The sequence below is a fragment of the Rhizophagus irregularis genome, chromosome 5 (assembly GCF_026210795.1).
Source record: "Rhizophagus irregularis chromosome 5, complete sequence".
Lineage (NCBI taxonomy): Eukaryota > Fungi > Glomeromycota > Glomeromycetes > Glomerales > Glomeraceae > Rhizophagus > Rhizophagus irregularis.
The window spans coordinates 4,462,643-4,523,590 of NC_089433.1; the positions used below are offsets into that span (position 1 = coordinate 4,462,643).

At 24.7% G+C, this 60,948-nt stretch overlaps 11 protein-coding genes across 11 annotated transcripts; 5 read left to right on the forward strand and 6 right to left on the reverse strand.

The window, feature by feature from the left end:
• Positions 1–961: 961 nt before the first annotated feature.
• Positions 962–2,327, reverse strand: OCT59_025498 (uncharacterized protein; the record flags this gene model as incomplete). The annotated part of the gene is made up of 6 exons (XM_025310778.2): positions 962–1,038; positions 1,241–1,364; positions 1,435–1,677; positions 1,760–1,841; positions 1,912–2,117; positions 2,190–2,327. 6 exons carry the CDS (start codon positions 2,325–2,327, stop codon positions 962–964), a joined length of 870 nt encoding a protein of 289 aa, XP_025178818.2.
• Positions 2,328–5,433: 3,106 nt separating this feature from the next.
• Positions 5,434–7,250, forward strand: OCT59_025499 (uncharacterized protein; the record flags this gene model as incomplete). Its single annotated transcript, XM_025310779.2, has 9 exons — positions 5,434–5,442; positions 5,536–5,793; positions 5,867–5,938; positions 6,010–6,220; positions 6,304–6,482; positions 6,556–6,691; positions 6,790–6,815; positions 6,885–6,945; positions 7,033–7,250. The coding sequence occupies 9 exons, from the start codon at positions 5,434–5,436 to the stop codon at positions 7,125–7,127; spliced, it is 1,047 nt and encodes a 348-aa protein (XP_025178820.1). The 3' UTR covers positions 7,128–7,250.
• Positions 7,251–7,545: 295 nt separating this feature from the next.
• Positions 7,546–9,476, reverse strand: OCT59_025500 (uncharacterized protein; the record flags this gene model as incomplete). Its single annotated transcript, XM_066138898.1, has 9 exons — positions 7,546–7,676; positions 7,769–7,826; positions 7,922–7,947; positions 8,067–8,202; positions 8,297–8,484; positions 8,632–8,842; positions 8,908–8,979; positions 9,082–9,348; positions 9,432–9,476. The coding sequence occupies 9 exons, from the start codon at positions 9,474–9,476 to the stop codon at positions 7,546–7,548; spliced, it is 1,134 nt and encodes a 377-aa protein (XP_065992141.1).
• Positions 9,477–10,370: 894 nt separating this feature from the next.
• OCT59_025501 (uncharacterized protein) lies at positions 10,371–11,954 on the reverse strand (the record flags this gene model as incomplete). The annotated part of the gene is made up of 5 exons (XM_066138907.1): positions 10,371–10,435; positions 10,500–10,559; positions 10,627–10,839; positions 11,167–11,488; positions 11,574–11,954. 5 exons carry the CDS (start codon positions 11,952–11,954, stop codon positions 10,371–10,373), a joined length of 1,041 nt encoding a protein of 346 aa, XP_065992142.1.
• Positions 11,955–13,157: 1,203 nt separating this feature from the next.
• OCT59_025502 (uncharacterized protein) lies at positions 13,158–13,614 on the reverse strand (the record flags this gene model as incomplete). The annotated part of the gene is made up of 3 exons (XM_025325906.2): positions 13,158–13,279; positions 13,417–13,540; positions 13,603–13,614. The coding sequence occupies 3 exons, from the start codon at positions 13,612–13,614 to the stop codon at positions 13,158–13,160; spliced, it is 258 nt and encodes an 85-aa protein (XP_025178823.2).
• Positions 13,615–16,502: 2,888 nt separating this feature from the next.
• OCT59_025503 (uncharacterized protein) lies at positions 16,503–17,468 on the forward strand (the record flags this gene model as incomplete). Its single annotated transcript, XM_025331997.2, has 2 exons — positions 16,503–17,268; positions 17,347–17,468. The coding sequence occupies 2 exons, from the start codon at positions 16,503–16,505 to the stop codon at positions 17,466–17,468; spliced, it is 888 nt and encodes a 295-aa protein (XP_025178824.1).
• Positions 17,469–19,885: 2,417 nt separating this feature from the next.
• Positions 19,886–21,447, reverse strand: OCT59_025504 (uncharacterized protein; the record flags this gene model as incomplete). The annotated part of the gene is made up of 4 exons (XM_025317172.2): positions 19,886–19,959; positions 20,023–20,085; positions 20,160–21,012; positions 21,085–21,447. The coding sequence occupies 4 exons, from the start codon at positions 21,445–21,447 to the stop codon at positions 19,886–19,888; spliced, it is 1,353 nt and encodes a 450-aa protein (XP_025178825.2).
• Positions 21,448–22,424: 977 nt separating this feature from the next.
• OCT59_025505 (uncharacterized protein) lies at positions 22,425–23,533 on the forward strand. The gene is made up of 2 exons (XM_025330360.2): positions 22,425–23,195; positions 23,272–23,533. The coding sequence occupies exons 1-2, from the start codon at positions 22,463–22,465 to the stop codon at positions 23,409–23,411; spliced, it is 873 nt and encodes a 290-aa protein (XP_025178826.1). The 5' UTR covers positions 22,425–22,462; the 3' UTR covers positions 23,412–23,533.
• A 3,593-nt stretch (positions 23,534–27,126) lies between these two features.
• Positions 27,127–28,083, forward strand: OCT59_025506 (uncharacterized protein; the record flags this gene model as incomplete). The annotated part of the gene is made up of 1 exon (XM_025310781.1): positions 27,127–28,083. The coding sequence occupies one exon, from the start codon at positions 27,127–27,129 to the stop codon at positions 28,081–28,083; it is 957 nt and encodes a 318-aa protein (XP_025178827.1).
• A 5,037-nt stretch (positions 28,084–33,120) lies between these two features.
• Positions 33,121–34,365, reverse strand: OCT59_025507 (uncharacterized protein; the record flags this gene model as incomplete). The annotated part of the gene is made up of 4 exons (XM_066138947.1): positions 33,121–33,143; positions 33,231–33,623; positions 34,038–34,149; positions 34,336–34,365. 4 exons carry the CDS (start codon positions 34,363–34,365, stop codon positions 33,121–33,123), a joined length of 558 nt encoding a protein of 185 aa, XP_065992143.1.
• Positions 34,366–52,782: 18,417 nt separating this feature from the next.
• Positions 52,783–54,030, forward strand: OCT59_025508 (uncharacterized protein). The gene has a single exon (XM_066138954.1). The coding sequence runs from the start codon at positions 52,811–52,813 to the stop codon at positions 54,005–54,007; it is 1,197 nt and encodes a 398-aa protein (XP_065992144.1). The 5' UTR covers positions 52,783–52,810; the 3' UTR covers positions 54,008–54,030.
• The last annotated feature ends 6,918 nt before the right edge of the window (positions 54,031–60,948 follow it).

Here is a 60,948-nt window from a genome sequence, read left to right on the forward strand (position 1 = left end):
TTTGTTTCCTTTTTTAGGCAATTTTTTAAATCTTTCTTAATGTGGAACTGGGGAGTAAAAAAATTTTTTGTTTTTTTTTTATATTAACGAACATCACTAACTGTTTGTTATTTCTTTTTTTAAGTGGAGTATTTATGAACATGGAATACTGGCAAGTAAAAAAAAATTTTTCAATTTTTAACAAACATTACTTGTTTGTTTGTATCTTTTTTAGGCATTCTTTTATCTGTGTCTCTCTGGACATAACCTGTAGTCTAATTACGTTTCGGACCTCTTGTTCAACACTCATATAAACATATACGATCAGAATTTCTCAGAGGGCGTATTGTTTATAAAGAAAGAACTGGAATATAATTAATAAAAAAAAAACGTTTCGGCGTTTTTTTTCTAATAATTTTATATGAAAAAACGCCGAAACGTTTTTTCTTAATAGTAATGCAAAAAAAAAAACGTTTTCAGCGTTTTTTTTTACATATTTGACCCATCTGACCAGAAATATTATGTAGGGTACCAACTAGCATTACTAATTGTTCATGTCTTTGTTCATAGAATGTTGGTAAAGAAAAAAGACAATAAAGACAATCAAAAGGTTGAGAAATTCAAAAGGTTGAGAAATTGATAAATTCAATTTCAACCTAGCCAGCATTACAAGTTATTTCTCATGCATTATAATTTCAGGTTGCCCTTTGCGATATTTAACCAACAAGTGTACTTTATTGAAAACAAAAGAAAAAAGTTTATAAATTTTATTGTAAATTAAATTATCATACTAAAGTATTTATCTGTCTTGAATTTATAAACAATTAGTTTTTTAACCAAATTAAAATGTTTGACTTATTTTCAATTTTTTTTTTTTTAGATAGGATAGCCCATTGGATGTGTTGGAAATTGATGGGAGAAATTTCATTATTTGAAACATCTGCTAGAATTTTAATTTTTTCTTTTTAGATGTCAGATTTCTTTAGACATATAAAGATTTAGTAGGTGAAGATTTCTTTGAATCATTTATTTTAACAAGATGTTTATTAACTACTTTATCTTAAAGATAAATATGTAATTAATTATTTGTTTTGTTTTTCCAGTCAAAAAATTTAAACTCGGTTCACTGAACTGAGCAAATTTAATACTATTTTATATATAAATTATTATATTGAAATTTCTGTTCATTGCTCCTCTCCTTTTAATTGTTATATTAATTTTCTCATTTTGTTATATCTGTAAGTAGAAGGATCAAAAATACCTTTTGTTCCCCAATCAAAAACATTTCTTTCACCTTCCTCCACAACAGATCCAACATTAACATTTATAATATCAACAAATTCTACTTCATCATACTTTCTCTTTGTTCCAGAAATGCCATCAATCTAGTATTTATTTTTACATAAATTATTTAAAGATTATAATATCAAAACAAAAATAAATTTATTAACTTACTGGAATCCCTAGAGTTCTCATTAATTCTAATTCATATTTACTTAATTGTAAACAAAATCCACAGTTAGGTTCTACAATTGATCTTTTTTTCTTTACATAATTAAGAGCTCTATTATAAGTGCACCCATATTGATTCATTAAATAAGCCAAAATTAATGAAGCAGAACGTGATACTCCCGCCCAACAATGAACCAGAACTCGCCCTCCATCTCGTTTTGCATCATATATAAATTTATTAGAAACCTATAAATTTTATAAGAATTATTATCATCCAATCAAAAATATTTATATAAATAATCATTAAAAAATTATAAAGAGTACTTACATTAAAGAACTTTTCTATATTTTCTTCTGGTCTATCCTTAACATATAATCTTAAATATTTAGGAGATTTCCAATTGGGATACCTAATTAAAAAATAAAACTAATAAAAAAAAAAGTTAAAATAAAATTAAATATTATTATTTAATCACTTACTTTTGTAAAAGGGAAATAGGAATCTTTGATTCAAAAAAATTTCTACATGGTGAAATATTTATGATATGTGTAATTTTATTCTTAGCTAACAAATCACCATTGGCGCCTACTTTTGCTCCTGATAAATACAAGAAGTCTTTTAATATCACTGATGGCTTTCTAGCTTTATGGGCTGATGCCAAGGCAATTCGAGATAGACTTTTTTCCTAAAAAAAAAAATTAAATATTTTAATTTAAATATTTAAATCCAAATTTATGTTTGGAGTTACATTACATACATTAATAGAAGTTCTAAATCGAGGTACTGTTAATCCTCCAATAACCTGATTTGGATATATAGGTCCAAAATAAATGTTATTTGCAACCTCTTTTTTGACATTTTCAGTAGTAATAGTTTTAGTAGCAAGATCAGGCATACTAAAAAAATAATAATGATGATAACAATTAATATACTAAATTATTTATTTAGTCATTTATCACAAAATAAAAATTGTTAAAACAAAGGCTTTTACCTGATTGTAAAAAAGTAAATAAATAATTGATTTTAAATATATGTATGATAAGAATAATAAAATTTCAACACTTTAATGGGAAAACTGAAAAAAGAATGGATGTTTCACAGGCACTCTATTAATAAAAAGAAAAAAGAATTATCAGTATGATTATTAAATATAAAATTTTGAGATGAAATGAAAATTGAATGAAATGCATGTATTGAATTGCAACGAATCTGATATGATAATTCTATCTTTCTGATAAAATTAATGTTTTGAGAACATAGCGAATTGATATAAATTACTTGATATAAAAATTCATATATAACGAAAGGGAAAATCTTAAATGTAAGTATATTTAAACAAAAAGACTTGCATAAGGAAGGGATAAAATCAATTTCTAAAAAGTCATGTATGTCATGTATGTACATGATAAAGAAATTTATTTAAGAAGTGAAGAAATGAAATTTGTAGGTTGCGTTACAGAGGTTTGAATTCTATAGTAACTAGAAGAAAACCACGCGTTTTGTTTTATTGTTTTGATTATTTTGGTTAGCTGACTGAACTAAAAGGAAATAATTTACCTGCAGATTTTGCTAATATCAAAGAATTGTCCCTATTAACAGTGATAAATGAAGACAAAAATTTCATAGTAGGTTAACAAGGATATTGCAGTAATCATTACTAAATATGCGCAAAAAACATTTCTAGAAGATATTTTTGTAAAATTAATAAGGTTACAAAAATATCAGGTTACAAAAATATCATTTCATGGAAGCGTTCAAAAAATTTATATAGTTCCTTCAAATTAAGCGTTACCTAATCGTTGTTATAAGAAAGCCTAGTCGTTGTTATAAGAAGCTATGTTATAAAAAATTTAATAAATTTATAAAAAAGGGGGAGACGTTAATTATATATTGATCTGATCATATATTGTCATTATATATTTCAGCAACCAATGGTAAACTTAGTCTATTGATGTATCTTAATAACTTAATAAATAAGCTTTTTTGAAACTTTCATATATTTGTACATTAAATGACTCATCAGGATTGCTACTGCGCCAAAATAACAATAGAAACAAAAGCAACATATTTAAAAGTAACTACTTTTGTAAACAGTGGTAACAAACTAACAAAGAGACGGTTTCGCTTACAGTAATTGAATTACGAAACAAATATGAAAGTGTAATATGATATAACTCGCGAATTACTTAGATAAGTAAAATAATTATTATATTTTTCAATCTAACCGGGAATGAAAATAAACTATGTTACAGTATACATAACGCCTAATGTATAATCAGAAAGATTAACTATTTTTGTTATGATCAAAACATTTTGGTTAGTATGGAAAAATATATGATTTGTTGAAAATTCACTAAAATTCATTGTTAATTTCGACTATCGAATGAGTCATGCGGTATAAATTTACTACTTTGTTGCACATCATTTATCACCCATATGACTCATGAATAGATGTTTCTTTACAATATTAACCTGAATTAAAATAATATATTTTCTTCAAATGTATTATTGCTTTATTAAATGTTTAAATACATGATGGGAAAACTTATTTAAAAAGTTTACCCTCACGTGATCATTTTTCTGAAAAATTTTTTATAGGGTTATTTAATAATTCTCCTAATTATTCACTAATCACTAATTAATGATATTTGATATATTATAAAATTTAAAAGACTCAATAGAATGATTATCGCTACATATAATATATCGGTATGTCGAATAACGATATACCGAGTATGGTGGTCTTCGTCTGATATAAAATTTTCTATTGCATTCTTTACAATGTTCTCCATGTCACTAAATATGGATGGTTGGCGCGCCAAAGTTTTTTTTACGTTTAATATTAATGCAATAGCGGTCATAAGCAACCGACTCCTCATAATTCCTAAAGTTATATAATATGTAAAGTACTGTAAATTTATGCCATTCTTTCATTATTTCACGCCTTAACCTTCTAGGTAGTTTTTTTGAAATATAAATTTTCAAGAAGCCATTACACATTTCTCTAGAATTTTTAATTTCACCTTAGTTCTATCGAAAATTTACGCATAACAAACTATTTTGTAAGAAAAAATCGGTGTTTTGCAGCTAAAATGCATCAATCATAATAAATTATGTTTATAATTCTACACATTATCAAGGTTAGCATCACACTTAAACCTCAAAAAAATTTTAATGGTGTTGTTACTTGAATTTAGGAATTATGAGGGGCGGATAACTTATGACCACTACTATATTATAATATTTTGGCCCAAATTAATATAATATATTTTTCCAATTTTTTAACCGGACTGGCACTTAAAATGATTTTTAATTTTAAATAATAAGAAAAATTACTTCACGTTAGAAAGCCTGTAATAATTTATAATAATAAAGTTCAATTCTGTATTAAAATAAAATAGATTTTGATTTTTGAGAATGAAATCATCATCTTGTTTTAAAAAATTTAAACGGAATCATTGACTATTGATTGTTGTATAAAGTAAAAAAAAAAACAATGTATTTTTAGATCTGAAACGTTACCATCACGTGATAATGTGCAGCTAAAACTGCATGTATACATATCATTCAAAATCACTCTAAATAAAATATATTGCATATAAAAAAATTTTCATACTTAATATTCCAATTATAAAATCCCATTTTCGGTAAAACCTTTACCGAAGTTCATTAACATGAAACTTTGAATGCATGATTGTGTACAAAAAATAAGCCTTAAATGATTAGATCGCATTTTAATTTTAACCTATTATAGAATATTGCCGACTTATAAAGTTCCGAATAAAAATATATAAACACGGAATAATTGAAAAAATGTTTTTTTTTAAAAGAAATTAATCTTTCTTTTGGAACAGAAAATTTCAAAAAAAAAAACAAATAAAAATAAAATAAAAATAAAAATAAAAATAGAGAAAAAAATAAAATAAATAAATAAAGTAAATACATTTTTTTAAGATACTACACTTTTTAATGACAACAATACATTAATAAATTACGTAATCATGGTTAAGGTATTTTTGATCCTTTTTTTATGTTTTTTTATGACGTATATTAATATTTGCTGCGGCTAATATTAATAATTTACGTTAATTTCTCTAATATAGTGGGATAGATTAGCGGAATCAAAGTCCGTAGTATTATTTGCTACAACATCAGTAATTCAAGCTGTTGTGTTAATATGTTTACAATTAAGAATTTTCACTCGTAATGTTTATGGATGGTTGAATCTTAATTCAGAATTAGGTGGAGCTGCTGATGCTTGTTTATATTCCGGTACCTTTGATTCGTTTATGATACTTACCTTCGAAAGTGTTATGTTTATTTTCCTATACTTGTTTCAATTATATGTTTGTATAAGCGCGGTAATGTATCTTTTAATATCTTTAATCTCTCTTGATGAAATTATTATTTTAATGATGATTTTCTTTATTCTAGGTTCTTCATAAAAATACGATCCAAGTTTTCATGATCGCATTAACAAATTTTTGTTACGTGGTTCTTGGAGTTGTAAGTATAAAATGCGATACTGTCGTACTATAATAACTATAATGTTTAATATTCTTTCTTTTCCTCACCAGGTACAACTGATCGAAACCAAAGAAACACATAATAAAATTCTTAACGATTGTCCCATGATCGCTTTTGATCCGGAATTTATGATACGTGAAGTACCTAATATCATAATGATTACATTATTGGCATTTGTAATGGGATATTTATCATTTAAATTATACAAACAATTTGGTTGGATCATTTATAAAAAAATTGGTGATGATATTCAAATGCAATGTAAGTAATTTATGTGATCTATGTGATCTATGTGATTTATTTAAGATTTCTATCCTAATTATTAATCAAACTTTTTATTCTAGCGAGATATAGGACTCGATTAATATTTTTAATGTTATTAAAACTCAATTTATTGATGATTTTATTGTTTAGTATATTAATTGTACCTTATTCAATTAATGGTTCTGAAAAGACATTAGTTTATATTGATTTTATATTTTTCATGTCAGTAAGTTTATTTAACGCTTTGGCTTATAAATCGGTAAGTAAATTTAAATTTATTTAATTTATTTAATAAAATTCAATTAAATAAAATTGTTTACTTTCTCCTATAGATTACGAACGAGTATAAGAATGGAATGAATTCATTTTTAACATTCTGGGTGATAGCTATGGCAGTTTATGGGTGGTTTTTTTACATTGGATTTTCTTTGACATTCGCTTATAAGTTGTATATTGGTTCTATTTTCGGTAAGTTATTAAATAATTTGTTTCGGGTATTATCGTAGATTATTCGTTATCGCCGACTTACTTTATTACATATTTATTCATCTTTATTCATCTTTAAGGTATTTTCTTCTTGTTACTCGGAGTGGTAAGTAAAAAAAAAAACGAATCTTTTATTTCTTCAAAAAATTAAAATTAAAATTTTGTTTTTTTTTAGTTGACATTTGTAATTGGAATATCCGTTACGAAAAATTTTGGAAAGGGATTAAAAGAATATCGTAAGTTTTTTATTATTACATTTTCATTTTTTTTCTTTGAAAATTCCTTCGAACGATCTTATTAACGTTATTCATAAATAAATTTAGTAACAATTCATAAGAGTGGAATTAAAAAAATCGAAGAATATGAATATAAGTACGATAATAATCATAATAGTAATAGTAATAACAATAATATCTGATAATGATAAAGGTATTATTGATCATGATTCGAAGGATGAATGATTGAGTTTTTGGTCTAGTTTAGAAATAGATTTTTATTTTTAATGACCTTTTATTTTTATTATAATAAATTTGTCTTTAATTTCTTTATAAAATCGATAATTTTAATTGAGACGTTAAAATTTATGTGTTCAGATTCAGAAATTCGTTCGGATTAAAAATTAATGTTCATCGAGATATGACTTATGAGATATTCACGTTCGAAGCATAAAATAATAATAATCTTTCATTTTGAATTTTTATTTTTTTTTAAAATAAAAATGTTTTAAAAAAATATTAGGAAATATAATAATATAAATATAAATGTTTTTTTTTTTAAAAAAAAAAATATGTACTAATAATATAAAATGAATTAATTTACGAATCCTCTTCTTTTTTTTAAAAATCGATAACGAATTTATCTTTTTCAAATTTCGGATCACTAGAATCACGTTTTACCGCGCGTGATTTCGATATTAAATTGCTCTTATCATCATCCGGATGATCATCCGTGTCCGTCCGTTTTTTTACTTTTTCATTGTATTAAAATAAAAGTTTACGTTAATATATATATATTATATATAAAAGATGTATAATATACAACTTTTTTTTTTTTACTTACGATTTTTTAATCCTTTCCCAAAATTTTTATATACAAATAACGCATATATTAATGTGCTCTAAAAAAAAAATCAAAAAAAAAGGTTCAAAATTAATAAAACAAATATAAATATGATATATATATATATATGCTAGGAATATTATAAAAACTTGCCAACGAAAATCCAAAACAAATAATCCCTATTTTAAAAAATCAAATTAATAAAATTAATAAAACAATTTTTTTTTAAAAAAAAAAAAATTAGCAATAAATAATAAATAATTGAAATTATTATTATTATAAAAAAAAAATTAATTACCCATAATAAATCCAATATACCAACTAGTTTCTAATGATAAATTAAATACCACGACACATAATCCAGCAAAATTAAATAATGCAACTACCCAAAAAACTATAAATATCAACATCCCAGTTGCCCATTCGTTATTAAGCTATTAAAAAAAAAAATCAACATAAGTAAATTTTTTTTAAAAAAAAACAAAAAAAAATATATATATATATTATTTTAATTATTTGAATAATTACCGATTTATACGCTAAAATTTCAAATAAAAATGATATCATCATAATAATAGTACTAACGATCATTAAAGGTTTATTATCACCTTCAAATAATATATAAAAAACTGGTACAAGTAATCCAGCAAATAATATGATCATAAGTGCATCTAATTTTAATAACATTATAAATATAAGCCTAGTTTTATATAATTCTATAAAATTAAAAAAAAATATGTTAATAATAGATCAGTATTTCAATTTATCGTGAAGTACAGAACGTGAATATGCGGAATTGTAATGGATAAAGTTATAATTTACAAACAATTGAAACAATTGAAAATATTGTTATAAAACTTAACTTTGCATCTTAACGTCACTTCCAAATGCTTTATAAATATCCCAACCAAATTGACGATATAATTTATGTGATAAATATCCCATAATCATTGCTAATATTGCCAAAGCTACAATAAAAAATATCTCAAACTTTTCAAATTGTGGATAAAATTCCAATCCTGGGCATGATTTTCTAAAGTCATTACTTGTAGTCCCAATTTCAAATAATTGCATCTATAAAAGAAATTTTCTTTTTAAAAAAAAATTATTAAGGAAAAAATAATCCTAAGAATATTTACAATTCCAATAAAGATAAACGCCAGATTGATCGATGCGATAGTAATAATTTGTATTGTATTTCGATGAAATATCTGGAAAAAAAAAAAGATAAAGCATATTTATTGAAACGAACCGTGTATTATAATAAACTCTTTTTCCTATATTATTATAAAAAAAAAATTTAAGAATGTTACCGCATTAAAACAGAAATATAATTGAAAGAAATAAAAAAAAATAAACATTAAATCTTCCATAGTTAACACATAAAGTGAAAGAAATTGTTCATCATAACATTTTTCAACTATTTCCGTTCCACTTAATTTACTTGATTTGTACATTTTTAGGAGACTACTCCCATTACGTTGCAAAATACGAAATTGAAGGTAAATTAAAATTAATGCTTGAGCTACTGAAATAAGAATGAAAAAAACCGTATGATTTGATGCAGTAATTCTACTCCACTAATTAAGAAAAAAAAAAGGAAAATTTTAAGTGATATCTCACATTGATCTCTTTAATATTATAAACTTTATTTTTTGCTTACTTTTTTCTTGAGATCTTGTATCAAATTCGTGATTATCCAATTCATGATTGATTTATTCTTTTATAGAAAGAAAGAAAAAAAATTTGTTAAAAATACGGGAGATTCTCCATATTTAAATAAAAAAAAAAATGATTTTTTTTAGAATGTACCGGATATAATAATTTATTTTTTTTGTTGATTTTGGATCTGGTTAATTTTCGGTTAAGATCTTGTAATACATCAAGTGTAAATTTCAATTATTTCAATTAATCAGGTTAATTACAGGTATTTGTTTTTTCGTAATTTACAAATTTTGATCGACCCGTTATGAGAATTGTAAAAGCCAGAAAAAATTTTTGCACAGCCAAATCTTCATTACTATATTGCATACCGAAGGTAAATCATTAATTATTACTTGTTAAGGAAAATCATTTTCTTTGTAACCAATGATCCTTCCCACGAGAGAATTAAAAAAATAACCGGTCCGTACGATCACGTGACATTGTTAAATTTTGAACAAAAACATGGTGGGAACTTCATGTACTAATTATATGGAGCTCCTGCCCTATAAACGTTCCGAATTTATATAATTTAATATTTGTGCGTCCAAATAATTTAATTTATTTCACAGATTAAAAATATTTTTTTTACTTCAAATAAATTTAATTTATAAAATACATTGATAAAGCTATTCATAGATAACATCAAAATAAGAAATATAGAATGAGAATAAATATGAAATATAAATAAGAATAAACCACTATATATACCAAAATATAAGACTATATGAGTAAAACTAATTTAGCTACCAATCTTGGAAAACTAAATTACCCGCCCGTCCAATACACTCTCGTACATATCGAACTGTAAACAAAATAAAGTTTTTTATTGATGTTTATTAATTTATGTATAAGATATTGTCATTCATATGAACAAAATAACAACGTAAACGATTTACCTTCAAGGGATCTGAGATGGTGATGTGTTCGATAAAGTTGGAAGAGCGATAATTTTATCCTCAAAATCTGTTAATTTTAAATATAATCAATTTTTTATAAAATTATAAAATCGATTAATTATTTAGCTTACCTTTTATGTTATCATCATTAATTGATGTTGGGAGAGAAAGATCATTTTGACCAGAGTCTTCTACAAAAATTTAAAATAATAATATTATAAATCAAATTTAATAAAAAATAATTATAAACATTATTACCTAAAGTTAATTTAGCAAGATGTTCTTTAACTCTTTGAAACGATAAGAAACGACTTGTATAACAAGTACCAGGATTATTACCGGTTAGGTTCATAGTTTTAAGAAGACTATACTTTTTTCTATGTAAATTTGCTAAATAAGTTTCATTTGGTTCTTTTTCATGATTTTCTAACGTTGTTATAATTTGTTGAGCTGTTGGACGATTTTTTGGGTCTGAATCCCAACATTTTTCCATTAAATCCATGATATATTTGGAAATACCCATTTTTGGAGAAATTTCTGGACGAAGACCTCTTATAATATCAAGAATCAGAGTCGCATCATGATTTCTGTTGTTAAAAGGCTCTTCAAATGAATATATTACCCACATAATAATTCCTAAGCTGTATATATCCGATGCTGGCGTATATTGTCTACCAAGAAATATTTCAGGAGCAATATATGGAATAACACCATAAATTCCTGATGATTTAATTGATGATGATATATTTGCAGGTTGGCATAATCCAAAGTCACTTATACTAAAGTAAATGTCTCTACCGCCGTGTTCTCCACCTTTTAGTAAAATATTGCCTATGTGCAAATCACAATGAACTAAACCTGAATTATGCATGATATTAAGTCCTCGAGAAATATGATAAACAGTATTTTCATTGGAACTTAAATTAACATCATATACAACGCAATATGCTAATTCTGCAGGTTTCATAATATTTTGTTTTAAATTACCCTTATTAGCATATTCGGCTACTATTATAAAGTCTTGAGTAATTGGATCATATGAAATTCCGTAAAATCTGATTAAAGAACAAGTCCTAAAATTTGTTCTGTTGGATTCCATACAATGAATATAATTTTTAACCTACAATTATTATGTAATATGAATTATAAACATAAAAAATCTCATAATTTAAATGTATTGTATATGAATGCGATTATTACTATACCTCGTTAAGAAAATCCATAGTTATATTTCTTGAATTATATAATTTCTTTAAAGCAACGTCATAAATTCCTTTCCATTTAGCTTTATAAATCTCACCAAATCCACCTTTTGCTATATATGTGATTTCACTAAATTGGTTATAAGGTATCCATTTTAAAATTTCATTTGGTTTATTACATTCTTTAATAAAATCATCTACAATTTTGTTTCCACTTGACCAATTCGACCAATTCGGATTTTCACATTCGTTGCATAATAATAGTGTTATGCCCCAACAATTAATACAAATGGACCGAGGGTATTTGTAAATATATTCATTACATTCTTTACACCATTCGATAATTCTACAATTTTCACACAATGTCTCTAATTTTGGTATCATTTATTTCTTAGTTTTATAATCAAAGTATTTGAAAAAAGAAAATGGTTAATAAAATTGTAGACATTTCTTATATAAGTATTAATATAAACATTACGTTATAAGGAAGAAATACTCCGTTGTTGTTGCACAATAATTGTATCGAAGATCACTCTAAGGAACATAGGTTCAGTTCCTGGGATGAGCAAAATAATTGGGAATTACGGGACATGACGTCATTATCAATAGTCCCTCGTTACACTTCGGACTAATAAGTAATAAGTTATACATACCTTCTAATCTAATAATAAAAAATATACTGTATATGACGTATCAAATCTTTATCACTTAAACACTTAAAAGCAACAATTAATGATAACCCACTTTTTTTTTAGAGTTGAATATTTTAGTCAAATGATTTACACGAGTTGAATTTGACAAGCGGTAAACATTGTTTTTAGAAATGACATTTTGATCTGATTAGTTCTTTTTATAGCATTAATCACAATCCTATTTGACTGGAAAGAAGAGATGATGGTATTGAAGTTTGATGTAAATCAAAATGTGCCGCAATCAAATTAGGACGTAATCGGTTGATATTAAATATTAAAAAACTCTTACAAGGAAACATTTATAACAATTTTAATATACGCCAATTAATAAGTAGTTAGACAATTGTATTTGAACGTCCAAATTATGGTCATATCAATCAATGAAGAATATCAACGTAAAATATAATTTTTGAAAATTCATAACCATTTGCATGAGTATATTGACTTAACAAGGCAAATATATTATTTTATTGGGTGCGGCTCATTAAAGAATTATTTTGTGACATTTTTAACATTAATGTACTAATTATGAAGTTCTTAAAAATAATTACAGTATATTAAAGAATTATTTGGAGTACTTTAATTATAACGTGTTATCTTTGCGTGGCAGATTTATACAATGAGTTAAACTACCAACATGATATCATCAAAATACAAAATAAAAAGAATAAACTACTCAAAATACGGAATAATAATAAGAATAAACTACTATATACAAAAAGGGAATTGCTAAACGTCGCCTGGGCAATTGTCGCCTGGGCGATCATCGCCTGGGTTTTTTTTTCGAATATGTCACATGATGTATAATATATAAAGAGTATCGACTGACAGCTGATTTTTTAACAGCTAATTTTTGATCGAGGTATAAATGAAAAAATTTTTACTAGGAATAGAGTTAAAGATCAAGATCTTCAAGTCCATAAAATGCTTTTTGTTCTTTAATAAATTTCGAATCGCATTGTTCAGCAAGCGCTTTACATATAACATAATCGTCATCTTCATCCTCAAAAGTATCGCCTTGATTATTTTTTTTTTTTTGACAAATAAAGAGAGGATAAAATAAGCTTTAGATAATTCATGATATAATTATATTATTTCAATAAGAAATAACAGTTATTTTATGAGGTAGTGAAGTAGAAAGCAGGAAAGAGTACCTTTTTCCTTTTTCGTCATATCATTTGTGGCTGTAAAGTCAATAACTCTGTCACGATGGATAAAAACCAGGTGTCGTTCTAGTTTACCAAAGGATCCAAATCGAGAACTATTGCAAATTGGGCACTAAACATGAAAGAAATAAAGTCAATGCAAAGTAGCAGGCAAAACTAATTCTTTGAGCCTACCTTAAATGGCATCTGTTGAGTGTGTTCACGCAAATGTTCTGCAAGAAAGCAATAATAGATTATTACAATTCACTACAGCGTCAGGAAGTACTTAAGTACTGGCATATTATTTTTACCTTTTAATTGAGAAATATCATTCTGTCGCCTTTCACAATTTTCCCACGGACATTGATAAAATTGGCGTCCTTGATGAAACACTCTGCATAAGAACAGATCAGAAAGTAAAAACCTAATGACTCTTCTCAAGTAATAATTAGGAAACCTACCTTAAATTGGCCAAATCCTTGTGATCATTGTAGACGTGAAGCTCGAGTCCCTTCTGAGTGTAAAAGCACGGTGGTTTAGAATGAGAATCGGTCCATTTGCAGATAAATGGTGCTATGGAAGAAGACATGATAATATTGATCTCAATAAAAATTTATAAAAAATAAATTAATAAATCACAGGCTTCTTGCATAATGATTTGAAATGATTTAATGATTTAAGGGGATTGAGTCATAATTCGCTTTTTTTGGTTAATATGACGATGTCCCAGATCGTGATCCTATAGGGCTTAGTGGATAACAAATATCAATTGCGGAGATGAACTGTGACCTTAGATCATGGTCTCGTTGTTTATTTAATCTATCGACTGTGGAGAAGAATGTTAGTAGACTAGTAGGATAGAGAATTACCACGTTACCGGAAGATTAATTAGTATTAGTATGACTTCAGCGAAACTGTAAACCGTAGATTCTACTTTTTCTACAGATTGAATTGTAAAATCACGTGAGTAGTTGTGAACTCAACAACGTGTAACTGCACCATAATTGAAAACTTTTTTTTATTTGACGAAAAAACTACAAGAATTAAACAACCGTATATGTATGTGTATTAACGAATGAATGATTTAATCTTTAATTTCTGGGGGATATTGATTTTTGTCAAATACATATTTCAACTCCTCTTTTGTTTCGTATATCATCATAATACATGTCCAATAAAAGCCATCAAGCGTACTTACTACTGTATATATCGAAATCAATAGTACAATTAAGTGAAGAATAAGCTTTAATATGTTGATTATGTTTTTCTTGATATATCCGACGAACCGTTGAGAACGATTAGAGTTTGAGTAAGCAAGATAAAATTCGTAAAATTTTACGGTATCAGGATGCCACAAATTACGGATAGCATTTTCTGTAATACAAAGAATGATAATATATAAATCATTTGGTTGCTAATATCCCATCCTAGATTTTGTAATTTTTTCTCTATTTGTTTTATTTGCTTCGTTTGCTTGGCCTACGAGAGGATTTTCATGATCATGGTCCGAGTGGTTGGAATATGAACATCAAGTAGATTGTTGTTGTCCATTATGATCTGAGGAATTGAAAAGCAAAGTAAACCACCTTTTATATTCATCATCAAACGGTATTGCTGGAGAGATCCGGATTAGCAAAATATTTATTAACATCATTGACATGCTAAATATATTAAGTATTTGCGTTATTGCGTTAAGTATTTAATTTAACGTAATGGTGCCATATTGATATTTGATTTGTTCTTGAACTCACCGACTTTTTAAATCATGGCAAAACTTAGAACGTTGGGTTGCAAGTCTTCTTTTCGTAGAAATCCTACGTATTATATTTTTAACTCCGCCAACATAAAAGATACGTTTCAGTTGTTATATGACCATTAGCTGGCATAGAAGTTATACATTTTTTTGTGACGAGTAAAACATTGTAAGAGGGAATAGTAATGATAATATACTGTATGTAAAAAAATAGAACGTTGTACTTACTAATACGCCAGCTGCAAGTGCGCATTATATTATAACACTTTAGGACATTTTTTGTTGATCAACGCCGGTTCGAATCTAGAGAAATAAAACATCAAAGCACAACCGATTTTTGATAAATTAGCTTTCACTGAAATGAGCCAAGCCTAACACATAAATTGACGTATGACCATCTTCAAATCGTATTGGAATAATCAGACGTCTGGAGAAATCTTCGGATTGAAGCAGTCTTTCCTGTCCTGTATAATGTTAATATGGGGATGTTAGTTCGCATATAAAGTAGTATTCGTTTTGATGTTTGTTGTAACCATGTGCTTTCACATTCTATAATCTCGGGTAATTACAAATAAACATGAATTCTATAAAACGTTTATTCATTTATGTATTTTTTTTTTGTCTAAATTTGTCTAACATCATAATATCAAAAAAAAAAAATAATAAATAAAATATCGAAAATAAAAATCTAGTAATCTCTAATTTGACATGATTTTCTAATTCTTTTGTTATTTCACCATCTTCAGAATTTTTTTTTTGGAGCTAATACTATTAAGTGTAGAAACGATTTCGGAAATATCTTTCAAATTCCCAACATCCTATTTAAAGATTAGATAGACTAATTCTGGCTCATTCTTGGATGTCGATCATTGGGCTGGGGTGTATCAATGATACAAAGGATCTTTTTAGTTTATTTATTTGTTTATTTAGCACTAGAAGAACACGAAGTAAAAGAGAAATCTAATCTAATAGAAAAGAGAACAATGTTGTGACACCCAGTCTTTATAACCCTCCAAGCCCCCAAAAAATGGGAAACCTTTTTGAGTTAGGTCACAAACTTAAAATCCAAAATTATATATTTGTATGCATCAATTGAATCATGCAATGCTTTAAGATTGTTCTAACTCTCAGTTTCCGAATAAATCGAGCAATTTATAAGTTTATCAGTGTTTTTGTATCATTAAAAAGGTAATTTCTAAACCTAAAATTGGAAAACAATAACGTCTTTGCATTTACATATAATTTTTACTCCAAAATAAATGAATAAGTAAATAAAAAAAATTTAATAAATAATTCTTTATATAACATGCAAGTGAAAAAAAACAATTAACAATTTTTTAAAATGAATTTATCAGATTATATTCGGTCAATCTTCTTTAAAGTCAATATTAATAATGAACGACAAAGAACATTTGTTCTTAACCTATGTACAAAATTTTTGTCTTCAGATACCCGTTCTTTTGGAATTCAATCTAATGATCTTAGTCGTTTTGAAATTGATGAATTGTATAAATTAGTATTTCGATCAAATGATGTCAAAATGTATTTTTCTCCTAATTCTTTTATAACTTTTAACATAATTCAATATTCATTAGCGAGTATTTTACCAATTTGTAAAGTATGGTTTCAACCTTATGTTGAAAGTTTAAGGAGATTAGACAAAGAAAAAAGAAGAGAATGGAACCAAAATAGTAACATGAATAATCAAGTAGATAATATGAAGAATGATTTAATTAATAATATTGGTCAAATTTTACCTGGTTTTAATTATCTTATTGATTTCAATTGGGATGTTTATGAGAATCATCGACATCATGAAGTTGGTGATTTGGTTTTTGGATCAGATTATGGTGTTATTATTGTTATTGAAACTAAGTGGTTTAATACTGATACTTTAAGCAAAGCGCAAGTAAACGCTAGAAAAAAAGCTAGAAACCGAGTTAGAAAGTATAGAGGATACGCGCAAGAAAAATTTATTGCAGTAAAAGCAATTGGGGCTGTTTTTACAAATGATACAGGAAATTCCATTCAGTTTGTAGATGATCAAGATGCGGGAATCGCCAAAATTATTGAAATTCATACTCAATATCTTTATAATTTCGACCGTGGTAGGATTTCATTAGTTAATCTGTGTTTAATCTTTTTTTTTGTTTTCGTAAACTAATGATTTTTTTATAAAATTCTAGAAGAATGGGAAGAAAGTCCAGAAAAACGGGGAATATTAAAAACCATTCTATATTATATTATAATAGTATTATTAGTCATTGTTGCTGTAATTGTAGGTTTAGCTATTTTAACCGTTCCATAATCAAATTACTATTTTAAAGCACCATTAATGTATTTATACATTTGAAATGTTTATCTAATAATACTTTTGACACAATGATAAAGATCTTTTATGACAAATTAAAGATTCAATATTTTGATATTTTAAATTAGTTTCTACGCACTCGCGCAAAATGCAGGATGTGATAAAATGGAAAAAAAATCTGTTCCTAGAGTAAACAGTAAAAATGAAAAATGAAAGGTGTGATGCATTGTAGTGATTACCAATATATTATCTCTAATCTAAACTTATTCAACTTATTCAAGCATAACTCCGCAGCAAAACAAGTTTTGTGTTGGACGTGTAAATTAAAAATTTTTTTTTTTGACTCCTTATTAAGGAAAATCATTCGATTTTTCGTCAGGAGAATTTTATATCACATGTAGTTTACTTAGACGACGTTAATAGCCAAACTATTTTATTCGTTATTCGTATTACCCGCCATTCCGCAATTGATCCATTTGCGTCATTTTTTCTTGAAAAATTGAAATTCAAGTTATAATCAAATTATCTAATCATGAGTCCTATAAATGTCATTGATTTCCATGTTATCAATATCATGTAAAAAATCATGTCTTGCAAAATTCGGATGACATTCTGATGAAGTGCAGAAATTTTTTAAGCATAAAGAAAAAGTTTTACAATCTTTTTTTTCCATACAACCCGTATTAATATATATTTTGTTGAACAGGCCAAATACAAATTATGTACATACGACAAAAATTTTTAAGCCAATGATAATGTTTTTGTTTTCTAATAATTTAAAATACTTCATAACCATTCATAGAAAATTTCCTCACTTCTTCGTAAAAGTATAACTTAGGATAATTTTTATAAATTTCTAATGAACCCTACCACAAATTTTGGACCATGTTTTGGACCATTTCCTATTGCGTGATTCACATTATTTAAAAATAAAATTAATAAAATATTTCTTACTAAGTTTTAAATGAAATATAAAACTATGACTGTCTTTACTATAACTATCAGATGGCAATAATATTATATCCACCTTCCGTTTCTTTTACTTTAATAATAGTAATAATAATTAGTTTATTATCACATAATGTAACTTTTTAGCATTGTCCATCTCGGCTTCATCAATTCCATCAATATTAATATTTCTGGGAATTGAAATATATAATTAATCGGTTCAATTTTGGGATTCAAATTAATAGTAAGTCTTTGTGAAGTTGATACTTTAAAAATTTTTATATGGATAAATGTTTTTAAGAATTCTCGAGAAAATAAACTAAAAATCCGACAATTTTGTAAAGTATTTAACAATAACACGTGAAATACTGTGATTTGACCCTTAATATCAAGTGCAAACTTTGTTAGGGTGATTGATATGTTTATGCATGGCATTGTAAAGCAATTTACAGGATAGTTAACTAGAGAATGTCTCAAATATAACTTAAGAAACATGCATATTATCTTGAAAGACTTCCTATACGACAAGAAAAAATGGCATACTATGATAGCTCCTTTTCATTCTTAGTGATAATGGATATCAATACTCTTATTTCATTAGCCTAACGTTCTACGTGGTTATTTAACAGTATATCTCACATTCCTGTAGCATCTACTATTTAAAGAACAACTTCAACTTTTTATTGAATGTTAAAAGAAAAAAGAAAGACATATCACATATCGCTCAAAATAAATAATATATTAATATTAATAAAATTCTACCTTACTTAATTATCATGTTGCGGCCCTATATTTAAAATCCCATTATACTTTGTTCCATAATAACGATAACAACTCTTTCGCAAGTCGATTTTTTTTTTATTAAAAGGAGCGAAAATTTTCTAGCTTTAAAAAATAAGGTTCAGATTTTAAAAAATTTAAATTGACGTATAATATATTCGAAAGATTTAAAAGCTTTGGCTCATAAAATTAGAATGATAAATTAACAATATCAATGATAAATTCAATGTCAATTTGATTCTTTCTTTATGACGTAATTCTATTACTTAACGCTTTACTGTATGTAAAATATTTAACCGAGCGTGATTTTAGAGTTAGCTAAAAACAGTTTCTTTACTTTTATTAATTCTTTATAATATTAACTTTGAAATGTGAGACTACGCACGTTGTAAATATGTTTTTTTAACCGTATTTAATAAAGTAAATAGTTGTGCAGTACATAATATAAAAAGTAGTCACGAACATTCTCAGTAAATTTGTTATTTAACTATTTAATCATATAATGAGATAATAAATAAAATAATAAAATAAAAAATATTTAATATAATGGTAAATTATATAATAAAATAAAATAAATTTTTTTAGTAATCTGAATTTAATTCGTCAACATCAACACTTCTAAATTTCTTTAATACTCAGGTGTTGCTTATTTCTATACGTATATGTTAAAACATTTGTGTTTTCTTTCAAGAATTCTGGGGTAGTGATGTTACTGATGTATTTGGTAATGTTGGAAGAGCGATAATTTCATCTCCAAAATCTGTTTATTTTAAAATAAAGTCAACCTTTTATAAAATCGATTAATAATTAATATTTAGTTTACCTCTTATAAAATCATCATTATTAATTGATGTTGGGAGCGAAAGATTACTCTTCCCAGAATCTTCTACAAAAATTTAGAATAATACTATTTAAATTATAAGATCAAATTTAACAAAATAGTTTATAAAAATATATTACCTAAAGTTGATCGAGAAAGATGTTCTTTAACACTTTGAAACGACAAGAATCGACTTGTATAACAAGTACCAGGATGATTACCGATTAGATTCATAATTTTAAGAAGACAAACCTTTTTCCTGTGCGAATTTTCTAAGAAAGGTTGGTTCGGACCTTCCTTTAGCATTGTAATAATTTGTTCAGCTGTTGGACGGTTTGTTGGATCTGAATCCCAACATTTTTCCATCAATTCTTTAATATAATTAGGAATACTTAACTGAGGAGGAATTTCTGGACGAAGACCTCTTACTATAATTTCAAGAATTAAATTTGCATCATGGCATCTGTTATTATAAGGTTCTTCAAGTGAATATAATACCCAAATAATAATTCCTAAACTATAAATATCTGACGCTTGTGTATATGGTTTCCCAAGAAATATTTCGGGTGCAACATATGGAATAACACCATAAATTCCTGATGATTTGATTGATGATGATATATTTGCAGGTTGGCTTAATCCAAAATCACTTATACAGATTGGCATTTGATGCTGATTTCTTAATAAAATATTGCCTATATGCAAATCACAATGAACTAAACCAGAGCTATGTATTATCTTAAGTCCTTGAGCAATATCGAATATAATTCTTTTATTGGTACTAAATTTGTAATAATCATTATCTCTAAAGTTATAATTTGTAAATTCTACAGGTTCCATGATATTTTTTTTTAAATCTCCTTTATCAGCATATTCAGTTACCATTATGAAATTTTGAGTAATTGAATCATACGAAATTCCATAAAATCTAGTTAAAAAAGAAGTATCACAATTTTTTCTATTTGATTCCATAGTCTGAATGTAATTTTTAACCTACAATTATAATACAAAAGTGAGTTATTAATATAATAAATCTCGTAATTTAAATGTAGTATTATGAGATACCTCATTAAGAAAATCAACGGTTATATTTTGAGAATCATATAATTTCTTTAAGACAACATAAGCTCCTTTCCATTTAGCTTTATAAATTTCTCCAAATCCACCTTTTGCTAAATATGTAATTTCACTAAATTGGTTATAGGGTATCCATTTTAAAACTTCATTTGGTTTATTACATTCTTTAATAAAATCATCTACAATCTTATTTCCACTTGACCAATTCGACCAATTCGGATTTTCGCATTCATTACATAATAGTAGTTTTATGGTTTTACAATATCCACAAATAGACGGAGAGTATTTATTAGATTGAACCTTACAATACTCACACCATCCAATTACTCTACAATTTTTACATGTTTCCATTGATTTTTTGTTTATAATTAAAAGAAAAGGGTTAATAAATTGTAGGATTATTGGACAAAATATATAAGCATTACATCATTAGGGAGAAAACACTCCGTTATCGTTTCACACAATAACGAATTTGAAAATCCATCCGTTAAGACTTACTGTAAATAGTCAAAATTGCCATTATGCAAACGTGATTTATAGTAACACTTGCCTGACATTAAGTTACACATTAAATTAATACTTTATTTTTTAGACGATTTAGTTACAATTTGGCGTTCAAATGCTTTACAGTTGAGTTGACTTTACAAGGCGATGGACATTATTAATTAAAAATGATATTTTTTTTTGAATCAATTTTTTGAATTTATTTTTTATTTTTTTTTTTAAATTTGATCGTTTCAATCGCAAAAGATTGTGGATAAGCTGCAAAAAGTTAAGATGATGATACTTAATATTAATTAATTTTTAACATACGTTAAATACTTGAAATAAATTTATAATCCATAATGATAAAACTTAATGTATAAAAATATTAATTATTTTTTGAAAGTTTTGCTTGCGCAATTTGCGTAATTTAAATATATTAATATATTAATTTAATTTAACTTTTTGTATAATAATTTTTTAAATAATTATTAAGTGGCACCAGATAACATGAAATATCAATAATGATAATAAATTCTTGTTTCTTGTAATATACTATACTTTTGTGTACATCCATGCTTAAAATAGAATCAGGAAAAAAATATTTACCGGCTTTTCATACTGGATCTGCTCTGATTTTTAGATTTCCGAATAAATCGAGCAATTTTTACGTTTATCAGTGTTTTGTATCATGAAAAAGGTAATTTCTAAATCTAAAGTTGGGAGACAAAGACAGCTTTGCATTTACATATGATTTTTACTCTATAAAAAAAAATAAACAAAAAAAAAAAAAATTAAATAAAAATTCTTTATATATATACCACATGCATAACATGTAAATGAAAAAAAAATTTTTATCAATTTTTTTTAAAACTTTCGAATAATGTCATTCTTCTATGGAGTTGATGTTGACGATGAACAACAAAGAATATTTGTTCTTGACATATGCACAGAAATTTTATCTTCTTCCACGGATACCTATAATTGTTTTGACATTTCTAAATATAAAGGTCTTTATATTGATAAGCTGCTTAAATTAGTATTTCAATCGAATGATGTTAACGCACATCTTCTTCATCATTCACTTGTTCGTGTTGACTTTAATGAAAATACATTAGCGAATGTTTTAAAAATTTGTAAAGTATGGTTTCAACCTTATGTTAGAAATTTAAAGAGAACAGACAGAGAGAAAAGAAGAGAATGGGATCAGAATAAAAATATTTATCATCCAGAAGAAAAAATGAAGAATTATTTAATTAATAATATTGACAAAATTTTCCCCGGTTTCAATTATCTTGTTGATTTCGAATGGTGTGTTAATGAAGATTATCTTCATTATGGAATCGGTGATTTGATTTTTGGATCAGATTATGGTGTTTATATTGTTATTGAAACTAAGTGGCTTAATACTAATACTGGAAAAACTGCCCAAGTATCTAGAAATATCGCTAGAAATAAAGTTAAATACCAATCTATAACATATAAAAAATATGCGCAAGAAAAATTTGCGCTAAAAGTAATTGGAGCTTCAGTTACGAATGATGAAGAAAACGCTATTCAGTTTGTAGATAATCAAGATGAAAGAATCGCCTCAATTATTAAATATTATCATTCTGGTAAGAAGTATTTCATTAATTAATCTTTTTATCTAATATTTATATTAATCTTTTTTTTTTTAATAAACTTTATTAGAATGGGGGACATTTAAAACTATTCTATATTATGTCATAATTTTTCCAATAAAATTAGTCGTTACTGTAATTGGTGTAATAATATTTTCAGCAATTATTACTGTACTTATAGGATCAATTATGAAAAATACCATTAAATAATTTTTTGACGGATTAAGAAATAATATTTTATTATTTTAAATTTAGGTTTTTATTTTCTACGCACCCGCGTGAATGCAGGGTGTGCTATATATATAATGAAATAAATAAATAGCACTTTTTTTAAAAAAAAAAAATTGATAAAACAGATGGGAGTGATAAACCTAAAACTAAATTCCGTCTACGATCATAACTTCGTAAATCTTTTAAATCTTTGAAAAAAAAAAAATTTTTTTTTTTCGCAATTACAATGTACATCGATAAGTTTCATCCTGAAAACGGTTGCTTGGTCGACGGTTATTATTAAACATATTTAGCTTGTCATTCGTATTACCATTCCGCAGTGATCCATCTGCGTCATATCCCAAATTATCTTAATCGCGAATCCTATAAATGTCATTAAATTAAAATTTTAGAAAAATATTCACACGTTATCCATGCCAAATACATTCATCGATGAAAAAAAATCATGCCTTTTAAAATTTGCATTGCAAAATGTACAATCGTATGTATTATACAATATTTAGAAAATATTTATTGAATAGTTGTGTCGCTAAGAATTATAAATTATGTATATACGACACAAAATTTTAAGCCAGGTAGAATAAAAAGAATATGAAGTATTTCAATTGTTAGAAAATAATCTTCCATAGAAAATCTGTCATCCCCATTTCTTAATTTTTTTTCGCAGGAAGTATTTACATTTTACATACAAAAACCTATAATAATTTTTATGAACTGAACATCTAAAACTTATCGCAAAATTTTGTTTAAATCATGTGACCAATTTTTTTTGGATCATTTGCTATTGCGCGGTCCGTATCTTTTACATCGTTTAGAATTATATCGCTAAGAAAATTATTTTTACTTTTTAATAAATAATAAAATACAACTATTCAATTGCTCAAGAGTTTTTTTATTAGTAATCAAATATATTAAATTTTAAAAGAAAGTATAATGAAGCATGCATTTAGCGCTAACAACTATCTTTAGTTTTACTTCAGATGACAAATTCAGTATTATTTTAGATGTCTTTTTTTATTTTTATAACAGCAATTAGAATTATATTGTGTTATTTTTTTTTTTTAAGAAAATAAATCCAAAATAAACGCTTATTTTATTTGTCATTGATCAATAAATGGCATTATTATGATTCAAAAAAAAGAAAAAGCAATCAAATTAACCTATTAAATCCCGGTTTCAATTTTTCTTATTTAACTTATTATACATAATAATATTTATTTATAATTTTACATGATATATGGATGGGAAAAGTTCGCTGTTGAACGGTTCAAGACGGCTCGTTCCTGTTCGGTTCAGTACTTTCGGTTCCAATAAATTATTGATATGAACCGACTCAGTTTTGGACCGAACTAACCAAATCATATTGTGGAATCGGGACCGGTTTATCCATTCGAAACGGTTCACTCAATAGTATCGTTTCAGAACCGGAACGGATCGAGCGAGCCCTAATTATATATTAAAAGTTACGACTCCGTTAAATTCCATTTTAATAAAAAAAAAATTAGTTTTTTAAAGATTAAAGCACCTTATTTGTGCATGACATTTTAGTATATTAAAAAAATACAAAGGGTCAAGAGCAAACTACAGTTTTATCGTTTTCGTAGTTTCGTTAAACGTTAAATAGAACGATCGGCTAAACGATTTTCCATTTCATAAATCTCAGATTTCGAGAATAGATACACAATTTAATGTGCGCACAAAATTTAATTAATTCATGTTCCGTACCGTTACAATGTGTTTTATTAACAATGTAGAAACTGATATCCTATAATAAAAGCATGCCTTCTATTAATCCTAGTTGTTACCATCAGGTGCAGAGGTGCTATATGAGACTTTTTCAGGGTCATACTATACATTATTTTTTTGTACGTAAAAACAAAATTATTACTTCTTTGAATTTGACAATCTATTATAATAATAATTATTATCTTATATATTTATATGTGGATTAGTATTTTTCATAGAGATTAGGGACAAGTTGATCTAAAATTTATTTTTTGGGTGAAACTACTTCTTTACAGTAAAATTTTTCGGCTTAATTATTAGAGTTTTCTTTATTTCTTAATTTATCACAAAGTAAAAATATAACATGTTAGTTATAATACTGTATTATTTTCTGACAAAATAAATTCTTATGTTATAAGGGATATATTAATTTTCGCCCCAGGTTCCCATTGGAACCGACATGGAATTAGCTCGGATTTCATATAATGACGGCAGAAGACATGATTACAAATGATTATAAATCAAAAAAATTCCAGATGTTGATCAATCGATCAATGGAACTAGGGGGCTAAAATTAGTATTATCCACGTGAATTTTTTAAGAGAATGAAAAAAAAATAGGTTAATCGTCTAGGTATTACTAAAATTAACAAGTGGTGATGCTCACCATACCAGCATTATGATGTACTTTGGCCAGAATTAAAATCTAAAATACTGGCCGGTATTACATCATAAATTCACCACTGGTGACCGTCACCGCTGGTGATATTTAGTAATACCCTAAAAAATTGCAATATTGAAAATCATTTTTTTTTTTTATTTTGTGTAAATTTTGACCGATCATTGAAATTAACGAACGAAAATTCTTCAAACGAACGAATGGCGTAACATCTTCAAACGCTTAAATATATTATACTATATATTACAATTAATAAAAAATTTATATTTGCTTTTTTTTTAAAAAAAAAAAATGATAGCGGGTTCGAGAAAGTTGAAACGAAAAATGGACTAAATTAATTAATCATCATTTACGTAATTGCATGGACCATTCATAACGATTTGTAGAAACTTTTTTTTTTATTTGTTTAAATTAACAACTTTTTGGGCGATAAAAAAAAATTTTTTTTTCCTTTTCAACTATAATATAAATCTGTTGCCAAACCTAAAAGTCTCGATATAGTAACGAAAATTAAAAAAGGGATAATTTTTTTTTTAAAAAATTTATTCCCAGATGAACATAGAGAAAAAAACCAATAAAATTTATAGGATATACATTACATTAAAGAAAATTTGGAAATTATATCAGAAATGGTTCCGACAAAAAAAAATATTAACTATGACTTAAAGTTCAATTTCGGACCGAATTTGATCAATTATACTTTATGTACTACTTAATTGTTTGTTTCACGCAATCGGTGATACCTTAAAAAATCATAATTAATTTGCGGAATCGTGTAAAAATAGTAACGAATGTCGATGATTTACAAAAAGTAATAATAATAATAATAAACCTGTAATTATGTATCCATTTTCTGTAAATTGAAAAATGTTTATAAATTTCATGAAATTTGTCAGACATTTTTTTTTAAAATAGGTTTCCGTTTTTAATAGGGGATTCTCCTCTTTAAATATTGTCAGCTAAAATTACATAAACCATTTCCCTAATCCAGTTTCTGAACACAAACCGGATTTTCTTTATCTTTATGAAACTCTATATAAAATTAACCAATTAAAATCCCGATTTTTTGATTGTAATTCCGAAATAGTCTCAAATTTTAAAAAAAATTGCCTATTTGTTATTAATACTTTGATCGACAAAAACTAATGCGTTTCATTAATTTAATAAAATGCATGCAGTAACTTTATTAAGATTTTCACAAATATAAGAAAATATATAAAGGTCACATCTTTTATCCTGCTAAACAAAAACTTCCAATTTTTATTTGTTGAGCAAATATAAAATAATATCAATGGTTGAAGAAGATTCATTAACAAAATTACTTCAATCATTACAAGATCCCGCACCTCAGTACGTATTAGGTTGCGTACCGGCTATAGCAACAATAGGAGCAGCACCAGATAACGGGTTAACAAATAAATTATTATGGATATTACGATGTCTTGGTTGTCCATTTACCGGATTATTTTATACCTGCAACATAGGTAGTGACCCAATAGCAATGAGTACATACTGGCTCACATCGGACCATTTTATGAAAGACGGATATAAAATTCCCTACAGACCTTTTGGTCATTATACTATGAAAATAGCGATAGATGAACAGGATAATACTGTTGTTAAATTACTCAAGGAATGTATAGCGGAAGCATCTGTGCTAGACAGATTATCGTCATTGGCATCCGCGTACTATATATTTCTCGGTATATTTTCAGGAATAACTAAGGCGATACGTATAGGACAATGCACTGGAGAGGATTGGCCATATCTACCACTGGCATTAGCCTGGACATTTCCAGCAATTTATAGGAGGGTATCTAGAGGGAGAATGGTAGTCAACGACCCTAGACAAGTATTAGGAAACATGTATTTAGTTGTAAAAGACCTCCCACACAATGAGAGAAGTTCTCAAGATGCTCAAGTTATAATCACTTTTGTTTTATTCTCAGTGATCATCCCTTGGATGTCAGTACTTCTTGCCTATTTCACCCGTCCAGTGGGATATGGCTGTCGAGCCAAATATCTCACAGTATTGTCTTCTATTTGGTCATTTAACAGTTTTATCGCATACATTTCCCATATTTCAGGAGAAAAATTCGTAGGGGGCAATAGATACGTTAATGGATGGTTTTGCCTTTGTGGTGTTATAATATCTATACTTTTAATTTTACTAGGTCTGCTAAGTCATACAAAATCTTGGTGGGGAGATCTATTTGGAGAAAAATGTAGTGTTACATGTATTAATTAATACTTAGATTTTATTTTTATACATACCGGCGGATATGAAATTATGATGGATGCATAGAGCGTTTTCTATCGATTGAGGATCATTGGAGAAAAAAGACGGTTTTTAGCTCGCTTGTTATTCATAAAAATAGAAAACTAAAACCGATCATTTTAACAATTGAGGTGCCTGAGAACACCCATACGCACACATATTGTACATACACATATTTGATTATATATAGCAAATTACCTATTTCACCATCGGTAATAGGTTAGTAAGTGAAGGAACTAATAAAAAAAACAATCGCTTTTTAATACAAACTTTCTGTATCGATTCACCACACACGATTATATTATGGTGTTATCATCAATCATTTTATATTATGATTTCAATTATCGATGTTGGTTTGATTGAGAAAATACTATACATACTATACGTCTATATTACACAATTTTTATTTTACTGGATTAAAGAGTATGCACAGTAGCTACATTATAAATGACGTGCTATGAACTTATTGTGCCACATTACATAATGTTTTACGTCAATATTAATCACAAAAATTAAGCAAAAAAAATTGTGGTAGCACCACGTGATCGTTCGCTACATCCTTCCCATTATTCATTCAATAATTTTTTCGTTCACTGCTATGGCGACTAGTTTTCCATTAGTCAGTTCGTTCTAACGAAGGGTGGGTCCGCCGGTTGGATTTTGTACATTTAGTTTTAGATCAATAGTGCATGACTTTTTTGTAAAATTTCAATGTATCTTCGTATCTCACAAATGTATCTACCTTTCTAAAGTAAAAATAAAAAAATAAAAATAAATAAAACATTCAATAATTTGATAGACACAGCAGCTTTCCTCTTGGAATTAAGTGCTAATGTAATGTTAATTTAGAGCTTAGAACCGGTCCAAAAAACCTTAACCGGTTAATTAACCAGTTAAACTTAATTCTGGCCGGCATTAAAATTTGACCGGAATTAATGCATTACGCCCTAATTTCAGCAAGATTAAGCTCCAACTTATAGTTAACTTTTTTTAACACTCGTTGACGTGTAATTTTATTAACTTTTTTCATGCATGATCTGCATTTTAACCGAATAAATTAACCGGTTAAATTAACCATTTTTAACTGGTTAACCTTGAACGGTAATTTCTACAAATTAGTATAGCCATCGTACGCCCCAGGTTCCCATTGGATCCGATGTGGAATTAGCTCGGATTCCATGTAATGACGACAGAAGACATGGATCCGGATGATTACAAATGATTACAAATCAAAAAATTCCAGATGTTGATCAATCGGACCCGGTTCACCAGCCAGAATCAATGGAACTAAGGGCCAGCCAATCTGGCAATTCTAGAAATTTAAAAAAATAGGGATTTTTTTTTGATCGATGATAGATGCGGTTAAACTATCGTACAAATATAATTCATCAAAATGGTTTTATTTTTAATCAAATATATGATACCACAATAAAAGCGATAAAAATTTTTGTTAATTTCGTATATACCGTTGTCTTTTCGTGATTAAACGTATTATAATATTGTAATAATTATAAAAAAAAGCAATTAATATATACATAATAACGAAGAATAAATTACTTAAATATAAAAGTACACATCAAAATACATGAAATAATAATTTATAAAAAAAAAATATGGTGATAAATAATTAATAAAAAAGAGAAAGAGGGGTGGACAAACGGACATACTAAAAGGAATATAAAAAAACTGTACGGATGGATAAAAAATAAAAAAAATTCGACCAGTCACACATCAGATATACCCTCTCGAGTATACAAACAACATTACATTCCTTCCTGAATTCCGTGTGTAAAACAATCGCAAGAAATTTAAGTGACTCTATAACTTGTTATATTTTGAACAAGAACAAGAAATCGTTCACGAAGACGACTCTCACTGTCTAATGCCCAGATATAAAAAAAAAAAATAATCGTCCACTCTCAAGAATAAAATCAAAATTATGAATATTATGATATATTGTGCAAGTTGAATAAACGTCAATTTGCGGCAGTTCTTAAATAATTTCCCTTTGTTAGTAGTTGAAATGTAAAATCAAATTATCGCCTGTGGTAACTATGGTAACTATAGTAACCTTGAAAAAATTTATAATTATAGCCAGAGTGATATTTTTGACATAGCTGTAGCACAATGCAAAAGCTGTTTAACGAAAAGAAGCGTAAAAGGAAAGTGAGAAATATAATAATTAATGGACAACTTTTTATATTGTTGCGCCATTTTTTGCATCGCAAAATATGATGATATTTTGAAATATATTACGTGTTCTTTATTAATTACTGACCCGGTTGTATAAGCACCCAATACAAATGATCGACATAGTCCATAAGCTGAAAGTCTGTGCTAGTAAGAAATTGCCAGGACTAGTGAGTAGTGATGCAGTTAGAACTGTCCCAATGAACTGGCTGGCATAATGTGCCGTTAAAGTTATTAATGCCGTAACTTTACTGTGGCCAATGATTCCGTAGAGTATAAATAGCCTAAGTAGATAGCATAAAATAATTTAATAGTATACATGGCTTAACAGTATAAATTTTTTAAATCTCTCCGAATTTGTTATAAAAATTAAGTTTTCATACTGATTTAAATAACTTCTTTGATTATAAATTTCATGGAACAACAATTTTAATAGTAATGAAGGAGAAAAAGAATGAATAATTAGAATGATATGATATATTATAAAGTATAAAATAAAGTATGTAAATATGGTTTAAGAAAATTTAAATTTAATAAATATTACACACAAGTTATAGTGACTATTTACGGCACATATACCAGTTACGGCAACATATACCAATTACGGCACATACACCAGTTACGGCGCATTTACCAGTTCCAATTTGCCGTATCTTAAAGTAAAGAGTTATAACTAGTTATAACTCAGTTGTGAATTGTAATACGGCTCATCCCAATATGTTCGAGTTCCAACTGCATCTCTAGCCAGGACCCAGAAATATATAGGGGACAGGTGGCAAAAATTTTTTTATTATGAGCTGTACGCAGGGACTTTTTATATAAATAGTACGCATAATTGACACCTGATATTGAAAAACCTGCAAAAATACGCAAATAAATTCACATTATCATAATTATTTTATCATGGCTTCTATATTATTTATAAAATCAATACTAATGTGAAAAATAAAATTTATCCTATTTTATCATTTTTTCAATAATATTTTTCAAAATAGTCAAAATTTCACTTTTCAACCCTTAGAAGTTTCCTTCAATTAATGCTAAATATTACAATAAATAAATACGTACAGTAAATATATTATATATACTGTATAAGATTAGCAAAATTTAGGCCAAAAATACGCAAACTAATTTTTTACATATAAAAATTTTGATAAAAATTGATGACCTAACTATGGACGAAAAAATTTTCAATTGTACACAAATCAAAGCTTCACTCCGTCTAACTCCACTATGATGGCGACGCATCTGTGCACCCTACCCTGTATACTGTATATATTCCTGGGTCCTAAACTGCCCATGGGCAGATCTTACCATGGAATTTGATTGGCTAATATCTGATTGATCTAAACTGGCCAAATAAGGAAATTTTATAATTCTAGCAACATGCAAGGACTGCACTGATATGCTTTTTGTACCACCTAAAAACAAAAAAAGAAAGTCTTCTCTAGGTTATACGGAATCCTCCGAAATTAGGAATCAGTGTGGCTAGAATTAAGGTAATTCCGGCCGAAATTAGGGAATCAGTGTGGCTAGGATTAAAGTAATTCCGTCCATTTACTTCTATAAGAACAAATTAATTTTCTTAGGAGTACTTACGTTAATTAAGCCTTCCTTATGGTAATTAATTAGTAAAAAAAGGGTTATAGTCACGAAATTAGCTGGAAATTCTGACTGAATAAAGTATTATAAACTAGCATGGCTAAAATTAAGGTAATTCTGGCTGAACTTGTTTACTGTCTGAACAAAATTGACCATTTACTTCTAAAATAATCAATTAAATTTCTTAGGAATACATGGAAATTCTGACTGAAATTATTTTGATTTTTGCCATAGTTTTTGTGGCACCAGTGGTGTGTTTTAGTAAAGCCATTCAAATAATTTATTTAATAAGTACAGTAATAACATTAAACCTAACATCATAAAAGTAATAAATAATAATCATAATAATAATTGACTCATTAATAATCCCAAATTAATCCAATTCAATCTTACTGAGTCTATTAGAAATGTATTTATATCAATTTTATGATCTCAAAAATGGAAACAAATATTTATTGGTTATGGAGTATGCTGGTTGTAAATCATTACAATTCCATTTAAAAGAGAATTTTAATAAACTCAAATGAAATGATAAATATAAATTAGTACTTCAATTTGCAAATGCTGTAAAATGTTTGCATAATGAGGGAATTATTTATTGTAATTTAGTAATGTAATAATTTACTGTATATTGATTTTTTTAATTTGATTATATCAAGCAATAAATTAAATATATATCATTTTAGCATACATAAATGTACTTGTACATCAAAATAGAATAAAGTTAGCAGACTTTATTTTTAATATTATTTAAATATTTGGTCAATATAGGAATTAAACCAAGGATATTTACTGGATTATATGATGCATTAGTTATTTTTTGATAAATCAAAGTCAACAATATAAATTAAATACAATCAGTTGTTGAAATAAGTATTTTACACTATTCATTTTTAATTTATGTATTGGAAATGGGTTTATATACTTAATATTTGATAATTTATAAAAAAAAAGGTTTTTTTAAATTATGAACTAAAGAAATTGTAAAATATTTATTACTCTAGTCCTAGTGTTTAAATAATTCTGAAATGAGAATACATATATTTTAATATTTGAATAGAATATAAAAAAAGGAATTATTTAAATTACAAACTAAGAATCCTTAAAATATTTTATCTAGCTATAGTGTTTAAATAAATTTAAAAAGAATAATGAAGAACAATTTTTGTTAAATGCATGATATCAAATATTACTATATCTTTTTTAAGACACAAGTTAATTTTCATTTGTTTTAATATCTAAATGTTAAATAAATAAAATTAAAGTTTGTAAAATAATTTATTTATTTTATATTATACTAGCTATATTATATACACTTTACATACCTAATTTCTTCAAATTAAATATGCATTCATTCAAATCTTCGCTTATTAGCATTTCACTCACTTGTACACTAGTTTGTGAATTTTTACTTTCAAGAATTTCATTCAATTGTTTACTAGTAAAATTAAGTAAGCGACTTGTATAGCAAGCCTGTGAGTGAGATTCAGTAGCAAGGTTGTTATGCCCAATTGGTGCATTTATAAATTCCATAATATTGCATTTTAATTCTTCATTAATGTCTTCAATTTTCTTACCAGAAGGAAGAAAAATCCATTCATGAATAATATTTAATACTTCTTTAGAAGATGGTCTTTTTAATGGATCTCCATCCCAACATTTTTTCATCAAATCAACATAGCATTGCGGAGTATTTTCAATAATTTCAGGACGTTCACCTTCACAAATACTTAAACTAAGTTGAATATCATGTGCTCTATTATTAAATGGTGGTATTCCAGATGTAAATTCCCACAAAATCATAGAAAAACTATATATATCACTAGCTGGAGTATAAGGTTTGCCTCTTAAAACTTCAGGTGCCATAAATGGTACAACACCATAAATCTTATACTCTTTCAAAAATGATTTTACAGGTTGACATAATCCTAAATCACTAATATAAATTCTGTCTGCTTTATTCTCTTCATCTTTATTATTATTATTATTTAAAATATTGCCATCATGAAAATCACAATGAATAAGATTTAGTCTATGTATATCATCAAGTCCAGAAATAATTTCATACAACATGTATAATTTATGGTCCCAACCACTTTTAACTATTCTTGTTAAGTTTCTTCTTAAATTACCTTTGTTTGCATAATCCATTACTGCCATGTATTTCAAAGTATCTGGATTTTTTGTAAATCCATAAAAATAAATAATATCATATGAATTTGAACAACTTTCATGATATTTCCACTATAAAAAATAATAATATATTAATACAAATAAATTATAATTTAAATTAAAAGAAAAAATAAATAATATAATATCATACTTCATTTAAAAATTCATTTAAATTTTCATTTAAATTATTATGGCATTTAAGAATTACTTCTATATTATTTCCATCATTCTTTAACCAAATAGCTTTGTATATAGTACCAAATCCTCCTTCATTAAGATATTCAACATTTTTAAATTTACTATAAGGAATCCATCTTAACTTTTTTTCAAGAATAAATTCATCTATGATTTTATTTCCACTTTTTCCATATCTATAAATTTAAATAATTAGAAGTTTATAATATAATTTACACTAAAATTTAAAGATTAAAATTAACACTTACTCTAAATTTAAATAGGAATTTAAGATAAAATACGTCAAAGTTTTGTATAAATATTTATAATAATAAGCTATATTTCATAACTTACCAACTAAAGTAATAGAAATTTAAAATAAAAAAATACAGTTAACAAATAAATATTATATATTATATAAAATATAACAATAGAAATAACAACTTACTAGCTATATTAAATAATTTTTTAAATAAAGAATTTAGTTAGTTTTAAATATTATAACAAATAAGTAATAATAAAATTAAATAAATACTGTAACTTACACCCTATATTATTTAAATATTTTTTTAAATAAAGAATTTAGTTAGTTTAAATTATATGTAAATATTATAACAATAAGTAATAATAGATAATAGAATTAAATAAATAACTTACGAGCTATATTATTTAAATAATTTTTCAAACAAAGAATTTAGTTAGTTTAAATTATATGTAAATATTATAACAATAAGTAATAATAGATAATAGAATTAAATAAATAACTTACGAGCTATATTATTTAAATAATTTTTCAAACAAAGAATTTAGTTAGTTTAAATTATATGTAGATATTATAGCAATATTAAAGTAATAATAGAATCAAATAAATAACTTACACCCTATATTATTTAAATAATTTTTTAAATAAATAATTTAGTTAGTTTAAATTATATGTAAATATTATAACAATAAGTAATAATAGAATTAAATAAATAATTTATAACTTACGATCTATTAAATAAAGAATTTAGTTATTTAAATTGTATGTAAATATTATAACAATAAGTAATAATAGAATTAAATAAATAACTTACACTCTATATTATTTAAATAATTTTTTAAATAAAGAATTTAGTTAGTTTAAATTATATAACAATAAGTAAGAATAGAATTAAATAAATAACTTACCCTCTATATTATTTAAATAATTTTTTAGATAAAGAATTTAGTTAGTTTAAATTATATGTAAATATTATAACAATAAGTAATAATAGAATTAAATAAATAACTTATAACTTACCATCTATTAAATGAAGAATTTAGTTAGTTTAAATTACATGTAAATATTATAACAATAAGTAATAATAGAATTAAATAAATAAATAACTTACTAACTAAAAGAAATTACAAAATAATTTTTTAAATAAAGAATTTAGTTAGTTTTAAATATTATAACAAATAAGTAATAATAGAATTAAATAAATAATAAAATATTTTTTAAATAAAGAATTTAGTTAGTTTAAATTATATGTAAATATTATAACAATGAGTAATAATAGAATTAAATAAATAATTTATAACTTACGATCTATTAAATAAATAATTTAGTTAGTATAAATTATATGTAAATATTATAACAATAAGTAATAATAGAACTAAATAAATACTATAACTTACACCCTATATTATTTAAATAATTTTTTAAATAAAGAATTTAGTTAGTTTAAATTATATGTAGATATTATAGCAATATTAAAGTAATAATAGAATCAAATAAATAACTTACACTCTATATTATTTAAATAATTTTTTAAATAAAGAATTTAGTTAGTTTAAATTATATGTAAATATTGTAACAATAAGTAATAATAGAATTAAATAAATAACTTACCCTCTATATTATTTAAATAATTTTTTAGATAAAGAATTTAGTTAGTTTAAATTATATGTAAATATTATAACAATAAGTAATAATAGAATTAAATAAATAACTTATAACTTACCATCTATTAAATGAAGAATTTAGTTAGTTTTAAATATTATAACAAATAAGTAATAATAGAATTAAATAAATAATAAAATATTTTTTAAATAAAGAATTTAGTTAGTTTAAATTATATGTAAATATTATAACAATAAGTAATAATAGAATTAAATAAATAATTTATAACTTACGATCTATTAAACAAATAATTTAGTTAGTATAAATTATATGTAAATATTATAACAATAAGTAATAATAGAACTAAATAAATACTATAACTTACACCCTATATTATTTAAATAATTTTTTAAATAAAGAATTTAGTTAGTTTAAATTATATGTAGATATTATAGCAATATTAAAGTAATAATAGAATCAAATAAATAACTTACACTCTATATTATTTAAATAATTTTTTAAATAAAGAATTTAGTTAGTTTAAATTATATGTAAATATTGTAACAATAAGTAATAATAGAATTAAATAAATAACTTACCCTCTATATTATTTAAATAATTTTTTAGATAAAGAATTTAGTTAGTTTAAATTATATGTAAATATTATAACAATAAGTAATAATAGAATTAAATAAATAACTTATAACTTACCATCTATTAAATGAAGAATTTAGTTAGTTTAAATTACATGTAAATATTATAACAATAAGTAATAATAGAATTAAATAAATAACTTATAACTTACCATCTATTAAATGAAGAATTTAGTTAGTTTAAATTACATGTAAATATTATAAACAATAAGTAATAATAGAATTAAATAAATAACTTACAAGCTATATTATTTAAATAATTTTTTAAATAAAGAATTTAGTTTGTTTAAATTATATGGAAATATTATAACAATAAGTAATAATAGAATTAAATAAATAACTTATAACTTACGACCTATTAAATAAAAAATTTAGTTAATTTAAATTATATGTAAATATTATAACAACAAGTAATAATAGAATTAATAAATTATTTATAACTTACCATCTATTAAATAAAGAATCTAGTTAGTTTATATTATATGTAAAATATTATAACAATAAGCAATATTAGAATTAAATAAATAACTTACTCCCTATATTATTTAAATAATTTTTCAAAGAAGAATTTAGTTAGTTTAAATTGCATGTAAATATTATAACAATAAGTAATAATAGAAATAAATAAATAAATAACTTACTAACTAAAAGAAATTACAAAATAATTTTTTAAATAAAGAATTTAGTTAACTTAAATAATAGATATATAGACGTCATATAACTTACACCCTGTAGTATTATCAATTATTAATTGGTTAGATATAAATTTAATAGAAAAGTATTTACTATAATTAATATATCACTTACAATCTATTTATTTAAATTAAAAATATGATTAGTTAGATTATATTAAAATATTAAATATTAATAAATAAACATCATATTAATATAATATCCTTAAGGCTTAAGTAATATAACTTACCAGCTGTAAAATTATTAATTAGTTATTTAAATAAAGAATTTAGTTATTTGAATATTATATAAAATAAATAAAGTGAAAAACTAAAAATTTAATAACTAATAACTTACAAACTATAGTATTATTAATCATTAAATGAATTATTTAGTTATATATAACATAATAAAAATAATAATTAATATTTGCAAAATTGTTTAAACTTTTTATGGGATAATTCTAATTTTATATTCTGTATGATTACCTTTATCAATACATTGATCCATTACTATATCAAATTCTTCCTAATTGGAAAGATAAAGTAAATATCTTTTTTTTTCTTTTTTTTTATTATTTATACTAAACGTCTTATTAGTACAGATAAATATGGTAATAATATTTATGCAAAATGCATTGTATACAAAATGTTGATCACAAGTACAAGTATTATATGTATGACAAACAAATTTTGCATATCTGGAATGCATATCAATTATCTAGCAAAAATCACAAAATAGAGAAACTTTTCTTAATACATATTAAATATACAAAATTTTAAAAGTCATTGAGATTATATTTGGCTACTTTACAAGTATGCATTAAAATTATTTACAATTAACAGTTAAGTATACGCAAGATTTTTTGAAATAAAGCTAAAAAATAAGTTTATTAATTATAAAAATATTTAACTTTGAAATTAAAAGTCATGTAAGGTGAAAATTTTTGGGTGATATTGGAAACAGTATTTATATATATTATTTTTATTTTTTTTTTTTATCAAAAATTGTGGTATAAGGGCTTTTTTCATTTCATTTTCATTTTTTGGTCTCATTCCTTTTCCTTGGCCTTTTTTGTTTCATTTATTTGGTTTTTCTTATTTTTGACCCCCTCACAGGAATATAAAATTTAAATTTTTTACTGGTTTTCATTGATCAAATAAAAATTAAAAAATTAACCTGTCAAAGAATTCTGTAAAATCATATATCTGATATTGTCATATAACGAGTTGTGGATAAATGATAAATCACTATTAAAAACATTTAGCCAATCAATTTTAATTTGAAAATCATATGATAGGGCTGAAACTTATCATTTTATTATTGTATAAAGCTTAGTTTTGTGGCTATGGAAGTGGCTTTTTATAACCAATTCTCAGCTTTGATGGATATCACTTTAATTGGAATAATTATATGTTGTATTTTTATTTATATTTGGCTAGAAAATTTAAGTATAAATAAGCCTCAAATTCATGATCCCCTTTGATTTTCTTTTTTCTTTGTTTTTCAAAAATGTAATTCAATTATACTACTACAACTTGTTATATTATAAAACACTTATTAGTTTTTTGGAAAAAACAATAAAGCAAACTTAGAATTTTACACTAAATAACTTTCCTTTTATTACAATCTAATTATAAAATATTTTAACTATATTTAAACACAAATTTCTGTATTAAAAAAATTTTGATGTTTAAAGGATTTTTAAAAGCATTCAATGACAATTTAAACAAGTAGCCATAAAATTATTTATGCATCAAATTATTAAATTACATAAATAAAAATTGGCAAATTTAATTTGGATTTGTATTCCTTTACTTCAGAGTACAAAAAAACAATATTTCTATTATTGACCTTTAAAGTTAATAAATCAAGATTATAAAGATTGCTCATTGATGAACTTTGATGTAATGATTGAATAAACTTCATCCTAAATAATTTAAATATAAGAATAATTAAGCAGTATGTAATGCAGTCAGATGAAAAGAAGCTTTAAATTTGAATATTTACTGTATACTAGTTGGTTTATTGTCTCAAATCTTCTTGATTTCAGCACACATAATCAAACATAATTATATTGAATTTGTATAGTACTTTATACTTTATAAATTAAATTAAAAATATTCTAGAAAAGAATATTTTTTACTACAAATATTTGGACTTACCACCAAAAAAATGGAACTTTTGGAAAACTATAAATTATATATAGATAAAGACCAAATATTGAAACATAATACTTCAGAAATCAAAGCTAAGCAAGTAATTTCTGATGAGATTTATAGTGTTTTTAGAATTTGGCTTATAAAATTCTCAGTATACTTCATTGAGTTAATGAGTTCAGTCTTTTTTTAAACAATGGATGAAAAAAAATTGGATGTTAGAAAGATATTTATAAAATTACAGTTAATGATCTTTCCAAAACACAAAAAGCAAATAATAGCTAGTCTATCTCTTGGATATGAAAATATTCCATATTCTAGTATATTTATATTACAAATGAATTTTCCGTTCAAATACCCAAAATAATTTTGATAAAATTAAAAAATACAAATCTAAATAATTTGTCTACTTATAATCAGTATTTATTATATTTTTTATAATTTGTAATTAATATAGAGTAGATCCACTATAGCTCGTAAACCTCATAAATCAAACTAAACAATATTTTACTGTAAATATATTAGAAATTTGGAATATTAATATCACCAAGGAAATATGAAATTGAAGTTCCAATTTGTAATGGAATTCTCAAAATTTATCAATACTCCTTTTGATAATATTCTCTTGATAAATGTTATCAATACCATCTCCAATATTTATCTATTACTTACCTATACATTCTATTTATTTTTTTAATTATATATACAAATCTTTCTTAAAAATATACTTATTTTACTTTTTATTTAATAATTGAATGATTAATTATAGTAAATAGTTTCCTTCAATACCTATTAGCCAAATATTGTGTTTACATCAATGGTTAAACAATGCTTAGACTTTATATATTATTTAATGTATTAGTCTTTATAAAGAACTTCTATGCGAAGCACAGGTATCATATTTATAATTTAAGTTAATTGGTTTGTCTAAGTTTAATATTTAAATATCAGCAAAATCTATTTCAATTCATCAAAAAATGTCATCAACTTCTAAAGATTCAAAGGTGGCATATCAACTCTCAATAAGTGATATCATTTGGATGTTCTTAACAACACATATCAATATTCAAGGAGAAGTATTTTGGTACTAATGTTAATTTAAAAAACAAAATCTGAGCTCTAGTAAAAATTTGAAAATAAAAAGACTTCAAAAATACTTGAAGAACTGGCCAACTTTATATCTTATTTATGAAATTGTTGATAATTCTAACCTTACTTCACATACAACAAAAAACTAATTTTGGTAAATTTGAAAATTTGGGTGAGATAAATAAATTCTGGTTATATAAAATTACCTTTTATGCTTAATTAAGATTGTTCAGCAAGTAAAACATACCTGTATTTTAATTTTCATGAAGCTAAGTATGATATTTATACAAAATGAACCTTTACATCCAATTAAAGTAGGCCAACCCTTTGATAGACTGGAAATAGTAGTAAGGTATTCAATAGCAACTACAATATATACATATTCCTCTTCTTGTTTTGGGTAGTGGTCCTACAATGTCCAAGTGGCCAGAAGCCCGAGCCATGTTACAGAAAAGCATATTTTTTATAATGAGATAAAAATTCAACCCCTTATCAATAGCTTAGATTCTATTGTTATAAATAAACAAGCATTTAACAGAAGAAATGTTAAGTTTCAACAATCTTAGAATTGATTATGGAAGACTCCTATGCATTGAATCATTATTTGGCACAATTCAATATAATTTATTATTCATGAATATGTTCTCCAAAAGTATAAAAATAAATAGAATTATTTATTTTTCATCTCACCAAAAAGTTTTAAAAAAAATAAGAAAAACAAAAAAATTCTTATTCTTTTAAAATTAAAATTTAATTATGAAACAAATTACAAATAGTATTAAATAAATGAATCATGGGTAATTTTCATATTTTGTTGGGTTATATCCTCAATATGTTGAAGAAATAAGTTATAGTATTAAATACATCATCATCATGTATGAAAGATGGTAAATGTCAAAAACATTATCCAAAAAACTTTCAAGAAATTAAATGATAATTATCAATTAAAACTTTTGATTGGAATTATGTAAATCATGAAAAGGAAAAATAAACTACACTATAACTGAAACTGGCATAAGCTATACATCCAGTAGTAGTACATTAGTTTTAATTTCAAATGATAGTAACATTTTTTTATATATTCATTTATTAATAGTAAAATGTGATGGAATTTGTTATATAAACATGTTTGAATGATGATTTATCAAAGTAACAAAGTAAAAGTTTTGTATGTCATTATTTTGGTCATGGATACAAAGAATGCCAAAATATCGATAAAACCTTTTTATCAAATGATACATGTTTTAACTCCCTATAAAAAATATGTATACGGTTTTTATACTGTATATACGTATTTTTGATACAGTTTGCATTTTTACATACGGCATATCAGTATAATGTATACTGTTCGCAAAATGTGCTTAGTAAAAAATACAATAAAGTATACGGTAAACATACTGTGTGATACGGTATATTAAATTCATACGTCTATAACGTATATCATTTCTACTGTATATCAGTATTTTGTATACGGTTCACAAAAATATTGTAAATAAAGGATACGGTATTCGTATTATTCTACAGTATATTAAAATTCATACGTTTATAACATATTTTCTACAGATATATACAGGTCAAATAAATAAAAATCAGATTTTTGCCCTTTTTAATATGGCTGTCTGATTTTTTGGCAATTTTAATATAATATTTCCGATTTTAATAAATATTTCTGATTTTAATATAATATTTCTGATTTTTAACATGAAATTGCCGATTTTTGGTTATTTGTAATAGGATTTTTCAATTTTAATATGTAACATGTGATTATGTATTACGGTTTAATATTTATTTATTAACTTAGATTTTTTTTTATTTCAGTTATAATTATTTTTTTGCCTTAAAAACTTTACTAAAATACTTTTTAAATACTTTATAAAATAGAATTAAAATATTTTTTTTCTTAAATATAAATACATTTAAATTAAATAACTCATAATTTAAAATATAAACAAATATTATATTTTTTTTACATATATTTCAAAGTATGGTTTGAGCATTTTGGCTGAAGTAAATCTTATTCTTTTAATTAAAAGTAGTTTAGTAAGTTTAAAACTGTTAAGATCATAAAAGTACAGTTAATATTTTTGGAATTATTTACATTTTTTATATTATACAGTAGTATTAAGTTACAAATTTTTTTACCTTCAGAGCGTATTTTGAGATCTTTAGCCAAAGTAAATCAACTTCTTATATTAATTGTAAGTTGTTCGGCAGGTTAAAATCTACTTGGATATTAATTTTCACGAAGGTACAGTTAATACTTGATGAGTTATTTACAATTTTCACAACAGTACTCATTCACGACTTTTATTTTTTTCATTTTGTCACTCCAGAGCGTATTTTGAGCACTTTATCCAAAGTAAACCAACTTCTTATATTAATTGAAAGTTGTTTAGCATGTCAAAATCTACTTGAATATTAATTTTCACGAAGGTACAGTTAATACTTGATGAGTTATTCACGATTTTCACAATGGTACTCATTTACGAATTTTATTTTTTCCGTTTTGTCACTTCAGAGCGTATTTTGAGCACTTTAGTCAAAGCAAATCGACTTCTTTTATTAATGCAAAGTTGTTTAGCATGTCAAAATCTACTTGAATATTAATTTTCACGAAGGTACAGTTAATACTTGATGAGTTATTCACGATTTTCACAATGGTACTCATTTACGAATTTTATTTTTTTCCGTTTTGTCACTTCAGAGCGTATTTTGAGCACTTTAGTCAAAGTAAATCGACTTCTTTTATTAATTGAAAGTTGTTTAGCATGTCAAAATCTACTTGGATATTAATTTTTACGAAGGTACAGTTAATACCTGATGAGTTATTCACGATTTTCACAACAGTACTCATTTACGAATTTTATTTTTTTCCGTTTTGTCACTTCAGAGCTTATTTTGAGCACTTTAGTCAAAGTAAATCGACTTCTTTTATTAATTGAATGTTGTTCGGCAGGTCAAAATCTACTTGGATATTAATTTTTACGAAGGTACAGTTAATACCTGATGAGTTATTCACGATTTTCACAACGGTACTCATTTACGAATTTTATTTTTTCCATTTTGTTACTTCAGAGCGTATTTTAAGCACTTTAGCCAAAGTAAATCGACTTCTTTTATTAATTAAAAATTGTTCAGCAGCTTAGAATCTACTTGAATATTTATTTTAATGAAGGCACAGTTAATATTTGTGGAGTTATTAATTTTTTATAATTGTGCGTATTACATTAAATTACAAGTAAATTTATATTCTTAATGTATTTTGTTTAAAATTTAATTATTTAACATTAGTTTTTTATTTAATATTGCTTAATAAAATATTTTTTAAATTTTAATTCAATATTATAATATAATTTTTTATAAAAATATATATTTCATAATGTATATACAATTTTTTTGTATAGTGAAAAAACTGAAAAATGTGGTTAAGAATTGGTAATACAGCTGTAAAAAGTCACAAATCGGACAAATATAGCTAAAATCAGCCAATTTTTATTTATTTGACGTGTGATAGAGTAAGTTTTTCTACACTTTAAAGCATCAAACAATACTAGTATCTGCTAATATATACTACCCAAAAACTCACTGATGTAAAATCACAATTATTAAAAAATTCACAAGAATTTTTGTTAATACTGTTTAATTTTTAAGTTCAAAGTCCGATTGATAATACTAAATTCAAAACTCAATTATAAATCATTTTTATAAATTATAATTTAAAAATTAAGCAGTATTAAGGAAAATTCTCATGAATTTTTCTTAATACTACTTAATTCTAATTTAACCAATTTAGTATTAAGGTTTTAATTTAAAAATTAAGCAGTATCAAGGAAAATTCTTGCGAATTTTTCTTAATACTGCTTAATTCTAATTTAACTAATTTAGTATTAAGGTTTTAATTTAAAAATTAAGCAGTATCAAGGAAAATTCTTGCGAATTTTTCTTAATACTGCTTAATTCTAATTTAACTAATTTAGTATTAAGGCTTTAATTTAAAAATTAAGCAGTATCAAGGAAAATTCTTGCGAATTTTTCTTAATACTGCTTAATTCTAATTTAACTAATTTAGTATTAAGGCTTTGATTTAAAAATTAAGCAGTATCAAGGAAAATTCTTGCGAATTTTCCTTGATACTGCTTAATTCTAATTTAACTAATTTAGTATTAAGGCTTTGATTTAAAAATTAAGCAGTATCAAGGAAAATTCGCAAGAATTTTTCTTAATACTGCTTAATTCTAATTTAACTAATTTAGTATTAAGGTTTTAATTTAAAAATTAAGCAGTATCAAGGAAAATTCTTGCGAATTTTTCTTAATACTGCTTAATTCTAATTTAACTAATTTAGTATTAAGGCTTTAATTTAAAAATTAAGCAGTATCAAGGAAAATTCTTGCGAATTTTTCTTAATACTGCTTAATTCTAATTTAACTAATTTAGTATTAAGGCTTTGATTTAAAAATTAAGCAGTATCAAGGAAAATTCTTGCGAATTTTTCTTAATACTGCTTATATCTGCCAATTCGTGAAATTAGCCAAACATAAAGATTTGCACATTTTAACAAGAATTATGTTTCACAAGCTTAAATTGTATGTGTTACATAATCAGATGATCTAAATCTATCAAAAAATAAAAAAAATTTTTTAACGTTTATTCAAAAATAACAATGGCAACTACTTTCTTTTTCAATCACTTTTCAATCACTTTTCAATCAGATTTTTGTTAGGTGACTTAGAAAAGTTTATAGGCATATATAGCAGGTTTTTTTTAATCAGTAAGTAAGAAAACAAATATTAATAATTTTATTAATAAGAAAAATCTTTTTTCATTTATTTTTAACCTTATTTCCTTCTTTTTTTTAGTAAAAATATATACAAAATAAAAATGTGAGTTATGATTTAGAGTTTTTGAGATGTTTTTTTTTGTTTTTTACTATACTAATTTTATTCTACTTGTTAATTACTTTTTAAAATTGATTTTATTAATTTATTCAATTTAAAACAGAAATGGCAAATAAAAACTTGTTAAGTAAAGTAAAAAGAGCCCAATAATACCTGTAAAGATCATCTTTTGGTAAGAATTATAATTTTAAAAATTTTTGTGTCAGAGTTTTATTCAATTAACAAAATCGTTAATATCTCGGCGCACATGTATGCTAAACACATATATTTATATTCATATGAAAGCCCAGAATCTACTCTACCTGAACGAAAAAAGATTATTCAAATCGAATTACTAGATGTGAAGATATTAACGATCAAAGTCAAAGGTTAAAAATAAATATATTGAACGTAATTATTCAGCAACTTGTGATCCAATTCATGTGATATTTGGTTTATGGATAGCTCTTGATTACCTCTTTCTAATGAATATAAATTCATTCGTCTAGCACACATACACGTTAAGTTATTCAATATTTTGTCATGACAATTATATTTAAATTTTTTAATTTTAATGATATTATTAAAAAAATCAAAAAATAATATAATCAAATCAATTTTATTTATATCAGCGGTGTGAATCTATCATTTTCATGTAAATTGTATTAGCATTTTCTTAATAAAGTTAGTTTTTTGAATATAAAAACTTAATTCCATAAATCAGCCCATATGTTAATTCTAATTTAACTAATTTAGTAGTATTAAGGCTTTAATTTAAAAATTAAGCAGTATCAAGGAAAATTCTTGCGAATTTTTCTTAATACTGCTTAATTCTAATTTAACTAATTTAATATTAAAGCTTTAATTTAAAAATTAAGCAGTATCAAAGAAAATTCTCACAAATTTTTCTTAATTCTAATTTAGCTAATTTAGTATTAAGGCTTTAATTTAAAAATTAAGCAGTATTAAGAAAAATTTTTACAAATTTTCTTATTAAAAAAAAGAACTTTTAAATTACTAATTAAACTTTAAAAACAATCTGTATGATTTAAATTTTAAAAAAAATACTTCTGCTTTTTAATTTTCGCATTTCTATATTTAACCAATTAAAATTCAGCTGATCGCCGATCACATGCATTAATAACACGTTATTGTTTATTTTTTGTTTATTTTTTCAAAAATATTCTTTTCTCTTCTTTTTTTTTAGAAAAAAAAAGACAATAAAAATGAATACCAAAATTATTTTAACATATAATAATAAAAATTAAATAAAAAACTTATTTTGATAATATATAATATATATATTTGTACCAAACTACTAATTATACAAAAAGTGATATGCACGTATATCAATTAACAATTACTTTCACTAATATCTCACTGGAATTGTAATGGTGAATTTTAACAATATTAATTAAACAACTATATATACACCGTTTTATGTTTTTATTTTTGCATTAATATTATATGTTAACATATATTAATTATATTTTTTTTTACTTTTATGTATTTTATTTAATTTTTTTAATATATTACTAACATTACTACTATCGTTTTATTACTTTTTTATATCTAACTAATATATTAATAATATTACTAACTTTTTATTATTTCTTTTTTATATTTAAAATAATGATAATATTACTAATTAAATTTCTTTTTTTTTACTAACCTTTTATTATTCCTTTTTTATATTTAAAATAATGATAATATTACTAATTAAATTTCTTTTTTTTTGTTTATATTTTGCTAATATTATTTTTTTTACAAATAGTATATTATTTTATACTAGTTTTTTATTTATATTATTTATAAAAAAATATTTGTATATTTAATATTATTTAATAAAAATTTTATTGATTATAAATGCATTTTAAATTCTGTTTGCAAATATAAAATATACGATTTAATTGAATAATATATACTATTTATCAGTACAAAATATGCAGTTTAAACTGGAAAAAAGTACTGTTTATCAGTATAAAATATACGGTTTATCCTGGAAAAGTATACTGTTCGCAATATAAAATATAAAACAATATACTGTTTATTGGTATAAAACATACGGTTTTTCTACTGTTTACAAGTATAAAACATACGGGTGAAACTGGAAAAATATACTGTATGCAAACCGTATATATGATACGGTGTGCAGAATACCGAATATATACAGTATGTGAAAATACTGTAATTATACGGTAATAATACTATAAATATACTGTTCGCAAAATACGAAAATACAGTATACTAACCGTATATATATTTTTTATAGGGACTGTTGGAAATGAGCAGAAAATAATTTCAAACAAGATGAGACATTTAATATTATTTAATAATAATATATTATTAGCAATTAAAGTTTAATAGAATTCAAAATCATTTTTGATTTATTTTTATTATTCCAATGAAAGAAAAATTTGAAAGTCATTGTCAACTTAAAAAATGTCAATTTATATTATTTGGCATTCTAGATTTACAATATACAGAGTTATTGTTTTCCAGATATGTAAAATGACAGAAAGTTAGAAAGTATGTAATAATAAGAATGATGATAACAATAATAATTATGCAGAATTATAGAGACTAAAGAAACACACAAAGTAGAAGTAGAAGATGAAGCAGAAGCAGATAGAGAATTACAAGAAAGTGAAAAAAGAAGAGGAAGACGAAATAGGAGAAGAAGAAGGCGAAGGAAATTATTATAGCACAGATAATGATATGAAAGAAAGAAATAGAATGGATTTCTGATAAAACACTACCACCATTTGTTTAATATAAATAAAATAAGCACAAACAATTACATTACTACAATCCATAATAATAAATATTTTTATGGAATTAAATTAAAAAAAAATGCAACAAATCCAATGATAGATGCAGCAATTGGATTCAAATCTTACAGCATTCTATATGGAAAATAACAATAAATTAAACTAAATAATACACTAAAGACTCAAATGCAGCAAGCTTCCGAAAGCAAAAATGAAGATAATGACATATGAGTAATAATCAACAACAAGTAAAACTTAGAAAAAAATTCAAATAATTAAAATAACCAACTTATGTTCTTAATATTTTATATACAGGATGTGCTATAAAGCTATTACAGTGAGATTACCAAGTTGATTACATGGTAAAAAACCTGAAAATAATTATGACTATACATAGGTTGTGATTGTATAGAAATCTCTTAATTAATTATAGGAAGTGTGTGTTATTATATGAGGTTTAACTGTATTCAAATTTAGTATAAATTTGAAGTTTTAAAGTTGACCAGCTTATGAATGTTGAATTCTAGCCATAGAAGAAAGATAAAACCATTAAACTGATTAAAGTCATGGTGGAAAATAAATTCTACACAGAAATTTTACTTACTTCACTGGGAATATCCAATTTGTCAAATTTGCAGTAGATTATTACACTTTTTCATTTATTTTGGATGATACCCTACCTATCAACAAAATCTTTATTTAAAGTATCATGATGTTAATGGACAAATAACACAGCTCACGCTGATAATATAGGATGGCATTTATATATACAAATAAATTTAAATTTCTTGCAGCTTACTTATTCTATTGCAAGGTCAAATTTTATCATTGTTTAATGCATATTAGCAATATTATTATCAATTCTTCTAAAGTTGCTGAAAGATAGAGTGTGGAAATAAGAGTAACCAATGATGATTCTAACATCATGATATTGTTAAAATATATATTCTTATGATAGCAATGTGATGATTATTAAGTGGCAAGATGAGACTTTCGAAGTTGCTACAGAATGCAGAGAAATGCCTCATCTATAATTAGTATCAAGGTACACAATATTGAAAAAGACAAATCAAATGATAATACATTAAATGAAAGAATTTTACAAAATGTAATACTAAGGAGAAGGATAGCAAAGAAAAGCCTGCCAAGAAATGGATAAGGACTTGCTTTTGCATTATTTCAATTTTATATTTACAAAAAAATATTCAAAAAAAAATATCAAAAAATATAAAAAAATGTAATTTCAAAAAAAAGGAAAAATCAAATCTTACCAAATTATATTAAATAAAAGATATAAAATCAAATTCATAATCAAATAATTTTTTTTAATAACTCACAAACAATATAATTACTTTGAATATCAAAAATTTTTATTAAATTAACACCATTCTTTGAGATATATTTTTAAATATACTATACATTGATATAGATGACAATTATAATTTGATGGTAATGATGATGACATATCCCATAGACAAATTTTTTCCCAAAAGCAGTAAGAATCTATAGTTCCAGTTCCAAATCCCATAAACAAATTTTCCCAAAAGTTCAACAAGGAATCTGGAAGTTCCAATTTCTCAATTGTATAAATCAATGAAGAAGTTGTTCAGCAGGCTGAAACTACTAGTGTTGAAGTTTTCATAGAAAATCAAGATTTTAATAATGGTACCCTATTGAATTTTTCTTTTTTCCAGTTACTAACTTCAGAGTAATCACACATGTATTTGCATAGTTAGGACTTAGGATATTAGAAAACATTAACTGAATACTTTATTTATATGGGTTTTCCTATTAAAAGTTCTCATTTATAATTTTTTTTTTATATAAGTATTAGCTTTCCTTTATTTTTAGAATGATTTATTACATTAACTTGGGATAAAAGTGCTTAATAATGCATTTATCTTTGAGATTGCTGATTAATAGTACATAGTCTAATAAATAAATGAGTAATGTTTATGTAAACTATTACTATTTATAGATATTTATATAATTAAAAGCAAAGAGTTTAATTTAATATAAATTTATTTTGTATTTGTAACAAAAAAGTATTATAAAAATCAAAGTTATTAGCTAAATTTTTGGTCAAATAATTGGTCAAGCAGTAGGATTTAAGGTAGTTAGTCAAAGTTAATCAATCAAAGTGTCAGTCAAACTGATTCTTTTGAGGTTATTAAAAGACTTTCCTAACAAACAGTATAAAACAATTCTTAAATATTATTAATGATTATTCCATATATACTGTAACCTTTGAGAGTAATGAATTTTGGTTATGTAAATTTTTTTTTTTGGTTTTTACAATCATCATAATTGGCATTTAACGCTTGAGCTGCCTAGTTATATTGGCAAATTGCAAAAATTAAATACCTGAGTTAATTAAATTCAAATATTAGATAGAGTACTTAATATATTATTACAAGAATATTACGATCAAAAAGAAATAAGTCATTATATTTATAGGTTAATAAAAATCTTTTTAAAATATGAAAAATCGACGTATGATTTTTTTTTTAACAAAAAAGTAATTCAATTATAAATCGGAAAATCACAAGTTTGAAAAAAGTGAGCAAGTTTGTAATTTTTTTGTAATAACAAAAAAATCACGAGTTTTCTATTTTATAAAAGAAATAAAATATTTAATTATTTCATCAAAATACACAAATTTTTTTCAAGTTTTAGTCTTAATTTACTATCAATTTTTATATGTTGGAACGTATTTATGAAAGTAGATTTATAAAAATGTATAAATTATAAAAATGTATAAATTAAATTAAATGAAACAGGACCAAATAGATATGTTAATATTTTGTTTTAGTGCGATAACTTTTTTTTAGGAAAAAGAGTTTATATACCCCGTTCGTCTCAAGGCAAGATTCAAATAAATATCTGAAATTAAACATTTTTCCATATTTACAATTGAATAAATATTTCATCGAAATACGTTACAAATTATTTCTATCTTATTGTCTTTTTATCTTTATTAGAATTATAAATAGTGCTGAAATGTTGATGTTTATAATTTTTGGATATTTTCTTTATTGAATTATATCGTGATATTTAATTTATCTTTGAAAACCAAATCATAATTAAATAAAATACATATTGTATATGTAGAACAAATAAAATATAAACAAAATAAGTTGATTTCATTATGCATAGGCAATAGTTCAGAATAAATCTTCGTTTAAATTTTCTCAAAATCGAAATTTGTGACGCATAATAAATTCTAGTCAAAATTAAATAATAATCCAGGTGTAATCTATAGATGCAGGACCCGAAATATTTTTGTTTTATATTATATTTAGGCTAAAAAAAAAATATTCAAAAAATGAATCATTCCACATATTATATAGAATATCTAAATATGCAGTACAATCATTTTTTCAGGGCCGGAATTATGATAATTTCGGTCAGTATCCAAAAAAGGTAATAGCTTCCACTAGGAATTATCTATAAAAGGAAAGATTTCATGATTTTTTTTTTTTGACTGGTTGTAACGTAAATAACGCAAACTCGAACTTGACCTTTTTATGTATATTTCGGGTCCTGTAGATGCGAATATGACTTTCGATAGTTTAATAAATAAATAATTATGGGGTTATGGAGGCTGATATTATTATTAAAATTTAAAATATGTTTACGATCAGTAACGGTACCGAAATGTAACGTAACCGATTTAAGTGCTACCTTAATCATCAGAAATCAGACACCAGATTAATTTAATCAAAATCAAACGCCAAATCTGCCAAATTTTACTCTCACGGGAAGGCAGTGGAGGCAGTGCTATGCGAGATTTTTAAGCCACTTACGCAATATTAAGCCTTATTACTACAAAATATAAAATTTATTAAAAAAAAATAATAAAATCATGTCAGCAACATACTTGTGATGATGTCTACAATATTTTTTTTTTTTTGAAAAATTTATATGAAATTTTTTTAATGTTGACATATTCAAATTTTGCCGTTGTACCAGAATTTCTATCAGACCAATCAAAATATCATCAGATAGTTAAATTATAAATCATTATGTTACTAAAAAGCTCATGTTAAAATAAATCTGACATGAAAATGATCGTCATTTTAATTTTGGTGATATTTTCTAAATAGAAGGTAAATATTTACAAGTGTAAACGAAGATGTACTGCTTACAGAAAAAAAAAATCGTTTAATTGTTACCAGCTTAATAAATAGACTTAATAGTGATAAAAGCCATAAGATAAAAATAGTAAAATAAAAATAGTGCATTTTCATCCAATCGGTTGGTCCTGTGACCAAAATTACAATATGATGTAATCTAACCATAATAGTGAAAAGCGAATACTCACGCCATTATTTTTACGGGGAGTACAGGTTTATCCAAAAATTTAGTAACACCTTTAAAGTGTTACACGACATCATGTAATTTAATAAATATATACGCCACGATAATTTTTTTTCTTAAAAAACTCCCGTTGAATTTGTTAAAGATTAACAAAATGCAACTTCCTATTGATTGCCTTAATAATATTTTTGAACATTTAGAAAGTGATAAAGTTACTTTGTATTCATGTTTATTAGTCAATCGACTTTGGTGTAAACTTTCCGTCAGAATTTTATGGAGTAAAATTAGAAATTACAATACTTTAATTTCTTGTCTTCCGAATGAATCAAAAGAAATCTTACTTAATAATGGAATTTTAATAACAAATTCAAAACCTCCAATATTTAATTATGCATCATTTTGTAAATTTCTATCAATTTATGAAGTTAATTATAATATTAAGAATATTCTTAAAAGAAGATATTTTATTTCTGTTCAAAATTTAGACGATAATATTTTTATTGTATCACAGGAAATATTTAAACTTCTTATGGGACAAATTCCTTCTTTAAGAAAAATAACATTTTTAGGTTGGTCATTAAAACATATTACAAATTTTACTTCATATTCTGGAGCTAGAGATTGTTTAAAAAATTTAACAGAATTATATTGTTATTCAAGTATTCGTACCGAATTTTTTTATCAATTATCTCAAGTATGTCATACTTTAAAAACACTAAAAATAATATACAAAAAAGTCATTTCAAGTGGATTGGTTGATTTAGTATCCGTTCAACAAAATTTAAAATATATGTGTATGTATCGATTTGGTCTTCATAAAGATTTGAAAGATACAATTAATTTGATATCAAAAATTCCTAATACTTTAATTTCAATAAATATTTATGGGGGAAGAATGCATCCAAATATTTCATTATCATTTATATCTAGATTCACTAAATTACAAGAACTTATATTAACATTTTATAGTAATGAACCTTATAGAGATTTTAGTAATTTACAATACGATATTTTTCCATATTTACAACGTTTAGAATTTAAAAGAGAATGTCCTGATAATGATTCATTAGTAAATTTTTTGGAAATTAATGGAAAAAATTTAAAAGAATTTTATGTTAGAAATAGTAATAATTTATTAAATTTAGCTATAATTAAATTTTGTCCAAATCTTAGAAAACTTTCTACTAAATTTAGTAATGATGAATTAGATACGTTAAAATTTATTCTTAATACTTGTCAATATTTAGAAACTATTGATATTTTTTGTAAAGAATATATGAATGATTTAAATTTAATTGAGATTGTTATGAAAAATGTACCTAAAATTCATTATAAAATCATTTTAATATAAATTAAAAAATTTATTATTAATTAAAAAAAAATTTAGTATTAATATTGATTATTATATTATCACTTTTTATAATTCTTTTTTTCGTATTTTTCAGTTAATTTTTTTAAAATAAAAAATATTCTATCGGATGGTAGCCACGACTGACGACTCCCGAGTTTCACGATTCACAAAATCATTTTGTACTCTATATAAGTAACCAAGTGGCGCATTTTGTAGATCCGAAAGTCATTTGATCATGCCATTTTGCCAAATCAATTCTAAACTATTGTTTACAAGCAAGCACCGTTCCATCGCACAAGATACTCGGGTAATACCTGGGTTCGGAAGTTATATTGTACCTTGGAAACACCATCTAATATCGAAAGATTAAATTTTTTTTTAACCTTTAAATATGCAGATTTTATCGAATTAAATAAATAAAAAAAAATAATCGTATAAATAAAAAAGTAAATTGAAGAAAAATAAAAAAAAGATCGGTAAAATGATATTTCTGTAAATTATCCCCCTTTAATAAGATTTCGGCAAGTTGCGACATTTTTGGTCAAGTGACTTTCGGTAATACAGGTTCTACAATATTTATTTGTCAAAATGATGAACGAATCATAGAAATTCGTGTAACTATTTTTGGTTGATATTATCTCGTTTTTAAAATTTTTTACTTTCTTAAATTACCGTAAATGTAAAGTATTACAAGTAACACTCAAACCACGAAGAATTCTTTGGAATGTAATACAAATAAACTTTTTTTTTTTTTAATTCGTTAATTCGATAGACAATAATTACAATAATTTAACAATTATAATTAATTGGATGGTATACATAATTCAATTTTGGCGTATATATTAAAAATTATTGTTTTTTTCATAATATTTAATATGCTGCGGTTATTGCTTCAGCGGCTTCAGCTAGTGTTGATATGTGAAATCATTATTTGAAACCTAGTAGCGTGGCCAGTCATTTCTCTAGTCATCGTACGTCCAAATAGATATTAGATTAATTTTTTTCTCAAACCATTGATATTATGTTTGATATTTTATTGATGATTTTGGGTTGATTAAAGCAATGATAGCCTCAATTTACAGAATTATGTTTAGTTACGACTTACTCAATATCGTATAATTAACTTGTCTGATATATATAATTAGGATTATTCTCTATGTATTTATACTGTAAGACCAGTAATATTGTTAAGAGATTTTTTTTAGTTAAAAATTGCTTACATTTACTTTTAAAATAAGAAAATTTTATTTTTTAATTAGTTAATTGATTAATTAAAAAAAATTAATTGCCCATATATTGTGGAAAGGTACAGTAACTCACCAGATCTTATATTTTAGTTTCAAATAAACAGCTACTTTTGATATTATCACAATTTCATTTATTATCACATTATTATTATTTATTTTTTATTTTTAATTCACAAAATGAAATAACAATCAATCAACATGGAGAGAGAAAATTAAAATTACTTGTTTGGAAACCGAGTTACAGTAAAAATTACCGAGTCCTACAGACTAAGACCGAAAGTAATTCGCTAAACTAATAACCAAAACACGGCTGTACCTTACAGAAACAGGGTGTTACCACCTTGATTGGAAAAAAAAGAAAGAACAGGAGGGGGATAAACCACCTCCTGAACGAATATCACATTATTATTGTTTTTATTATGGGGTCATATGGTCATATGGCCATGTAACACGAATTTCAAAAATTTTTATTTTTATTTTTATAGCCAAGTAACATTACAAACTAACATGTAACTCAATCAAAAATCGTTGCATAATGCGTGGCTAAATTAATAAAATTCTTCGATCATGTGATCTGTTTTATTTATCACATCGTTACGCCCCGTCCGAGTTTTTTATCTGAGGGACTTATTTTTTTCTAGTAGATGAAATCCTAATTGCCACATATTATTCATCACAAAATTTTTCGATCATGTGTCAGTGCATAACGCCGGCCGAGTTCGATGAATTTTCTGGGTGCCGTTGGGGTAGTTGCTAAATTATGTGAATCACATGATCGAGTTTTTTTTTTTATACAAATAATCCTTTATCACGTTATCGTGAAAGCTCCTTTGCACAAAAATACACTTATTTAACTTACAATTAATTAAAAATTTCGGCTTATATTTTTCTTTTCGCGAAAATTTATTTATATTTACAACATGTAATACAAAATTGTATTACTCTTATTATGATTGCAAAATTTCAAAAAAGCTTATCTATATTTCCTATCACCCTTATCATGGTTGCAAAATCGTTTGAAATATTGTAGAAGCTTATCTATGTTTACGCGAGTAATTCAATTGTATTACCCTTATTATGCTATGCTTACAAATCGATTGGTAAATTTGACTTTTTTTTTTGCAAAAGCTTATCTATACTTACACACAAGTATAACTTTTATTACTCCTATAAAGGCTATAAAATCGATTAAAATTTGGCGTCTTTTTTTTCTGAAAAACAGTTCATAACCTGTTTCTTTGAGATAGTAATTTCAAATCAAGACAACTATGGGGCATGTAATAAATATGATGAACAATATACGAATTTATATAATAAGCATTTATTAGTTATTATAATTAGTGAAATTCTTAAAATACACAGAATATCTCAATGTCCAAGGATGAAAGATTATATTAATGTTTTCATCACATTTTTGATTTTTCACAATAAATTTCTTTAAAAGTATACAAATGTAATTAAAGCTAAGAATGGTGTAATCATGTCAAATGGATTATTTTAAAAAAAATTTTACAAATTGAACAAGTTAAAATAAAAAAAATTGATAATCTTATTCAAGAAATACAATTAAAATCTATTTTTAAAGTCTGATATAATATTTGAGTGGATATCATTTGATCAAGTTAAGTGATATTCAAAAAATAATAAAGATGATATTTTCTGCGTTATAGAAGAATGGCCCATTATATTATTATAATAGAGAATGGACAAGAGAATCAAATAAAACAATTACTTTAAAATATTTATAACTCACAAAGTATTATTGAATTCCTAAACAAGGTATGAAATTTTAAAAGAAGTAATTTTTTTAAAAAAATACTTTCAGTTTTTCTTAATTTTTGTTTGTAAGATTAAGGTAAATTATTTAGTTTAGGGATTGGAACCGGTTAATGTTAACCAGATAATTAACCGGTTAAAGCGGTAAACCGGTTAAGATAATCCAAAAAATGGTTAAATATGAAGATTGTCATCAGATAATTTTTTAATTCAGAACTTCCGATATTCCTATATTGGCTAACGGCTAGCTAAAAAAATAAACTGATTGAAACTTTTTTATTGCTCAATTTTTTACGAAATTTTTTTTTAAAATTATTTTTTTATTTTTTATACAACATGGATGATATTGACTATAGAGACATATAAGAATCTCGATCTGAGTCATCAAGACAACAATCTTCTTTTTATTAAAAGAAATTCAAAGTATTTAAGTTGTTAGCACTAATAAGGTAAATAAATATCATAATTAAATACTTGAAATGTTATTTATAAAGTCTTTTTAGAGAAAATAGGTTAAGAACAACCAATCGTTTTTGTTATTTCAATTTTTATCATTTTTACTAGTATTTATATTTACATTATTCATATAAATTATGTGTTTACAATTTATCAAATATTTATGAATAAAGTTAAAAATGTGTTTTTATCATAAATGATGCATAATTTTAAGAGTAAAATTGAAATAGATTTATAAAGTATTCAAATGGGCAAAATAAAACTTATAAACGCGTTAAACGTAAAACTTATATCTTTAACCGGTTATTATCTGGTTAAACGTTCCGATTAACCAGTTTTTAACCGGTTAAGATTTTTTTGGACGGTTCCAATCCCTAATTTAGTTAATAAATAAAATCATGAAGACTATATTATTATTATTATTATTCCAAACGTATATTGTCAAACATGTGATGAAGAATATAAATTCGCGTTATTTATTGTATGAATGGTGTGAAATATGTCAGATTAATTATTTAAAGGATAATTTTGCAAATTGGACTAGAGGGAATGGAAAATTACTAGATTGTTTAATTCAAGATTTAATTCAAGAAATGCAATCAGAAATCAATTCCTTTTATGATGCAATATTTGAATGACCATACAATCATTTTGATGATACTAAAGAAGTTGTCTTTACTGAAGAATATTTAGCAACATGGAAGGATAACCCATTAAAATATAACAAAAGAAATGGCAAATATATAAGAAATCCATAATGCCTATCTTAACCTAAATTATGAAAATAATTATTATATTAAAGAATATTTAAATAAATCTAATAAATTTCATACCTCATTTAAAGATTTCTTTTGTTCTGCTGGAATTTTTTAAGGCTCCATATACAAAACATTACATTATGGTTCTTCGAAATTATTATAATAATTTATGTGAAAAGTGTAATGGATCATGTCATGCAAATTATTTAAAAAAATTATTTATTAATTGGACAAGTGGAAACAAAAAATCGATAATTTAATTCTAAAAATGCAATCAAAATCAATCAACATGTATATACAGTATTTGAATGGATTCCATATGATCAGTTAAAAACTTTATTGTTAATATTATAAATTCTATATATGCCACCAAAAATACTTTAGATGAAAGCCAACATTATGATATCCCAAATGTACAAATTCAAATTATTTTGTACATTACAAATCTTTTTGTACACCTGCCTCAAATTCTTTTGTAAATCCCAAATTATTTTACTTAATTTTTTGCACATAGATTATAGAAATTAAAAAGTAGAAACTTAGAAATTATTTATTTTCAATCAATTCTGTAAATTTAATAACATTTGAATTAATTTGTGTTTCAACAAGCTTTTCTTTATCATTCTCTACCATTCATTTACTTTATATTTATTATCATTATCATTAAATTCTTCATTTTCATTATTATCTTCAATATCAAAAAGTTAAGAGGTTTGAGCAATTATGTCTTGTAATTTTTGCTATGATATATCTATAGGTAATTTCAGAATTTGTATTATTTGAATATTTGAAATATAATAAGAATAAACTTTGGCCATGTTTTGTAATAAATCATAATTGAAACTAGAATTTTAAAAAAAGTTTATTATTAAATATGTTGCATAATAAATAAATTAAAAATTAATAAAATAACTTACCATAGTTGTCTTTTATTCATATACCAACCTAAAACTGAAAAGTCATGGTCACAACTTGCATTATGTAGCTTTATAGCATTGACAATTAATGCCAGTTGTTGAATATGATACTTTTTTGTTTACACATTAGCCACCAATTTTTGACATTATGAATTCCAGATACAAATTCAAAATCATGAGGTTAAATTTTAAGAGAATAGTATGTTAATTGAGCAATTAATTTATTTGCTGAATTGCTTCCTTTTCCTAATACTTTCCAAATGAATAATGCTTTTCACAAATTATTCAAAAAGTAATTTTGTTATAAACCTATATCTAAAAATGAACAAAATAATTCTAATTTAATTTTTAAAACTTAAAACAATTATATAATTTTTTTTAAAAATATTTACCTCTATAATTTGGATGCAAAAAATATGCGAGTAGGTATAAGTCAAAGTTAAATTCTTGCCACTTTTTATTAAAAATTGGTTACATTTAGAATGAAAATTGATAGTTCTGATTTGAAGTAATTCTTTTATAGATGCAGCCATAGTTGCAAGACAAATAAAACAATTTGCTAATATAACTTTTTATGTTCAAGTATTATGATAGCTTTTTTAATTGGATTTAAAATTGAACAAAGATCTTCTATATCATGACCTCCAGAACCACGTACTGATGAACAAGTTCAGGTCCGGCCTCCAGTTGAGCCTTCTGATGAACAAGTTCAGATCCGGCCTCCAGAACCACGTACTGATGAACAAGTTCAGGTCCGGCCTCCAGAACCACATTAAAATTGCAACAGCAAATAATGGATAGTATTTCAGCGCTAAATAGCTGTCTTTCATATTCTGTTAACTAAATAAAAAAAAATATAAATAAAATAAAATATATTAATAAATTATAATTGTTTTCTTGGCCAAAACTCATTTTTTGCTAATTAGAAAATAAACTATAAATATATACTTACATTTTTTAATTGATTTTATAGCATCAAACAATTGAATCAGTGCAATTAAATGCAGTAGTCCATCAAGTTTTAACATGTTTTTTTAAACCACCGCCTGGTACCAAATTTTTAATTATATCTTTTCTTAATAATGCACACTTTTATGTGAACTAGTAAAAAAAGTAACTATTTTTCTACATTCACTAGTTAGATTAGATATCTATTCCAGGTTCATAATATCAGTGGTTAAAAGATTGATAATTATATAGGAATGGTGAGTAATGATCATTTTTTTAGCTAATGCTACATTAGAAGCATGATCTGAGATAACAGTGCAAAATTTTTTAATACCAACATCATCCATTATTTGTAAAATTTCATTGCTTAAAAATTCTCCTGTATGTGAATTCTTAAAAAAAATTTTAAAGAGTAAACATATTCTCAGCCTTCATCTGTCATTATTAACCAGAGGGTGATATCTATTTATTATCAAAGCCTAAAATAATATATAATAAATATAATTATTATAATAGTAAAGATCAGCAATATATGTTTAATACAAATTAATTAGCCTTATGTAAGTTTTGTTTCTTTATCCAATTCCTTACTAATTTCACTAAGTACATAGGTGCACTCTTTATTAACCAAAGTTGTAAAAAGTGCTGTTCTTTTTGGGAGTTGAAAATTAGGTATAATCTTTTAATAAAGTCAATAAAGAAGGGATTTTCAACTATCCAAAATGGAATACCACAGCAAATAAAAAACTTTCCATACAATGACTTTGCTTATTATCTGATATAGTTAATTTTCAGCATGCTCAGTGATTTTTGTTTTCCATTTTTTTGGTGGTTCAATT

What these genes read in the sequence shown, in the direction of transcription:
- OCT59_025505 (XM_025330360.2), top strand. Translation starts at nt 22,463, where the DNA reads ATGTCATTCTTCTATGGAGTTGATGTTGACGATGAACAACAAAGAATA. An exon ending in TATTAAATATTATCATTCTG is followed by an intron (nt 23,196 to 23,271) that starts GTAAGAAGTATT and finishes AAACTTTATTAG; the next exon opens with AATGGGGGACATTTAAAACT.
- OCT59_025508 (XM_066138954.1), top strand. Translation starts at nt 52,811, where the DNA reads ATGCAACTTCCTATTGATTGCCTTAATAATATTTTTGAACATTTAGAA.